The following is a 72,089-nucleotide window of genomic DNA, read 5'->3' on the forward strand; positions in this document are numbered from 1 at the left end:
CATTTCCCAATGCTAAAGTCACCTAACAGTACACACAATTGGGTGATCAGACCAAGAGCATGCAGTAATTAAGCATTGAAAGAAGCATTGAACACATAAAACACAATTAATTAGATATTAAAGTAATTACATCAGTTGTTCCTTAGAAATTCCCAACAAGAGTGTTTAGCCAGCCATTACAGAAAAACCCTAACACAAATGAGATAGAGAGTACAAAATAATTGTTCCTTACACAAGAAGGGGGATCCCTCCTCCTCTTCTCAGCACCTCACAATCACTCTACAGCTCACTAATCTCTCTCTAATTGAAGAACCCTAGGCTTATCTGCAAAGTTGCTCCTCTTGCTGCCTCCAGAGCTTCTATCTCGAAATTAGCACTGTGGTGTACTAGCTATGGAATTCTGTACTGCTTGCTAAAAAAATTGTGTACCCTAATTCTGCACAAGAAGGGCTTTAAATAGGCTCTGAATCTGCGGCATTGCGCTTAGCGCGAGTTAGTGGATTTGAGCTTAGCGCCAGTCATGCGCTGAGCCTGGCTAAAGACAATCATCGTGCTTAGCAAGCAGATCTTGCGCTTAGCACACAGCCTTTCTATTTATGCCCTGCCAGATTCTTCTATCGTGCTAAGCGCGCTGAAGCTGTGCTTAGTGTTGGATGCGCGCTGAGCCCAAATGGTGAGCTAAGCGCAACTGCCACTTTTAGCACTTCAAGACTTAGCCTTTTTTAACCTGAAATTGAACAGATTTCATCATTAAATCAAATGGAAAATATTCTAGAGACAGCTATAACAATAAAACAAGATTTATTTACAAATGCCTACAAAATAACTATAAATTGGGGAAACTATACAAGTTTTGGAAAATGTTTTCCATACAAAAGTTAGTCATATAAGACAACTAACAGGTATGCCGCAAAATGTTTTCCCCTCAGCGGCATATCCGAGGTGAGGCTCAAAGTCGACTAGATTATGGTCTTGGGGTGCCTCATGTGCCTCCCCCATGGGTTGAGAGACATGTGCATGACCAGATTGGGGTTGTTGGCTCTCAATGAGTATGGGAGTGGAGTCATTGATATTCTCGTTAGCACTGTGTTCAACAATTGGTGGTGTATAGTTGGGAGGCAAGCTGTATGGTGGGAAAGAATTCTTTCTCTACACAACATGGGGACTACCTGTACTTCCCAATGCTTCTCCTCCCTGACCTACCATATCCGAGACTGGAGGATTTACTTGATTGAGGCTCGATGAGTGAGTTGGGTCCACTTCTGTGGCGATACTTGCAGCAACAACTGTAGTCGCGTTGACCTCCATCATTTGTTTTCATACTCATCATGCCTTCCATCATTGTGGCCATTTGCCCTTTCATGGCCTCCATATCGACCTTCATATGTTCCTGTACGTCCTCTATTTCACTCATTACTCTAGCTCTGGCACGCGTTCGGTAAGGACGTCGTAAAGCGCGTTCTTTCCTTTTGATAACTATAATTACAATTTTGATTTCAAGGAAAGAATGCAATGAGAAATGCCACCAATGTGAAAAGAAAAATAAGCATGGATGTATGTGAATGATGCATTGTCGAAGTATTGCAAATTTTACACAAGACATTCAGTAGAACATAAGGTTGAATCAATCCAGATTTTCATTAAAACAACACTGTTTGTCACGTATTGTCAAAGTGAAACTGGAAATAAAATATGGACATCGATAGTTCTTAATTTTTTTGTAAATTATTTAGCTCAATCGTGTGTTGGCAGTAGACAAAGAAGCGATGTAACTCGATCTATCTTCTGCCCCAACTTTTGCAAGTTGGTTACTTCCATACTTGACCTTGACTTGATGAGCCTTTCCTCAAAAACATGTGCTTGGTTCAACCCCATAATCCAAGGAATAGAAATTTTGATTGTCAATACTTCAAAAACGTATCATGGAGATGAATGACTAGGGCATACTTATGCTATGCATGGCAAATACGATTATGAGATCGACATGAGATACCCGAAGAACCATCATTTTCTAGTTAACCATGCATTAGGTACCATGTTCACATGATTTTCAATCATTTTTTAAGAGAAATGAGTGTATAATCCCAACATGGTTGGTTTATAGCCATCATCATGGTACCCAACACATGTAACTAAGAATGTGGTGTAAACTTCCATGCTTCATTGTGACTTTCTTTTGTTCTTTTTTTGTTTTTTTTTTTTTTTTGCAGAGGAAAATGCAAGGATCATGCATGAGTGAACATAACATGTGAACGATGAAAATAGAATCTGTGCAGTTGGCAGAACATAAACATGCTAAATGAAGATTTATGACAATGCAATGACTTATGCAAATGCAATGCATGGATATGACAAATGATAAATGCAGGAATGATATGTCCATTATGATGCCATGAAGATATGCATTTGTCATCATAAAAAAGGGGGAGATTGTTAGGTCTGGACGACCACACGTCTCATCCACGTTAGATTTTGATATATAACAATAAGTATAAATTATCGATATTCTAATGAGTTTTGACAAGTAGACAGGATTATTATGTTAAAAGCATTTATAGCATTAAATATTGTCCATAGCTATAGAGAGTATGATCAATTTTAACCTAGTGTCCAACATGATATATTCAGTGAGCGTCTACTCTTGTGCATATTAGTGTAACACACTGTCTTAAGAAAAACTCATGCTTCCAATCTCAAAGACTGAGTATCACAAAAAAAGGAAGTGTACATGTATTGTTTTATTCAAATTCTATTTACCTCTCTTACATTTGAATAACGAACGTTGGAATTTAAGGAAAGGATAAAATAGAAGAGAACAAAAGGCTTCTGTGGAATATTTCCTTGAAGGTCATTTTCAAAGCAGACAAAAAGCACATGGCGTTGTCTGTACTTCATATAAAATCCTCATCATTTAGAGCTTGACACGTCGCCTCATTCTTCTATGTGAGACAATGATCCTTTCAAGATAACGACATGGATCATATGACAGATACTTCACTGAAGTCTTTAAACGGATGTCTCCCTCAATGAAGCAAGTAATGGAAAAACGAGAAAGAAATAGAACAAGAACGCAAGAAAAATACTTAAAGCAAAACTCTGCTAAAAACACTAGACGATATACATTGTTTATCCTATGCAAAGCAAAGTAGTTTTGTATTTGTGCTTAACTGTATATTCACTCTTTGAGTGTTAAGAATACTTGTATTCATTCAAACATTTGTTTGTGAAAGCTAAGAGTAGCTTAGCAATAAAAAATACTTGAGTTCTTAGATTCAAAGGGAGTCTAAGAAGATCCCAGAAGTAGTGTTAATAGTAATTGTAAAGCCAAGAGTGACGGGTTAGACTGCTTGTTTTGTAATCAGTTTTGATTAGCAGAACCTTTTACTAGTGAGTAAAGGAGAATTTGATGTAGCTCAGGTTGAACGAACTAGTATAAACCAAGTGTTTCTACTTTTCTACATAATAGGTTTATTGTGTATTCTTATTATATTTTTCATCGTTATTTTATACCAAGTGTTTATTTGAAAAACTGTTTTAAGAATTTCTTATTTGTCTCTGGATGACCATACTATTTTTTATCCTCAGTGGATGACTAGTGCTTAACACAGTATTATCCATATTATTCCTGTTATCGTGAAATTCTTTTATCTTTGATATACACAGTATTCAATCCCCCCCCCCCCCCCCTCCTTTTTTTAGTGTGTTTCTCACAGTTTCACTTATAAGCAATCTTGTATGTATCGCCTAGTCTAGTCCTTTGTGCTAGAATTTGTCTTCTATCCAATAGAGCATCCAATTGTGTCTAGCAATGTATCGTCCAATCTGTTTAATTAGTTATTAGATGGTTCAGATAACAAGTTTTCTTTGCAGCCATCTTTTGTTATTTCTGTTTCAGCCCGTTACACCCCTATATAAGGAAGTTAGTTAGAAGGGTTAAGTGCAACTAGAGTGCAAAATCCAAACTTTGTAATATCATGGCTATGATCTTCAATAATAACAATACCCTTTTTCTTCGCATGTTACAATATCTATTTTCTTCTTCCTTAATTTGAATTCGTCTTTCTGAGTCTTAAACTCATCATATATAAAACTAATAAAGTAAATCATATCCTTTGTAACAATCATGGATGTTTACATAAAGAGTTACAATATTAAAATTTTAGTACACATGACATGATAAATATAAATGGAAACATTTTAAACTAATAGTAATTAGGCCAAACCAATTGCATCATGTTATGACCTTACCATCCCATTATAACTTAAGAAAGGTATTTTTATCTAACTAATAAACCTTAATACACCTGATTATAAAATAAGGACTTAAAGAACACTGTGATGAAAAACCTCCTTTATTAACTTATAGAAATCATTGTAAGATGATCCTCCAACATCAGTAGCTCTTATTGCTTTCTTCTTCCACTCTAAGGATTTTTGTTTCATTTCCATTCCCTTTTCTCCCATCATCATTTCCTTCACAAGCTTTGCTATCTCTTCTCTCCTAACATCATGGTTAATTTCCATTCCGATTCCCCAAGTTGTGCATGCATACTTGCAATTTGTTTGTTGCTCGGCAAAGAAAGGCCAACAAATCATAGGCACACCTGCAGATATACTTTCAAGTGTAGAATTCCAACCACAATGGGTTAGAAAGGCCCCAACTGATGGATGAGAAAGCACTTTCTCTTGAACACACCAACTTGTTATATATCCCCTGTCCTTGATCGCATCAAAGAACTCTTGTGGCAAAGATATAGATTCACCCATTACTACATCTGGCCTTATTATCCATAAGAAATGTTGCTTGCTATTTGCTAGTCCCCAAGCAAATTCTTTCAAGTGATGCTCTGTCATCACCGTTATACTTCCATAATTAACATATATGACTGAGTTAGGTTCCCATTTGTCTAGCCATGCTAAGCATTTTGAATCATTTTTCCATAAACTTGATCCACTAGCCTTGAAGCCCTTTTCTTTCTCAAGAAAATGCCTATCAATCAAGTGAAGTGGGCCAATGTTATATATGTTAGGGTTCTTGATCCTAAGGACATCAATGGCTTCTCCATCTAAGTCTTGGAATGTGTTAATGATGATTGAAGATGATCTCAAAGTGTTTCGTGCCTCAGAACCCAAGAAATCAAACATAGTATCATCCAAAGTGGTCGTTCTGATAAAACTTGGAAGGTCTTTGAGTCTAATATCCTTCATTTCAGAAATCCAATTTAAACTCTTATCCAAGGTGCCATCAATAGCAAAATTTTCATCTAAAAAATTGACAAATATAAGTTACACAAGATAACTTTAACATTTATGTACCAGAAAGATAAAAATGTAATATAAGCATATAATTTACTTCGAGAGAAACACTCATGAAAAGGAATCACTTAACAACATAATGATGATGAAAAATTAAAACAAAAAAATCAATTAACAACGTGTCTGTCGAAGCAACTAATTAATATACATAATTTCATTTTGATATAACGAGAATTGTTTTTTACCGGTATTTGTTCATCCTACATAATATGTACTTGGCTATATATCTATATTTTCCTCCATTACTAGTGTTAGATAGGTTCTGATCACAAGGAAGACACTTATGTGACACCCTTTTCTATTATTATTGTTCACTTATATACCTTATGGCTTATATTTTGGTAACCTCCCATATAATTTTCCATAAGTTATATATAACGAGAATTGCTCACCAAAATAAAAAAAAATAGTGTATATTTGTTAGATTAATACATTTTTTATTAAAAGCAATTTATAATTAAAATTTCTCTTATAGATATATTTAACTAAAAAATATTCAAAATACATGTTTTTTTTTATTTAAATGGAAACTAAATATATGGCAGTATTGAGTATGTTAGACAACGATGTCAAATAATGCTCTTAATGAATATGTTGTTCCTTCAAAACATTTTTTAAAATTAGTTTATTTATTAATTTTTCATAATCCTTATATTTAACAAGTTGTAGTTTTAGTCTCATTAAGGTGGGCGATGAATAAATAGATATAAAAAAATACATGTTTTAAAATACATGTTTTTTAAAAAAAAAAAATCGAAACTAAGTATATGGTAGTATTTGAGGAGTTTTAAGAACTAAAAGTAAAATTTGTATTTTAGTTTTCATAGACTAAAAATAAAACTAATAAATTAAATCAAAATTTATAAATTTAGAGAAAAATATGGCCAAGCTAATTTTTAATGTATCAAGTTTTAAAGAATGGTAAGAAGTAAATTTAAAGAAAACTTATTTTTATATTTTTTTTATACCTGTTTCTTCATCACCCGATCTGATGAAATAGAAACCTAATCTAAAGGTACTTTTTATGTATATTTATTTTCGTATTTTAATTATTTTTAACAAAAACTATTAACATTATACTTTTTTATATAATTTTTTATTCTAAATTTATTTATTTATTTTTGTTGTTAAAATAAAATATTAACATTACGGAATTTAATACTATCTTCTTTTTTGTATACCGGATTCTTTTAACTACTAACATCCTTTAAGAAAGTTTATTAATTAGATAATCACATTAAATTTTTTAAAAAAATTATATTATATTTTTAAAAATTATCCTTAAAATTACGAGCCTCATCATTTCACTTTTTTCACTTAGTTACATTTTACATAAATAATTAATTAATGTGTGTTAGTCTTCTTTTCTAATCCTAATAAAAGAGAATGAATTTATCTTATTACTAATTTATAACATTTATTGTAATATAATTAAGAGTATTTTTGTCAAAAATTATATAACCTAAAAGACAACATGGAAAAAGAGAGACAAACAAATTTAAAAAATTAAAGAGTCTTAAATTCAGAAATGGAGGTAGTATAAAATTTTAATTATTTTTAATTAAGATTAAAACAAATTCTAAAATTATTTAATATTTTTGCAATCATACTATTGCCGAATAATTTTGTAAATTTTTTTAGGAAATAAAGTGAAAATTTTGTCATTATAGAATCAAAAAATTCTTATACATGCTTTTCCAATGCAAAAAAAAAATTAAATAATAGTAAAATATCAAAATGGAGAACATTTTTATATTTTTTTTGTCACCCAAATTATAAAGAAATTGTTTGTTCCCAATGTTTTCAAATAATCTAAAGATATTTGCTGCAGATTGGTTTTATTCTTATGATTAAATAAAATTTAAAGGTTTTATTTATATGTTTTATGATTTTTTTAAAAAATTTGAAAAATTCAAAGTCAAATTTAAATTAAAAAATACACTTAAAAAATAAAAAAGGAGATGAATAGTACCCACTTCGATCGAGTTACAATAATAAAGTGTTTGAATAATTTATGTCATAGATTCAATAGCTTGTTATTATTCACGAAAAAAAATTCTTTATTTTCTATTACATGATTAAATTAATTTATTTAAAAAAAAATTAATCAAAATTTATTTAATATTATTATTTTTACAATTATAAATTATCATGTTTAATATTTTTATTTAAGATCATATAACTGAAAGCTCATAATTAATAGAATAATATTTTTAAATATCATATTTAATATTTTATTTAATTAATTGTATAAAAAATGTACGTTAATTATATACTAAAACATTACTCTTTTATTGATATATTTTCGGTGAATTATTGATTTATTTTGATACAGGTTAAGTTATTAATTCTTTCCACATAAAGTATGTAACATGAACACGGACTTAGCAAAAGAGAAACTTGAGGGCATGTTAATTGGTGAGCATTGAGCAACCGTGTTACGGAACCTGTGCAAGTAGGGACGGATCAAGAAAGCGATTAAAGGGGGTTAAAAAAATTTCATTCCTTTAGAATATCTAACTTTTAATAGTTAATAAATTAAAAAAAACTATTTATTATTTTTACACTAAAATTAAAATTAATTTTTATTTCAAATGATAATAATTTTATTGATTATCATAAAAACAACAAACACATAATTAATTTTATATAATTTTATTTTAATTATCATCTTAATCATTATAATAATAATAATAATAAAAATAATTAATTTTACATAATTTTATATTAATATATATATATATATATATATATATATATATATATATATATATATATATATATATATATATATATATATATATATATATTAAGGATGGAGGTCAGACCCTCTCCATCTATCCCTGTGTGCAAGCGACTACTTAATTATATGGGAAACCTGAAGGGTACGGTGCATCAATTAGTGGGGCTCACCGCAAATGGACACCTTCCACTATTGGTACGTTCCTAATTTCTATTGCATTATTATTATGATTTCAGTGATCATGTGTTTCATTTTGTTGAACAAGACCACGGTCCACGAGTGCTTCTAATTCGTTGGAGCATATATTAATTTCACTCGTAATTTGAAACTCTATGATTCAAAAGAATTTTGTAAAAAAAATCAAATGCAGGTTGCTCCCATATATTGGTTCTCTTACATATAAACACAATGAACATGTGTATTTTATGGTTTATGTCAAAATATGTGATATTACTTTAATTTATTTTAAATTTGCATTTATTAAAATTTGAGAGAGAAAAAGATGTATCATTACATTCTAAAGTTTTTTTTTTTCCAATGTGATCTAGTGGCAAACTTTCTTACATAATAAATTTAATAATATATTTTTTAAAGTAAAATATCCTGATAATTGAAATTACAGTTTAAGAATAATTAGTTAATTGTTAATTTTTTTAAAACATTAATAGTGCATGACAATTAAATTCTTAATTTTTTTTTTGTTATGCGACTTTAATTATTTATTTGTTTGAGACTTATATTTTTTTTCCGATAACGAAAGTTATATTTTTATATAAACATTTTAAGTTGTTTTTAATTTATTTGAGAATTAAACAAGTAGACACTTTGAATATAATAGTGGTTAGAAACAATTATAGAACTCCGGAAGATTTAGAATTTGTATGCGAAGACTAACTTGGAACTTATATTTTTTTTTCTTATAGTCAATTCAACTAAAAGACTTAAATAGGTTTGTATTCCTAATATATAGTCGAATTTTAAGTTTGATTTCTAATAAAAATTTTCTTTTCGTATGCTTCTAAATATTTAAAAAAAATTATTTTAGATTCCTATTTTCGGTTAAGTAATTATGTGTTTATTAAATCTTTGATAACACGATTGTGACTTAACAATCATTAGTATTTTTGTTTCAAAATTAAATTTCAATTTTCTGATGATAATTAAAGTAAAAACATAAATAAATCAAACATTGAAAATCCTTTTCTGAATCATCTAATAGTCTTTAACCTACCTTCTTCTCCTTCAACTTTTATTTTCCAAAACAGGTCTCAATTTATTTTTTAAAAGAAAATATTTCAAATCAATTAAAAAAATCTCACTAACATTATCATTCTTCCCAAAATCCCAGATTTTATTTCTTCAAACTCACCGAAATTTAACATGCAACGTACGTGCACGAAGAGCAATTTCAGTTTTTGACTGATAAAAAAAAATACATATATATCTAAACATTAAATTATTGCAAAGATGTAGTTATTGAGGTGGTATTCCCCATATATATGTTATTCATGAAATGGTGTATTAAAAAATACTAGTAGTTTTAAAGATGCCATGTTGTATTAATTTTGAAAAAAAATGACATTAAAAAAGATATTCTATTATTTTTTAAAAGAGCAAAATCTCTGTCCTAGAGTGCCGCAAATATTTTAAAAAGAAGTTATCTAATTTATTCTAACTGAAAATGAGATTACATAACCTATCTTATGTGATTGGTGCAATTGGCTTACGTATTATGGTATTATGATTGATTCCACGTATTAATTGCAGAAATAAGATGGGTTAGGGTTGCTTAACGCCATTTTTAATTAGAACAAATTTTACAATCCCGTTAAAAAAGAGGTAAAACAAACATAAATATTATATGTCGAGGAATGGAAATCAAATAACAAAGAGACAGCGTGCACCTTTGAATGGAAGAATGCCTCTTTTCACCAGTTCCTCGAATTGCAAATATCCCACAAAACCACACGCTGAGGCTGTCCAAAGTTGAACCTCTTGTATACCCAAATCCCTTGCGACTCTTCCAGCAAATCCCATAACCCCATCAGCAATGATGCAACTAACCGGAGGCATTTCAGGGGAAGAAGAGTTCAACTTCATCACCAACTCTTTCAATGGACCATAACAAGTTTTCCTAGTAGAATCGCACAGTGCTGGAACATCCTGAGTTGCATCCTTATCCGAAGGCGGCAAGCCATCGGGTATGGTCTCAAATTTGAAATCAGGGAGACCCTTAACAAAGTCTGGTCCATGGGACTTGACAAAACGGTTGTGGTTGAACTCAGTGTTCACAAAGGTTATGTGGAAACCCACACAATGAAGGAGTTTGGCTAGTTGCATAAAGGGGTTTACATGGCCTTGTGCTGGAAATGGTACACATACAACATGAGGCTTTTGGATATGAAGTAGTGAATCCATTTCTTTTCTTTTTTTGTATGTGGAGTATCAATTATGGGATATATGTTGTGTTCAAATAACAATTTTGTTCACAAAAATACAGAATATGTGTGAAGGATAAGGCCGTGTAGTATGGTCATTATATAATGTCAAGAATTTGTCCACCGTACGTAAATATAACTTACTCTTCCTCGATCGGCGTTAGTGACCGTCAGCACATGGCACAGAGTGTAATTTAAAATATTATATTAAATAAAATATTCAAAATGGCGTAATCATAGATGCTATTTGTCATCGACTCATTGTAGATTCACGGGACAACTTGCAAAAATATCCAAGACCTCTGGACCACCCATCAAATTCAGAGGAGATGCTAGGTGCACCCAGCACGTAAAAGACAAAAATGTTCCTTAGTTTTTTTAAAAAACTTTTGCGTACCCAGAAACCTTTTTTCATGCCATGACTGTGCTTTCTCCTTCTTCCGTCTGTTCTTCTTCTTCTTCAGCAGCCCAGCCCTTCTCCTTCGAGTCCCTGTGTCGTTCTTCTCCAGCCCTGTTGATTCAGCGTGCGTGGTGGTGTCTTCTTCTTCTTCGTCCCCTTGGTTTTGTGCGTTTCGTCGGCATTGTCAAGGTAAGTTGTGTTCTCCCTCCCCGTGGTGTCCTTTGCGTTTCTGTTTCCATTGTGGTTGGTGTACATTTTCTATGGCTTCTTTTGATCCGCATAGCCTTTGAGTTGATCCGCACTAGACATAGGTTAGGTGTAGATGATCCGCATAGCCTTTGAGTTGATCCGCAGTAGACAAATGTTAGGACTGAGATGATCCGCAATAGTGTTAGAGATGATCCGCAAAGGTTACGCATGAAAGAAGCTGCATACGGATCAAGTTGATCTGTAAGCTTCTTGCAGATCAAGTTGATCCGCAATAAGCATACGGATCAACTTGATCTGTATACTTATTACGGATCAACTTGATCCGCAATAAGCTTGCGGATCAAGTTTTAATTTTAAAAAGTGGCAATTAGGTTATAATTTATGAAAAATGGTTTTTATTAGGGTTTAGGCTTATTTTTGAGGCATTTAGGCTGAAGTAAAGTATGACTGAGTAATGAAATAAGTTTGATGAAGTTGATATTGGTTTGAAATTTGGTTTTGAAGCTTTTTGGTTTGTATTGTATAATGCTTGTTTAAGATATTTTGGCTGGTGTGAATTTATATTTTGAAGGTTTCAATGATTGACTTATACTATGTATTGCTTTATTACTTTAATTGTATCATGTATGCTAGTGAATAACAAATTGACAATAGGAACACAAACTATTAAGTTGTAGCGCTAGTTTGATGTCCCTGCCTTCTTTCATTAACCAATGTCTAGTTTTGCTGAAAGTTTCTCCTACTTCTGTGTTTGAAGCCCTTAAATTTAGTCTTTCATTAGAATCCCAAAAGCATGGTAAAAAAAACTAGAACCCTCTAAACTCTCATGAGTTATGCAATTAGACAACAATTTCTAATGGTGCTTCTCATATGCCTAAAAGCAATAAACTAATTTGCTTCAAAACTTCCTGAAATTCTTGTATAATAGATCATTAACCATAAAACAGAATCATAAACTATCTTAGTAGTAGACTAGTAGCCAATTAGACAATTTGTTTTTTTTCCTACTCCAAACGTTCGAATTTCAAATTTGTGTATGTGAAGCACTAGCAAATTGACCAAATTCCAAGTTCACGCACACGCCAAATAAGTATTGGTCAAATAAAACATTTTGGTCACTCACTCTTTCCTACTCGCCCCCATTTATTTACACACTCCTCCAAACCCAACGATTCCATTACCAAGTCTTCTTCAAACTGGTCAATCATTCCAAAGTCCAAACCCAAACACAAAACACCAAATTTCTCAAACCTTCCCCTTCAATATAAAACCCCTAGTTTCAAAACCTCTCCCAAACCAAACCAAATCAAATTTCCAAAACCATACACACAATTTCCAAATCCTCCTTCAAAAGGGAGTTCAAAACATCTTCCAAACCAAAACCACACTCAAAGTTTCCACTTTCCAAATCCTCCTCCATAAAGGTGGCTCAAAACATGTTCCAAACCTAACAAAATCCAGAACTTAAAAAAAAAACCACACAAACACACTCATAAAATTTCTAAATTTTTCCTTGAGAAGGGAAAATGCAAAATACCCTTTGAACAAGTTAATATTGTGATGAATTTGTGTGGTTTAGTGATGGAATTTGTGGTAGACATTTGCAGATCATGGTTAGGACTAGAGGCTTAGGTCGTGCCTTAGGTAGGGTTATTGGCAGAGCTCTGGGAAGAGAGGATCGTCATGATTCAGATGATGCTCCCCAGCGGTGAAGGCCTACCGCATCGGCATGTAGGCAACGGGTTGTTGCTCCTGCTACTGAGGATGACCCTGTCATTGCTGTAGACGTACATGACCCTGTTGGTGAGGATGACCCTGTTGGTGATGCAGATGAGCCTATGGTAGCTGCAAGCGCTGGTGCAGACGTATATGCACCTGGTGCAGACACTGGAGCAGAGGCTGGTGCAGATGAGCCTGAGGGATTTCCAGGTGGACCGAGCGACCCATCAGTGCTTACCGAGTATGCTGAGCATGTTGCAGCCAGCGTATGGACCAAAGAGGTATTTATAATTTTCAATTTAAGTTATTTGTTAAGTATGTGTTATTATTGAAATTTGTGTTCCTTTAAAATATTATGTTAATAAATTGTCTGTTCCTTTATACTTCAATTCCAGAACATCCTGAGTTGAAGTTATCCTCCCATGGGAGGAAGGTGCAGAAATTAGGTAGGCCTGTCCCTACAATTGAAGGGCTAGTTGTTGGCACAGGACTAAGTCCTTTGATCGCGTGTTCAGTAGACACTGGTGATCGAAGACTTATATCCTCGTTTGTGGAGAGGTGGCACGGGGAGACTAGCAGTTTCCATCTTCCCGTGGGGGAGGTTACCATCACCCTGGACGACATGGCACCTCTTCTTCATCTGCCCATCATTGGCAACTTCCATACCTTCCAGCCTCTGCACGTCGACGAGGCGGTGTTGATGTTGGTTTACTTACTATTGGTCTCAGCAGATGCAACCAGGGTCGAGACAGGACATTGTCATGGACCATACGTACGCCTATCTTGGCTACGAGATATATATCAGTGCAAATGTCAGGCCAAACATTGGACAGCTGCAACTCGTGCCTATCTTCTTCTTCTTCTTCTAGGTTGCACTCTTTTTGCTAACAAGAGTGAAACCCATGTTCGTGTTGTCTTCTTAGACGCTTTACGTGATTGTTCAAAGTCCGACAAATGCATCGGATCGCGCAAGTAGTATAAAATGGTAAGAACCGAGTATCAAACTCTCAGGGAACTTGTGTTACTTGGTAAAGCTACTTCAGTGAATATGTGTCTAGTATAAAAAGAGATGTGTTTACTATGAACAAGTGTGTAAACTAACTGATGTGTCATTATTTTCTCCTATTTCTTACCCCTTTCTGTCACCATTTCAATTACTGATTAGCCTTAATTGTCAAATTAATTATGCATTTTTATCATTTGGGCCTACTTGACTAATTTTGTGTTTTAATTTAATTTCAGGAGAATTATAAGCAATTGGGCTTGGATTCGGAATTGGGCTGAACCGACTTGGACTTGAAGAGAGCAGACAATTTTATTTGTCGTCCAGTTTTATTTTATTTCATTTTTGGGCTGTATTTTTGTAATTGGGCCACTAGACCTTATTGGACCCAAAAATCAGATTTGTACGCTTTGTGGCCTAGTGACCTTTTGTGAGCCCAACTACTAGGGTTTTAGGAGTGGTCCGGTTCCTGTTCACGGAGGGAGAGATGGTAGGGTTTCATTTTTAGTTTTTCGTGTTACTGTTCACGCGCATAGTACTGTTCACGTAGCAACTCCACTTTCATTTTCTGCTTCAAATTCCAGTTTCATTTTCATTTTTGTCTTCTAATTTCAGTTCATTTTCTGCCTTTGATTTCCTATTCGTTTTTGCATTTTGTTTCCAATTGCAATTTCATTTTCAGTTTCTGTTTGTAGATTCATTTTTGTTTCTGTGTTGCAATTAGTTTCCAGTTGTTGTATTTCGTTTCTATTGTTGGGTTGTATTTCGTTCCAGATTTGTATTTCGTTTCTATTGTTGGGTTGTATTTCGTTCCAGATTTGTATTTCGTTTGTTGTTTCCAGTTTTGTTCTGGTTAGTTGGGTTCCATTTCATATTTGTTGTTGTTTGTTTCTGTTCTGTTTGTATTTTTGTTTTTGTTTTTGTTTCTGCTGTTAATGGAAGGCTGAATCTCTAGTGTTGTTTTCTCTTGAGGATTAAGCATAACTCTCTTTGAGGTTTTGTTATTAATATTAAATTCTGATTAGTTTTTCCCCTTCACCAATTATTCTGTATTTGTTGCTGATATTAATCCATGCATGCTTAATGCTTGATTAATTGTCTTTGTGCTTAATTAATGTTCATACTTAATGGACATGTGAGAGGAATTAATTGGTGTATGTGTTGCTTAATCACATAATGACAACCTTGTGTTAATTTTCGCTTAGTATATTAATTTCGGGTTGGATTAAGTGATTGAACTAATTAGGGATAAATTCTCGTAACCTAGGATAAGAGTCTTTCTTTTGAATCAAGGGGAAACAACATGTTTTAGTCCTATTTTTTTTTCAATTCAAGTTTGCTTGTTGTTTAAATTACAAAAACAAACAAACCCCCTTATTTCATTACTGTTTTATTATTATATGTTATGAATGTTTGTTTGATCATTGCTCACTGGGAGACAACCTAGGATCACTTCCTAGATATTGCATTTTAATGTTTATTTGATTCAGGTACAACTCCAATCAAATTTGGCACCGTTGCCGGGGAGTAGTGGTCCAAAGGTTCATAATTATGTTTTTGTGTTTTTATTAAATCTGTGTTATGTGATTAATTTGTAGTGTTTAGTTGTTTTGTGTGTAGTTCTGTTGTTTAGTGTTGTTTGTGTGTGTTTCAGGTGTGTAGTGTTGTGTAGTGTTATATTTTGTTTTTCAGTCTTGTCCCCTATTCAGAGGTGAAAAATGCTGTAAATAGTGTTATGAATAGTGTCGGATTTTTCTAATTAATTGGCGATTTTTGTTTTGATAGCTAGAGTTGTTATTTTTGGTTGATTTTTTGTGTGGTAGTTTCTTTTGATCCATATTATGTGTGAAAAATACCAGAAGCACTTGGTGTGGCTGAATTTGAGAGATACAAAAAATTTGGGAACTTGTTTTTAGCAAAACTCAAAACGGCCATAACATTTGCTCAGGTTATCAGAATGACTATTATTATATATGAATTTAAAATTTCCCATGCAGCCCCAACCCACTAGCACCGGTTGCGGTACTCAGCGCTTAAAAAATCAGTTGTTTACTAAGTTTTTTATTTTATTTTTTAAGTATTATTGTCCTATTTTTCTAAACTTTTCTTAGGCAGTTTTCATAGTTAGACTTTGAATTTTTGTCTGAAAATTTTTGTGCTATCTTTTCATGATTTTAGGGTGTTGCTCACAAATTTTGAGCTCATTTGGATATCGTTTGAGTATAGTTATAGTTTTACCCCCTTTTTACCCCTAGTGCTTGTTTGAGAAATACATGATTTGTTGCATATAGTGCATGACTAGGGGCAATCCAGGTGATTTACAACCCTTTGATCCTGAAATAGATAGAACATTTCATAGATTATTTTGGCATAGTGTGCATCCTGATCATTCTGTGCATTTTATGCATTCTGAGCATTCCGTGCATTCTGTGCATTCTGAGCATTCTGTTGATGGTGATTCTAAATATTCTAATTTTGAGCATTCGGCTGCTAATTTTCATACTGAGAACATGGCTCAACCTCCACCTCGTGAGAGGACTCTTAGGGAGATGGTTGCACCTGACTTCACTTATGAAAGCTTGTGCATTCAATATCCTGATGAGGATGTTCCATATGTTCTCAAGACTGGACTAATACATTTGCTGCCCAAGTTTCATGGTCTTGCAAGTGAAGATCCTCATAAGCATCTTAAGGAGTTCCATATTGTCTGTTCCACCATGAAGCCCCTTGATGTTCAGGAAGATCATATCTTTTTAAAGGCTTTTCCTCATTCTCTAGAGGTAGTGGCAAAAGATTGGCTGTACTACCTTACTCCCAGGTCCATTGCCAGCTAGGATGACCTTAAGAGGGTGTTCTTAGAGAAATTCTTCCTTGCATCTAGGATCACTGCCATCAGAAAAGACATTTCTGGCATCAGGCAACTTAGTGGAGAGAGTTTGTATGAGTACTGGGAAAGATTCAAGAAATTGTGTGCAAGCTGTCCTCACCACCAGATTTCTGCGGAACTCCTTCTGCAATATTTCTATGAGGGACTTAGCAACATGGAGAGGAGTATGATTGATGCTGCCAGTCATGGAGCTCTTGGTGATATGACTCCTGTTGAGGCTAGGAATCTAATTGAGAAGATGGCGTCCAACTCCCAACAATTCAGTGCAAGAAATGATGTTATTGTCCTTAGAGGAGTCCATGATGTGGCCACAGATTCATCTTCATCTGCTGAAAATAAGAAGCTTGAGGGAAAACTTGATGCCTTGGTTAACCTAGTAACTCAGCTTGCCATAAATCATAACTCAGCTTGCCATAAATCAGAAATTCTGCTGATCACCATACAGATCTCTGTCCTTCTTTGCAGCTATCTGGAGTCAATGAGCAACTTGAAGCCCATGCTGCAAACATTTATAATAGACTCCCTCAGCAACAAAACCAACAACAACAGAATAATTATGATCTTTCAAACAATAGATACAATCCAGGTTGGAGGAATCATCCAAATCTGAGATGGGAAAATCCTCCACAACAACAACAGCAGCAACAACAACAGTCTGTCCCTCCCTTCCAGAATGTTGTTGGTCCAAGCAGGCCATATGTTCCTCCTCCAATGCAGCAGCAATAGCAACAACAAAGACAACAAGGACCTGAGGCCCATTCTCAACCTTCCTTAGAGGAGTTAGTGAGGCAAATAACCATCCAGAATATGCAATTTCAGCAAGAGACAATAGCCTCCATTTAGAGTATGACAATCAGATGGGGAAGATGGCTACTCAGTTGAACCAAGCTCAGTCCCAAAATTCTGACAAACTATCTTCACAAACTGTGCAGAATCAGAAAAATGTGAGTGCCATCACCTTGAGGTCTGGCAAGAAAATTGAAGTGCCTCCACCAGTAGCAGCACCTGCACCTGAACCTGTCAAGCTTCATTCTACACCTGAAAAAGAGGATGAGCTAGCTGCACAAAAGAGAAAGCTTCTTGATTATGAGGGAGCTAACAAAAAATTTCATGCAGGTGGACCTTCTTCTAGTAGTTCTGACTTGCAGCAGCCTCCTATCCCTCTTCCATTTTCACCTAGAGCAATTCCAAACAAAAAGATGGAAGAAGTGGATAAGGAGATCTTGGAGACCTTCAGGAAAGTAGAGGTGAACATACCTCTGCTAGATGCCATCAAGAAAATTCCAAGATATGCCAAGTTTCTAAAGGAGTTGTGCACCCACAAAAGGAGGCTCAAAGGCAATGAAAGGATTAGCATGGGCAGAAATGTGTCAGCATTGATAGGTAAATCTGTTCCTCACATTCCTGAGAAATGTAAGGACCCAGGTACTTTCTGTATACCTTGCATTATTGGGAACAACAAATTTGAGAATGCCATGCTAGATCTAGGAGCATCAATTAATGTCATGTCTCTGTCCATTTTCAATTCTTTATCTCTTGGACCTTTGCAACCTACGGGTGTGGTGGTTCAATTGGCAAATAGAAGTGTTGCTCACCCCACAGGTTTCATAGAGGATGTGTTGGTTCGGGTTGGTGAAATTATTTTTCCTGTTGATTTTTATGTTCTTGATATGGAAGAGGGATTTTCCCATGGTTCAGTTCCAATTATTTTAGGCAGGCCATTTTTTAAAACAGCCCGAACCAAGATAGATGTTTATGCTGGCACATTGTCTATGGAATTTGGTGATATTGTTGTTCATTTTAACATTCTTGTTGCCATGAAACATCCATCTGAGGATCATTCTGTTTTTCGTGCTGAGATACTTGATCAGATTATTGATGATTAAATGTTTGATTTTGATTCTATTCATAGTAGGAAACATCCCTTTTTATCTGATATGCATACTTGTCATTCCTCATGCATTGAATCTGAATCTGAGTTTGAATTTGATCCTATATCTGATTTTTATGCTGAGAGTAAATTTGAATTTGAGTTTGGTTTTGATTTTCTGGGTGTTGTACCTCTTGATGTTGATTTTTTAGAGTCAGAATGCACTAACCATGTTGCAGGAAGTACATATACTTCTAACTTGCTTTTTGAGGTACAGGCTGAGGAACCTTCCTCTTCTTCTCCTACCCTGGTTCCTCCCACTATTCAGCCATCACCCACACCAGAGTTGAAGCCCTTACCAGCAAACCTTAAGTATGTTTACTTGGAGGACAAGGAAAAATTTCCAGTTATCATCTCTGCCTCCCTTGCTACTGAGCAAGAGGAGAAGTTGTTGCTAGTGCTCAAGAACCACAAGAAAGCCATTGGATGGACTTTAGCAGACATTCCTAGTATTAGCCCATCTACCTGCATGCATAGGATACTTTTAGAGGATGGAGCTAAGTCAGTGAGGCAGCCACAGCGGCGACTCAACCCCATCATTGTAGGAGGTGACCAAGCTCTTGCAAGCTGAAATCATCTACCCCATTTCTGACAGCCAGTGGGTGAGTCTGTGACATCCTGGAAATTTCTACCCGGAATTTTTGAAAACGATGTATTTTGAATGAGTATATATATATATATATATATATATATATATATATATATATATATATATATATATAAGTATTATTCAGTGTGTATGCATATATGTTCTTGATAGAAGTAGGAATAGTGGGGGCAAGATATGCGGGTTAGGCTAATTAAGGAAGAGAAATCCATAACTGGGAGGTTATGGATTAATTCTTAATTAATTAGTCTAAAAATCATCATTTTGCGTGCAACTTAGAATTTAACAAAACCAACCTCTGAACCACGCTCGGGGTTTTATTCTGAGCGTTTTGATATATATATTGCCTACTTTTGAAAACTGGCCCCGACGAACACAGAGAAACGCGAGGAACCGGAACCAGAGAAACGACACGCAAATCGAGGCAGGATTTTAGCGTTTCAAAGGTCAGATTTTTCTCACTTTTTGTGGCTGAGTATGGGTCACAATCAAAAGAGAAAGTGGGCCCTTTTGCTCCACTCAAATGGAGACATGTGGCATAGCTTAAATAAAATAATAGAAAAAGAGAAAACCCTTTTTAAAACCAAAAAGCTGTATTCTCTCTCCTCACTCAGCCCCAAAAATTTCAGAAGCCTTTTCCTTCTCTCTCTCACGTTGCCATTCTCTTCTTCTTCCTCCACCATTGAAGCTCCAACAAAGCTCCAACCTTTGGTAGCCATTTCTGCTCAAAATCGCGAAAGGAGGGCATTTTCGGAGTCGTGAAGCGCGTCTCTACGTGTGGGACTTCGAAATTTCAGGTTTGGGTGGACTTCTTTCTCTCTTGATTTTCGTGGGTATGGGGTTTTGGGTGATATGATGGGTAGTTTTGCTAGTTTTCTGCTTCATGATAGCTATTTGTGAAGAAATTTGTTGAGAGCATGTTGAACTTGCCATGTTTGGATGAGTTAAGCTTACCCATTCAGTTTTAGGGTTTTTATGATGATGCTTGTGATGTGTATGTGCTGAAATTGCTTATGGATAACTGTTAGAGATGAAGGGTAGAGTTAACCTAGGGTTGGAAGGTGAGAGTATGGTGTTGTGAGTGGAAAAAGAGTGAGTTTTTGAGAGTTGGAAGGCCAATTCTGGATTTAGTAGTATTTAGAGGTTAAAGTGAGTTGATCCTAGCTTGAAATGCCATTTAGGACTTATGAGAAAGGTTGGGCTGTGCTAGAGAGAAAAACAAATGACCAAAGTGAACAAAGAGCCATTTCTAGGGTAAATTTGGGTGTTCAGGAGTCAAATTTTGATTCGGTGAAATTTTAGGTGTAAATCCAGTTTGAACAAGTTTAAATTGATGTTATAGACTTGTGTGAGGTGAGAGTTTGCTTCAAATTTGTTCCATTCTCAATTTCACTTCTCAAACCTAGAAAATCCATTAAATTGAGGGGTATTGGACACCTAGATTTTGTGTTGCTGTGTTTTGAAGCTTGACTTTGGTTTAGACATGATTGATACATGATTTGGGACTTGTAGGATTTGATTTGGGCAAGATTGAATGAGGGAAAGTGTGATTTTCGAAATCTGCACTTATGCAGAATTTTGGCTTTGTGCAGAAACATGCTATGTATTTGCTGGTTGTGGAAAGAGTAATTCAGAATGAGTTTCTGATGTTTGCTAGTAGATCCCAACGGTCAAAATGTATATTTATGTACTAGAGACTTCCAGTAAAATTTTCGAGTCGATCCAACGGTTAACGAATTGGAACGAAGGAAATGTTACTGGGGTCTTTAAGTGAGAAAAAGCTGTGATTTTGGTTGGTGTTTTGGGCAGAGTTTTATGCCTTTGCACTGTTTTCTTGGCTGTGATAGTTTGTGCTGTTTGAATGTTGTATTACCTGGATGTTGGGGAAGCTTGGGAGGATTGATGGGGACCCGGTGTTGAGAGAAACGAGGATATGGGCTACGTGGGAGTACGTGAGCTCAGTTGGAGGTGGGCAACAGGGGATGGTGGGTTTATGCGTGATTTGTGGATGTGGAAAAACTTGTTGTGCACCATCGCCCGACCGCCACCTAGTACCACATGTGATGGGTAACCCATAATCCTACAAGCTTGAGATGAGGAAGTGTAGAAGGGTGAAACTTCCTACTTTTATTCGTTGACCACAGAGTGGTACCTAGAGATATGTCGCGGGGGTCAAGAGACCTTGGGGATGTCAAGTGGGGTGCTATTGCCCAAAACCAAGCTTGATCAATCCTGACCCAACCCGGGCATAGTCAGTCAGTGAGAACCTGTGATGTACCTAAACAGGCGAGCTCCTGGCAGTCAACAGATAAAAGGAACAAAGACCACAAAGCAAGGAGGCTGGTGTGGTGGCTGGCCAGCTTTGAATCTTGTGTGATATATGGGTTATGGCCTCTGGTAATCGATTACCAAGGGTGGGTAATCGATTACAAGGCTTAAAAATGAAGACAGGAGACTAAGATGGTCTCTGGTAATCGATTACCAAGGGATGTAATCGATTACCAGGCTTGAAAACGAGGTCAGGAAGCTAGGAGAGCTTCTGGTAATCGATTACCAAGGGGTGTAATCGATTACCAGGCTTCAAAGGGGAATTGGAAGACTGTGGAGGTCTCTGGTAATCGATTACCAGTCTGTGTAATTGATTACACAGAGGAATGGGTCACTGGTAATCGATTACCAGGTATGTGTAATCGATTACACAGTGCCTTTTCCAGATTTTCCTGTCCTGAAGCTATGTAATTCGAGTTTGGCCTTGGGTAATCGATTACCAAGACTGTGTAATCGATTACCAGAGATGAAAAGCCTTAAGATACCCCTTTTACTTGCATGTAGTGGTTATGAGACGCATTGTGTGGCGGCATAGTTAGATTCTTGTGAAAGAGTCTACCCCTTTCTTTTCTTTCTTGTACATCGTGATGGCGGCGCAGCTAATCCATGATCGAGTGGAGATGGAGTGCATAGAGGGAGCTTGGGAGACCCTCGAAGGCAACACGAGGTGCCGATTTCGGGGCACGATTCGATTTACGGCTACTTCATTGGTGCATCCAGATGAACCCGTGCGCACGCTTCAGCGTACTGTGGAGTGGATACTACCCACGCCTACACCATATCGTCTAGTGGAGCCAGTCCAAGTGATCGAGGTAACGTCATCCGAGGAAGACCCAGAGGAGGATCTCGAGGAGCTACCTCCCGAGCCTGCTAGGGATGCTCTTGACTTTCTAGAGGGCGATGAGGACCCACTCCCTGAGGTGGATTCTCCCGAGGAAGTCATGTTGGCATCTGAGGCAGACTCTACGGAGGATAGTGGCCCGAGAGAGATGGCAACCAGTGGAGGCTCTTCATCATAGTGGACAGTTCCATGGACTAGTTTTATATACTTTTTGAGGGTGGGTGTATCTAGGACTGACTGTTAGGTTTACTCTTTTGTTTTTGTCTGGGTAGACCTGTTGTATAGGAATTTGATGATTGTATACATGTGGCTGAAGCCACCACTGTGGACACCTTTGCTCTGGATGACACTATGTATTTTGTAAAACTCCCATATTTTGGACAGCTTTAAATGATGAATGTATTTATGATCAATCTTGTTATTTGAGAAGAATGCATTAGCAACTTTATTTGTAAAAGAGTCTATCGACCGTATTTTATTCTTTTATTTTCACGTGACGACCTAAAGTAATGGCTGGTACATTCTTCCTTTTGAAACAGCAAAATAGTTTAGAGATTATGAGCGGTAAGAAAGAAATGACTCCGAATAGAGTTGTGAACCGGCCATTCAGGACTCTATAGTGAGGATTTTCCTTCTAAACCTAGTTATGGTGAAAAGAGAAAGAAATGAAAAAGAAAAAGAAGAAAAAAAATTTTTACCATGGTTTTTGTTATTTAAATCATTACTATTAAACTAGTCATTATTTTGGGGACGCCACAATTGGTGGTATCAGAGCAAAAGTTGGATCCTAGTGAACCTGTTATGGTCTTGCTGTGTGAATGTTGTGTATCTCTGAAACTTGGAAGTAGGTTTTGGGGAGTGACGTTAAGTCACACATTGTGTGTATTTCTGCCTTCTTGTCTTGAGCATGAATGTGTGACTGATTCATAGGATTGTTGTGTGTATAAGTATGTATAAAGAGAGGGATGTTGTTATAACTGTCATAGCCTGTGTGGTACACTCTCTCATTAGGATTTCTTGGGTACTAATAGTTTCCCTACAGGTTAAGTATGGCAAGACGTGGTAGGGATCAGAACCGTGATGTCCTTGACCGCATCATCGTTGTGCTGGAAACTCTAGTGCAGGAACGTGATGTGGAGCCGGCGGAGTATCGGGGACTCATGGCTTTCCGTAAGAACCACCCGCCAAAGTTCAGTGGAGACTATGATCCGGAAGGTGCTAGGTTGTGGTTAGCTGACACGGAAAAGATTTTCGAGGCGATGGGTTGCCTTGAGAAGCATAAGGTCCTCTATGCGACATTTATGCTCCAAGGAGAGGCCGAGAATTGGTGGAAGTTCGTGAAGCCTTCATTTGTCACACCTGGAGGCGTGATTCCTTGGAATGCCTTCAAGGACAAATTCCTGGAGAATTACTTCCCGCGAGATCTCAGGAAGCGGAAGGCGAGGGAGTTTCTGGATTTGAAGCAAGGAAACATGTCCGTTGGGGAGTACACAACTAAGTTTAATGAGCTTCTGCAGTATTGGCCTCAATACCAAGATGCTCGGAATGAGGAAGATCTATGTGCTCAGTTTGAGAATGGACTTCGGTTGGAGATCCAACAAGCAGTTAGTTATATGCAGATCACGGACTTTAACCAGCTGGTGACAAAGTGCAGGATTTTTGAAGATAAGATGAAGGAGAGGCAAGCTAGGGGCGTAGGAGGACCCCAGAGGAACCATCCTTTTAGGGGGAATAGTAACAAAAGGATGAAGCCATATGCTAGCAACAAGGGGAAGCAACCTATGGCTACCTCCAACATGAGCCAGTCAAGGGGGACTGGGGTACAGTGCTTTCAGTGTGGGGGACCGCATCTTAAGAGGAATTGCCCACAGCTCCAACAGACACAGGAGAACCGTTGTTATGTGTGTGGCAAGGTGGGCCATTATGCTCGAGAATGTAGGGTGACCGGGAGACCGACGGTGACGGCCAATTCCAACACCGTCAATCGTGGACCCACTAATTCCACAAGGAGCGGTAATGTTAGCAACAACAACACTAGTGGTGGAAGACCAAAAGTACCCTCCCAGGTATTTGCTATGAGTGGTTCAGAAGCAGCTGCCTCCGACGATTTGATACGGGGTAAGTGTTTGATTGCTGATAAACTACTAGATGTACTTTATGATTCAGGTGCCACGCATTCTTTCATATCTCATGCATGTGTAGAGAGGTTGGGGTTATGTGCGACGGAGTTACCATATGATATGGTGGTGTCTACTCCGACGAGCGAGCCTGTAACCACCTCTCGGGTGTGTTTGAAGTGTCCTATAATTGTTGAGGATCGATCTTTTATGGCGGACTTGATTTGCCTACCTTTAGCTCATCTAGATGTGATCTTGGGGATGGATTGGTTATCTACTAACCATATCTTTCTAGACTGCAAGGAGAAGATGCCAGTGTTTGGTGGAGATGTAGTTTCAAGTAAATCTTTGAAAGGGGATGCGGCCAACGAAGGAACGGGGGATGTTCGAACTTACATGGTGTTGTTCTCTATGTATGTGGAAGAGGACGCTAAAGTTAGTTGTATACCGGTGGTGTCAGAATTTCCAGAAGTTTTTCCTGACGACATTTGTGAATTGCCACCTGAGAGAGAAGTGGAATTCATTATTGACTTGGTGCCTGGGGCGAATCCAGTGTCGATCACGCCTTATAGAATGTCTCCGGTAGAACTAGCAGAGGTGAAGGCACAAGTGCAGGATCTTTTGAGCAAACAATTTGTTCGTCCAAGCGCATCACCGTGGGGAGCGCTGGTCTTGTTGGTTAAAAAGAAGGATGGAAGTATGAGGATGTGTGTAGACTACCGGCAGTTAAACAAGGTCACTATCAAGAACAAATATCCTCTACCAAGGATATATGATTTGATTGACCAATTGAGGGGAGCGACGGTATTTTCGAAGATAGATTTGCGATCGGGGTATCATCAAATCCGAGTTAAGAAGGAAGATATCCCAAAGACTGCATTTCGGACTCGGTATGGGCACTACGAATATTTAGTCATGCCATTTGGGGTGACTAATGCTCCTGCCATCTTCATGGACTATATGAACCGTATATTCCATGATTACTTGGATCAGTTCGTGGTTGTGTTTATTGATGATATCCTAGTGTATTCGAGGAATAAGGAAGAGCATGAGAAGCACTTGAGGATTGTGTTGCATATCCTGAGGGATAGGAAGTTGTTCGCCAAATTGTCGAAATGTGAATTTTGGTTGGAGAAAGTGCAGTTCTTGGGGCACGTGATTTCTAAGGACGGGGTTGCGGTGGATCCGAACAAGGTGGAGTCGGTTATGGAGTGGCAACAACCGACAACTCCAACGGAGGTTCGAAGCTTCTTGGGGTTGGCTGGCTATTATAGGAAATTCATTGAGGGATTTTCCAAATTGGCATTGCCCCTAACTAAGTTGACTCGTAAGAACGAGAAGTTTGTCTGGAATGAGAAGTGTGATCAAAGTTTCCAAGAGTTGAAGAGGCGGTTGACGACAGCTCCGGTGTTAATTTTACCCGACCCTAAGAGACCATTTGAAGTGTATTGCGATGCAAGTGGGCAAGGCCTGGGGTGTGTGTTGATGCAAGAGGGAAGAGTGGTGGCTTATGCTTCATGTCAATTACGTCCTCATGAAGTTAACTACCCGACCCATGACTTGGAACTAGCAGCGGTGGTCTTTGCCTTAAAGATTTGGAGGCATTATTTGTACGGTACTCGTTTTGAAGTTTTCAGTGATCACAAGAGTCTCAAATACTTGTTTGATCAGAAGGAACTCAATATGAGACAACAAAGGTGGATGGAGTTCCTCAAGGACTATGATTTTGGTCTTTCCTACCATCCCGGAAAGGCTAATGTAGTAGCCGATGCGCTAAGTCGGAAGTCCTTACATGTTGCGACTATGATGAGTTTGGAGCAGAGATTGATAGAAGAGTTCCGAGATCTGAATCTAGCAATCGAGGTACGACCCAAGAGCTTATTTGTGGGAGCGTTGCAGATCACCAATGAATTCGTAGATCACATACGTGAGGCTCAAGAGGATGACCCGTTTTTGCAAGGCAAGGTAATAGATGTAATGGGGGATAAGGATGTAGAGTTTGAGAAGGACACAACCGGGTTAATTAGATTCAAGGGGAGGATATGTGTGCCATCTTTAGATGATTTGAGAGTTAAGATCTTGGAAGAAGCGCATAAAAGTCGTCTTAGTTTCCATCCAGGAATGACTAAAATGTACCAAGATTTGAAGAGAAGTTTTTGGTGGCATGGTATGAAGAGAGATGTAGCTGAATATGTAGCGAGGTGTTTAACATGTCAAAAGGCTAAGGCTGAGCACCAGCGACCATCAGGAGAATTGAAGCCATTGGAAATTCCGGAATGGAAATGGGAGAGCATATCTATGGATTTTGTATCTAGTTTACCCAAGACTAGTCGTGGGCATGATGCTGTGTGGGTTATAGTAGATCGACTCACCAAATCTGCTCATTTTATTCTGGTGAATATGAAGTATAGAATGGAGAAGCTAGTGGAGTTGTACATCAAGGAAGTAGTAAGGTTGCATGGAATTCCTTCTAGTATTGTATCCGATAGGGATCCGAGGTTCACTTCGCGATTTTGGACAAGTCTACATGAAGCCTTGGGGACAAAGCTAAAGCTTAGTTCAGCTTATCATCCTCAAACAGATGGTCAGACTGAACAAACCATTCAGACTCTAGAGGATCTACTTCGGGCATGTATTATAGAGCAACAAGGTAGTTGGATGGATTGTTTGCCATTGACTGAGTTTACTTACAACAATAGCTACCAAGCCAGTATTGGTATGGCTCCTTTTTAAGCTTTATATGGACGAAAGTGCAAAACTCCTATTTGTTGGTACGATGATGGAGAAGCAGTACTTCTTGGACCTGAAATGCTACAACAGATTAACGAACAAGTGAGGTTGATTCGAGAGAAAATAAAAGCATCTCAGGATAGGCAGAAGAGCTATTATGATAGAAGGAGGAAGCCACTAGATTTTCAGGAAGGAGAACATGTGTTTTTGAAGGTTTCTCCCGTAACTGGGGTCGGAAGAGCTCTCAAATCTAGGAAGTTGACGCCCAAGTACCTAGGTCCGTATCAGATTTTGAAGAAGGTTGGGCCTGTAGCTTATCATATCGCCTTACCTCCGAGTTTATCGAATTTGCATCCTGTGTTTCATGTCTCTCAACTGAGACGGTACAACCCAGATCCATCACATATACTTGCAGTGGACGAGGTACAGGTGAAGGATAACCTCACCTATAAAGCACAACCTCAGAAGATCACTGACCGAAGAATGAAGTCGTTGAGAGGAAAGGAGATCGCGTTGGTGAAGGTGCAGTGGGGAACCGATGAGGGTGATTCTACATGGGAGTTGGAGGATAGGATGAGAGAATTGTACCCAAGTTTGTTCATAGAGTAGTTAATTTCAGGGACGAAATTCCTAAAAGGGTGGGAGTATTGTGACATCCTGGAAATTTCTACCCGGAATTTTTGAAAATGATGTATTTTGAATGAGTATATATATATATATATATATATATAAGTATTATTTAGTGTGTATGCATATATGTTCTTGATAGAAGTAGGAATAGTGGGCGGGGGGGGGGGGGGGGGGCAAGATATGCGGGTTAGGCTAATTAAGGAAGAGAAATCCATAACTGGGAGGTTATGGATTAATTCTTAATTAATTAGTCTAAAAATCATCATTTTGCATGCGACTTAGAATTTAACAAAACCAACCTCTGAACCACGCTCGGGGTTTTATTCTGAGCGTTTTGATATATATATATTGCCTACTTTTGAAAACTGGCCCCGACGAACATAGAGAAACGCGAGGAACCGGAACCAGAGAAACGACACGCAAACCGAGGCAGGATTTTAGCGTTTCACAGGTTAGATTTTTCTCACTTTTTGTGGCTGAGTATGGGTCATAATCAAAAGAGAAAGTGGGCCCTTTTGCTCCACTCAAATGGAGACATGTGGCATAGCTTAAATAAAACAATAGAAAAAGAGAAAACCCTTTTTAAAACCAAAAAGCTGTATTCTCTCTCCTCACTCAGCCCCAAAAATTTTAGAAGCCTTTTCCCTCTCTCTCTCACGTTGCCATTCTCTTCTTCTTCCTCCACCATTGAAGCTCCAACCTTTGGTAGCCATTTCTGCTCCAAATCGCGAAAGGAGGGCATTTTCGGAGTCGTGAAGCGCGTCTCTACGTGTGGGACTTCGAAATTTCAGGTTTGGGTGGACTTCTTTCTCTCTTGATTTTCGTGGGTATGGGGTTTTGGGAGATATGATGGGTAGGTTTGCTAGTTTTCTGCTTCATGATAACTATTTGTGAAGAAATTTGTTGAGAGCATGTTGAACTTGCCATGTTTGGATGAGTTAAGCTTACCCATTCAGTTTTAGGGTTTTTATGATGATGCTTGTGATGTGTATGTGCTGAAATTGCTTATGGATAACTGTTAGAGATGAAGGGTAGAGTTAACCTAGGGTTAGAAGGTGAGAGTATGGTGTTGTGAGTGGAAAAAGAGTGAGTTTTTGAGAGTTGGGAGGCCAATTCAGGATTTAGTAGTATTTAGAGGTTAAAGTGAGTTGATCATAGCTTGAAATGCCATTTAGGACTTATGAGAAAGGTTGGGCTGTGCCAGAGAGAAAAACAAATGACCAAAGTGAACAAAAAGTCATTTCTAGGGTAAATTTGGGTGTTGAGGAGTCAAATTTTGATTCGGTGAAATTTTAGGTGTAAATCCAGTTTGAACAAGTTTAAATTGATGTTATAGACTTGTGTGAGGTGAGAGTTTGCTTCAAATTTGTTCCATTCTCAATTTCACTTCTCAAACCTAGAAAATCCATTAAATTGAGGGGTATTGGACACCTAGATTTTGTGTTGCTGTGTTTTGAAGCTTGACTTTGGTTTAGACATGATTGATACATGATTTGGAACTTGTAGGATTTGATTTGGGCAAGATTGAATGAGGGAAAGTGTGATTTTCGAAATCTGCACTTATGCAGAATTTTGTTGTCAAATAGGTACAGCAGAATTTTGGCTTTGTGCAGAAAAATGCTATGTATTTGCTGGTTGTGGAAAGAGTAATTCAGAATGAGTTTTGGATGTTTGCTAGTAGATCCCAACGGTCAAAATGTAGATTTATGTACTAGAGACTGCCAGTAAAAATTTTGAGTCGATCCAACGGTTAACGAATTGGAACAAAGGAAATGTTACTGGGGTCTTTAAGTGAGAAAAAGTTGTGATTTTGGTTGCTTTTTTGGGCAGAGTTTTCTGCCTTTGCCCTATTATCTTGGCTGTGATAGTTTGTGCTGTTTTAATGTTGTATTACTTGGATGTTGGGGAAGCTTGGGAGGATTGATGGGGACCCGGTGTTGAGAGAAACGAGGATATGGGCTACGTGGGAGTACGTGAGCTCAGTTGGAGGTGGGCAACAGGGGATGGTGGGTTTATGCGTGATTTGTGGATGTGGAAAAACTTGTTGTGCACCATCGCCCGACCGCCACCTAGTACCACATGTGATGGGTACCCCATAATCCTACAAGCTTGAGATGAGGAAGTGTAGAAGGGTGAAACTTCCTGCTTTTATTCGTTGACCACAGAGTGGTACCAGGAGATATGTCGCGGGGGTCAAGAGACCTTGGGGATGTCAAGTGGGGTGCTATTGCCCAAAACCAAGCTTGACCAATCCCGACCCAACCCGGGCATAGTCAGTCAGTGAGAACCTGTGATGTACCTAAACAGGCGAGCTCCTGGCAGTCAACAGATAAAAGGAACAAAGACCACAAAGCAAGGAGGCTGGTGTGGTGGCTGGCCAGCTTTGAATCTTGTGTGATATATGGGTTATGGCCTCTGGTAATCGATTACCAAGGGTGGGTAATCGATTACAAGGCTTAAAAATGAAGACAGGAGACTAAGATGGTCTCTGGTAATCGATTACCAAGGGATGTAATCGATTACCAGGCTTGAAAACGAGGTCAGGAAGCTAGGAGAGCTTCTGGTAATCGATTACCAAGGGGTGTAATCGATTACCAGGCTTCAAAGGGGAATTGGAAGACTGTGGAGGTCTCTGGTAATCGATTACCAGTCTGTGTAATCGATTACACAGAGGAATGGGTTACTGGTAATCGATTACCAGGTATGTGTAATCGATTACACAGTGCCTTTTCCAGATTTTCCTGTCCTGAAGCTATGTAATTCGAGTTTGGCCTTAGGTAATCGATTACCAAGACTGTGTAATCGATTACCAGAGATGAAAAGCCTTAAGATACCCCTTTTACTTGCATGTAGTGGTTATGAGACGCATTGTGTGGCGGCATAGTTAGATTCTTGTGAAAGAGTCTACCCCTTTCTTTTCTTTCTTGTACATCGTGATGGCGGCGCAGCTAATCCATGATCGAGTGGAGATGGAGTGCCTAGAGGGAGCTTGGGAGACCCTCGAAGGCAACACGAGGTGCCGATTTCGGGGCACGATTCGATTTACGGCTACTTCATTGGTGCATCCAGATGAACCCGTGCGCACGCTTCAGCGTACTGTGGAGTGGATACTACCCACGCCTACACCATATCGTCTAGTGGAGCCAGTCCAAGTGATCGAGGTAACGTCATCCGAGGAAGACCCAGAGGAGGATCTCGAGGAGCTACCTCCCGAGCCTGCTAGGGATGCTCTTGACTTTCTAGAGGGCGATGAGGACCCACTCCCTGAGGTGGATTCTCCCGAGGAAGTCATGTTGGCATTTGAGGCAGACTCTACGGAGGATAGTGGCCCGAGAGAGATGGCAACCAGTGGAGGCTCTTCATCATAGTGGACAGTTCCATGGACTAGTTTTATATACTTTTTGAGGGTGGGTGTATCTAGGACTGACTGTTAGGTTTACTCTTTTGTTTTTGTCTGGGTAGACCTGTTGTATAGGAATTTGATGATTGTATACATGTGGCTGAAGCCACCACTGTGAACACCTTTGCTCTGGATGACACTATGTATTTTGTAAAACTCCCATATTTTGGACAGCTTTAAATGATGAATGTATTTATGATCAATCTTGTTATTTGAGAAGAAAGCATTAGCAACTTTATTTGTAAAAGAGTCTATCGACCGTATTTTATTCTTTTATTTTCACGTGACGACCTAAAGTAATGGCTGGTACATTCTTCCTTTTGAAACAGCAAAATAGTTTAGAGATTATGAGCGATAAGAAAGAAATGACTCCGAATAGAGTTGTGAACCGGCCATTCAGGACTCTATAGTGAGGATTTTCCTTCTAAACCTAGTTATGGTGAAAAGAGAAAGAAATGAAAAAGAAAAAGAAGAAAAAAAAAATTTACCATGGTTTTTGTTATTTAAATCATTACTATTAAACCAGTCATTATTTTGGGGACGCCAGAGAGTCCAGTCCAAGTGGTTCCTAAGAAGATAGGCCTCACAGTGATCAAGAATGATAGGGATGAGCTTATCCCCATGAGAGTCCAGAACAACTGGCGAGTCTGCATTCATTATAGGAGGCTGAACCAGGCAACCAGAAAAGATCATTTTCCCCTGCCATTCATTGATCAAATGCTTGAGCACTTGGCACGTAAGTCTCATTACTGTTTTCTTGATGGTTTTTCTAGTTATTTACAAATTCATATTGCTCCTGAGGATCAAGAAAAGACCACATTCACCTGTCCCTTTGGCACTTTTGCCTATAGGAGGATGCCCTTTGGCCTATGCAACGCCCCTAGTACCTTCCAGCGGTGTATGCTTAGCATTTTCAGTGACTTTTTAGAGAGTTGCATAGAGGTGTTTAGGGATGATTTTACTGTTTATGGATCCTCTTTTGATGCATGTTTGGATAGTCTGGATAGAGTTCTTAATGGATGCATTGAAACTAACCTTGTGCTGAATTTTGAAAAATGTCACTTCATGGTAGAACAAGGTATAGTTTTAGGGCATATCATTTCCAGTAGGGGCATAGAGGTAGACCCTGCAAAGATAGTTGTTATTTCACAATTGCCTTACCCTTCTTGCGTGTGAGAGGTTCGTTCTTTTCTTGGCCATGCAGGGTTTTATAGGCGCTTTATCAAGGACTTTAGCAAAGTGGCCCTTCTGTTAGTGCTTAGCTCTACTGAGTGTTTAAAAGATTGGCTAAGATTTTGTTAAAACATAAGCACTTAGACAATGAAGGAAAGCTGGAGTTGCTGCACATGATGTCCAACGTTATGTCAAGGAATCAGATCGGGCTGCACAATGCACAAGGCAAGATAAAATGTCAAATGAAGAATTGAAGCTGCAGGATCCACGATGTCGGATACAATGTCCTGACATCCTGCCCGAAAATACTGGACACATAAATCTGTTATATCTTTAACAGAGTGTGCAGGATCCACGATGTCGGACACGATGTCCTGACATCCGGCCCGAAAATACTGGACACATAAATCTGTTATCTCTTTAACAGATTATTGTGCAGTTAGCAACAGATTTGGCGATCTATCTTTAGGAACGAATTAAAAGATAATTAAAGTTCGAATTACAAACTTGAATAGTTCGTTCAGGGATTAAAGATTAAAGATAAAAACTAAAAGATCAAACTTGATCTCTTAGATCTTTAAGTGCAGATTTTCAGGAAAATGATAGATCTCATCCAGCACAAGTAGCTGCAGCCCAGAAACGCACACTGCTATATAAACATGAAGGCTGCACGAGTTTTCTACCAAGTCCGGGATTGAAGAGTTATTTTGTGAGTTTTGGGACTTGAGTGTTTTGTGAGCCACCTTGATGTTACTCTAACATCAAGTGTTGGACCTGAGTGTGTAGAGTTGATCTCTATAGTGTGTGGAGTTGATCTCTATTGTTCAGAGAGTAATCTCTGGTGTGTATTTGATTTAATTGTAAACACGGGAGAGTGTTGAGAGGGAGTGAGAGGGGTTCTCATATCTAAGAGTGGCTCTTAGGTAGAGATTGCACGGGTAGTGGTTAGGTGAGAAGGTTGTAAACAGTGGCTGTTAGATCTTCGAACTAACACTATTTTAGTGGATTTCCTCCCTGGCTTGGTAGCCCCCAGATGTAGGTGAGGTTGCACCGAACTGGGTTAACAATTCTCTTGTGTTATTTACTTGTTTAAACTGTTCATACTGTCAAATATAATCTGCATGTTCTGAAGCGTGATGTCGTGACATCCTGTACGACATCTGTCCCCAGTATCAGAATTTCAATTGGTATCAGAGCAGGCACTCGAAATCACTGAGTGAGATCTAGGGAGATAAATTCTGATGAACATGGAGAAAGAAGGAGGACCAGTGAACAGACCACCAATCCTGGATGGAACCAACTATGAATACTGGAAAGCAAGGATGGTGGCCTTCCTCAAATCACTGGATAGCAGAACCTGGAAAGCTGTCATCAAAGGCTGGGAACATCCCAAGATGCTGGACACAGAAGGAAAGCCCACTGATGAATTGAAGCCAGAAGAAGACTGGACAAAAGAAGAAGACGAATTGGCACTTGGAAACTCCAAAGCTTTGAATGCTCTATTCAATGGAGTTGACAAGAATATCTTCAGACTGATCAACACATGCACAGTGGCCAAGGATGCATGGGAGATCCTGAAAACCACTCATGAAGGAACCTCCAAAGTGAAGATGTCCAGATTGCAACTATTGGCTACAAAATTCGAAAATCTGAAGATGAAGGAGGAAGAGTGTATTCATGACTTCCACATGAACATTCTTGAAATTGCCAATGCCTGCACTGCCTTGGGAGAAAGAATGACAGATGAAAAGCTGGTGAGAAAGATCCTCAGATCTTTGCCTAAGAGATTTGACATGAAAGTCACTGCAATAGAGGAGGCCCAAGACATTTGCAACATGAGAGTAGATGAACTCATTGGTTCCCTTCAAACCTTTGAGCTAGGACTCTCGGATAGGGCTGAAAAGAAGAGCAAGAACTTGGCGTTCGTGTCCAATGATGAAGGAGAAGAAGATGAGTATGACCTGGATACTGATGAAGGTCTGGCTAATGCAGTTGTGCTCCTTGGAAAACAGTTCAACAAAGTGCTGAACAGAATGGACAGGAGGCAGAAACCACATGTCCAGAACATCCCTTTCGACATCAGGAAAGGTGGTGAATACCAGAAAAGGTCAGATGAAAAACCCAGTCACAGCAAAGGAGTTCAATGCCATGGGTGTGAAGGCTATGGACACATCAAAGCTGAATGTCCCACTCATCTCAAGAAGCAGAGGAAAGGACTTTCTGTATGTCGGTCTGATGATACAGAGAGTGAACAAGGAAGTGATTCTGACAGAGATGTGAATGCACTCACTGGGAGATTTGAATCTGCTGAAGATTCAAGTGATACAGATAGTGAAATCACTTTTGATGAGCTTGCTATATCCTATAGAGAACTATGCATCAAAAGTGAGAAGATTCTTCAGCAAGAAGCACAACTGAAGAAGGACATTGCAAATCTGGAGGCTGAGAAAGAGGCACATGAAGAGGAGATCTCTGAGCTTAAAGGAGAAGTTGGTTTTCTGAACTCTAAACTGGAAAACATGACAAAATCAATAAAGATGCTGAATAAAGGCTCAGATATGCTTGATGAAGTGCTACAGCTTGGGAAGAATGTTGGAAACCAGAGAGGACTTGGGTTTAATCATAAATCTGCTGGCAGAATAACCATGACAGAATTTGTTCCTGCCAAAAACAGCACTGGAGCCACGATGTCACAACATCGGTCTCGACATCATGGAACGCAGCAGAAAAAGAGTAAAAGAAGTAAAAGAAAGAAGTGGAGGTGTCACTACTGTGGCAAGTATGGTCACATAAAGCCCTTTTGCTATCATCTTCATGGCCATCCACATCATGGAACTCAAAGTAGCAGCAGCAGAAAGAAGATGATGTGGGTTCCAAAACACAAGATTGTCAGTCTTGTTGCTCATACTTCACTTAGAGCATCAGCTAAGGAAGATTGGTACCTAGACAGCGGCTGTTCCAGACACATGACAGGAGTTAAAGAATTCCTGGTGAACATTGAGCCCTGCTCCACTAGCTATGTGACATTTGGAGATGGCTCTAAAGGAAAGATCACTGGAATGGGAAAGCTAGCCCATGATGGACTTCCTAGTCTGGACAAAGTACTGCTGGTGAAGGGACTGACTGCAAACTTGATCAGCATCAGTCAGTTGTGTGATGAAGGATTCAATGTAAACTTCACAAAGTCAGAATGCTTGGTGACAAATGAGAAGAGTGAAGTTCTAATGAAGGGCAGCAGATCAAAGGACAACTGTTACCTATGGACACCTCAAGAAACCAGTTACTCCTCCACATGTCTATCCTCCAAAGAAGATGAAGTCAGAATATGGCATCAAAGATTTGGACATCTGCACTTAAGAGGCATGAAGAAAATCATTGACAAAGGTGCTGTTAGAGGCATTCCCAATCTGAAAATAGAAGAAGGGAGAATCTGTGGTGAATGTCAGATTGGAAAGCAAGTCAAGATGTCCCACCAGAAGCTTCAACATCAGACCACTTCCAGTGTGCTGGAACTACTTCACATGGACTTGATGGGGCCTATGCAAGTTGAAAGCCTTGGAGGAAAGAGGTATGCCTATGTTGTTGTGGATGATTTCTCCAGATTTACCTGGGTCAACTTTATCAGAGAAAAATCAGACACCTTTGAAGTATTCAAGGAGTTGAGTCTAAGACTTCAAAGAGAAAAAGACTGTGTCATCAAGAGAATCAGGAGTGACCATGGCAGAGAGTTTGAAAACAGCAAGTTTACTGAATTCTGCACATCTGAAGGCATCACTCATGAGTTCTCTGCAGCCATTACACCACAACAGAAGGGCATAGTTGAAAGGAAAAACAGGACTTTGCAAGAGGCTGCTAGGGTCATGCTTCATGCCAAAGAACTTCCCTATAATCTCTGGGCTGAAGCCATGAACACAGCATGCTACATCCACAACAGAGTCACACTGAGAAGAGGGACTCCAACCACACTGTATGAAATCTGGAAAGGGAGGAAGCCAACTGTCAAGCACTTCCACATCTTTGGAAGTCCATGTTACATTTTGGCAGATAGAGAGCAAAGGAGAAAGATGGATCCCAAGAGTGATGCAGGAATATTCCTGGGATACTCTACAAACAGCAGAGCATATAGAGTATTCAATTCCAGAACCAGAACTGTGATGGAATCCATCAATGTGGTTGTTGATGATCTAACTCCAGCAAGAAAGAAGGATGTCGAAGAAGATGTCAGAACATCGGGAGACAATGTAGCAGATACAGCTAAAAGTGCAGAAAATGCAGAAAACTCTGATTCTGCTACAGATGAACCAAACATCAACCAACCTGACAAGAAACCCTCCATTAGAATCCAGAAGATGCACCCCAAGGAGCTGATTATAGGAGATCCAAACAGAGGGGTCACTACAAGATCAAGGGAGATTGAGATTGTCTCCAATTCATGCTTTGTCTCCAAAATTGAGCCCAAGAATGTGAAAGAGGCACTGACTGATGAGTTCTGGATCAATGCTATGCAAGAAGAATTGGGGCAATTCAAAAGGAATGAAGTTTGGGAGCTAGTTCCTAGACCCGAGGGAACTAATGTAATTGGCACCAAGTGGATCTTCAAGAACAAAACCCATGAAGAAGGTGTTATAACCAGAAACAAGGCCAGACTTGTTGCTCAAGGCTACACTCAGATTGAAGGTGTAGACTTTGATGAAACTTTTGCCCCTGTTGCTAGACTTGAGTCCATCAGATTGTTACTTGGTGTAGCTTGCATCCTCAAATTCAAGCTGTACCAGATGGATGTGAAGAGTGCGTTTCTGAATGGATACCTGAATGAAGAAGTCTATGTGGAGCAGCCAAAGGGATTTGTAGATCCAACTCATCCAGATCATGTATACAGGCTCAAGAAGGCTCTCTATGGATTGAAGCAAGCTCCAAGAGCTTGGTATGAAAGGCTAACAGAGTTCCTTACTCAGCAAGGGTATAGGAAGGGAGGAATTGACAAGACTCTCTTTGTCAAACAAGATGCTGAAAACTTGATGATAGCACAGATATATGTTGATGACATTGTGTTTGGAGGGATGTCGAATGAGATGCTTCGACATTTTGTCCAACAGATGCAATCTGAATTTGAGATGAGTCTTGTTGGAGAGCTGACTTATTTTCTGGGACTCCAAGTAAAGCAGATGGAAGACTCCATATTCCTCTCACAAAGCAAGTATGCAAAGAACATTGTCAAGAAGTTTGGGATGGAAAATGCCAGCCATAAAAGAACACCTGCACCTACTCACTTGAAGCTGACAAAAGATGAAGCTGGTACCAGTGTTGATCAAAGTCTGTACAGAAGCATGATTGGGAGCTTACTATATTTAACAGCTAGCAGACCTGACATCACCTATGCAGTAGGTGTTTGTGCAAGATATCAAGCCAATCCTAAGATAAGTAACTTGAATCAAGTAAAGAGAATTCTGAAATATGTAAATAGCACCAGTGACAATGGGATTATGTACTGTCATTGTTCAGATTCAATGCTGGTTGGGTATTGTGATGCTGATTGGGCTGGAAGTGCAGATGACAGAAAAAGCACTTCTGGTGGATGCTTCTATCTGGGCAACAATCTTATTTCATGGTTCAGCAAGAAGCAGAACTGTGTGTCCCTATCTACTGCAGAAGCAGAGTATATTGCAGCAGGAAGCAGCTGTTCACAACTAGTTTGGATGAAGCAGATGCTCAAGGAGTACAATGTCGAACAAGATGTCATGACATTGTACTGTGACAACTTGAGTGCTATTAATATTTCTAAAAATCCTGTTCAACACAGCAGAACCAAGCACATTGACATTCGACATCACTATATTAGAGATCTTGTTGATGATAAAGTTATCACACTAGAGCATGTTGCCACTGAGGAACAAATAGCAGATATTTTCACAAAGGCATTGGATGCAAATCAGTTTGAAAAACTGAGGGGCAAGCTGGGCATTTGTCTGCTAGAGGATTTATAGCAATTACTGTTATCTGAATGTGCTCAAACGTTAATAGCACATTCACTACTGGGCCAAGACAAATTCGACCGTTGCTTCACACGTCCCTTTACATTCCTCATTCAAACTTATATTGTCGTGGTAATCCCGTCTTCAGTATTTCCCAACAGCTCTCAGAAATTCACGAAACCATTCCAAAAGCTCTGCTTCTCCATGGCTACCTCACCAAAAGAAACTTCATCTCCTGGTTCATCCTCTGTACCATCATCTCCATCATCCACCAAAGCACCATCACACCAGGAACGACCTGAATTCAATATCCAACCCATCCAAATGATTCCTGGTTCAGCCCCTGTTCCTGAGAAACTGGTTCCCAAAAGACAACAGGGAGTGAAGAATTCTGAAAACCCTAGCCCTGCAACAAGTCCTAGGGAAGTAGACCCGGAGATGGACAAGAAGATCCGCAGTATTGTGAGTAACATTCTGAAAAATGCTTCTGTGCCTGATGCTGATGAAGATGTTCCAACATCCTCCACCCCGAATGTTTCTGTGCCTGATGTTGATAAAGATGTCCCAACATCTTCCACCCCAAATGTTTCTGTCCCTGATGCTGATAAAGATGTTCCAGCATCTTCCACACCAAATGCTGGAGTCCTCTCTTCACCCAGTGAAGAGGAATCAACAGAAGAAGAAGATCAAGCCACAGAAGAGACCCCTGCACCAAGGGCACCAGAACCTGCTCCAGGTGACCTCATTGACCTAGAAGAAGTCGAATCTGATGAGGAACCCATTGCCAACAAGTTAGCACCTGGCATTGCAGAAAGACTTCAAAGCAGAAAGGGAAAAACCCCCATTACTAGGTCTGGACGAATCAAAACTATGGCCCAGAAGAAGAGCACTCCAATCACTCCTACCACATCCAGATGGAGCAAAGTTGCAGTCCCTTCCAAGAAGAGGAAAGAAATTTCCTCATCTGATTCTGATTATGATGTCGAACTAGATGTTCCCGACATCAAGCGGGCCAAGAAATCAGGGAAAAAGGTGCCTGAAAATGTCCCTGATGCACCATTGGACAACATCTCATTCCACTCCATTGGCAATGCTGAAAGGTGGAAGTATGTATATCAACGAAGGCTTGCTTTAGAAAGAGAACTGGGAAGAAATGCCTTGGATTGCAAGGAGATCATGGACCTCATCAAGGCTGCTGGACTGCTGAAAACTGTCACCAAGTTGGGAGATTGCTATGAAAGTCTAGTCAGGGAATTCATTGTCAACATTCCCTCTGACATAACAAACAGAAAGAGTGATGAGTATCAGAAAGTGTTTGTCAGAGGAAAATGTGTTAGATTCTCCCCTGCTGTAGTCAACAAATACCTGGGCAGACCAACTGAAGGAGTGGTGGATATTGCTGTTTCTGAGCATCAAATTGCCAAGGAAATCACTGCCAAACGAGTCCAGCATTGGCCAAAGAAAGGGAAGCTTTCTGCAGGGAAGCTAAGTGTGAAGTACGCAATCCTGCACAGGATTGGGGCTGCAAACTGGGTACCCACCAATCACACTTCCACTGTTGCCACAGGTTTGGGTAAATTTCTGTATGCTGTTGGAACCAAGTCCAAATTTAATTTTGGAAACTATATTTTTGATCAAACTGTTAAGCATTCAGAATCTTTTGCTGTCAAATTACCCATTGCCTTCCCAACTGTATTGTGTGGCATTATGTTGAGTCAACATCCAAATATTTTAAACAACATTGACTCTGTGATGAAGAGAGAATCGGCTCTGTCCCTGCATTATAAACTGTTTGAGGGGACACATGTCCCAGACATTGTCTCGACATCAGGGAAAGCTGCTGCTTCAGGTGCTGTATCCAAGGATGCCTTGATTGCTGAACTCAAGGACACATGCAAGGTGCTGGAGGCAACCATCAAAGCCACCACAGAGAAGAAAATGGAGCTGGAACGGCTGATCGAAAGACTCACAGACAGTGGCATTGATGATGGTGAAGCAGCTGAGGAAGAAGAAGCAGCTGAGCAAGAAGAAGAGGCAGCTGAGGAAGAGGAAGATGCAGCAGAGGATACAGAATCGGATGATGATGATTCTGAGGCCACCCCATGACCATCAGACCTTTATTTTTGCCTTTTACTCTTACTAGCTATAGGGGCATGTCCCTTTGAACAATTGATTGCTATTGGTCTGTAATATTTGCATGCATTCTACTTTTGTCAAATTCTGTCTAAAAAGGGGGAGTAATAGTATTTAGTATTATGCATGATTCATGATTTTGAGGGGGAGTTGTATGTATATGATCTTGAGGGGGAGACTGCTGCTGATGATGACTGATGTAAGCTACTGTAACTACTAATAGCTGATAGAAGATGCTGCAGTAAGAGCATGGAGACAGGGGGAACAGAAAGCGGATGTCACATGAGATGTCTTGACATCCTGGAAAAGACTAGTAGCTGATAGAAGATGCCGCAGTGAACTGCTTCACAGCAGTAGGAGCATGGAGACAGGGGGAGCAGAAAGTTGATGTCACGAGAGATGTCTTGACATCCTGGAAACGACTTGCAACTTGCAGAATTTTGCTGTCGCCATTACCAATTCCGCTGTGCTTGATTACTCTGATAATGAAAGTTGCTGATCCCACTTGCATAACTGTTCGTACCTGCTCAGGAAGTGTCTAAGTATGTTTTAGACAAAATTTGCCAAAGGGGGAGATTGTTAGTGCTTAGCTCTACTGAGTGTTTAAAAGATTGGCTAAGATTTTGTTAAAACATAAGCACTTAGACAATGAAGGAAAGCTGGAGTTGCTGCACATGATGTCCAACGTTATGTCAAGGAATCAGATCGGGCTGCACAATGCACAAGGCAAGATAAAATGTCAAATGAAGAATTGAAGCTGCAGGATCCACGATGTCGGATACAATGTCCTGACATCCTGCCCGAAAATACTGGACACATAAATCTGTTATATCTTTAACAGAGTGTGCAGGATCCACGATGTCGGACACGATGTCCTGACATCCGGCCCGAAAATACTGGACACATAAATCTGTTATCTCTTTAACAGATTATTGTGCAGTTAGCAACAGATTTGGCGATCTATCTTTAGGAACGAATTAAAAGATAATTAAAGTTCGAATTACAAACTTGAATAGTTCGTTCAGGGATTAAAGATTAAAGATAAAAACTAAAAGATCAAACTTGATCTCTTAGATCTTTAAGTGCAGATTTTCAGGAAAATGATAGATCTCATCCAGCACAAGTAGCTGCAGCCCAGAAACGCACACTGCTATATAAACATGAAGGCTGCACGAGTTTTCTACCAAGTCCGGGATTGAAGAGTTATTTTGTGAGTTTTGGGACTTGAGTGTTTTGTGAGCCACCTTGATGTTACTCTAACATCAAGTGTTGGACCTGAGTGTGTAGAGTTGATCTCTATAGTGTGTGGAGTTGATCTCTATTGTTCAGAGAGTAATCTCTGGTGTGTATTTGATTTAATTGTAAACACGGGAGAGTGTTGAGAGGGAGTGAGAGGGGTTCTCATATCTAAGAGTGGCTCTTAGGTAGAGATTGCACGGGTAGTGGTTAGGTGAGAAGGTTGTAAACAGTGGCTGTTAGATCTTCGAACTAACACTATTTTAGTGGATTTCCTCCCTGGCTTGGTAGCCCCCAGATGTAGGTGAGGTTGCACCGAACTGGGTTAACAATTCTCTTGTGTTATTTACTTGTTTAAACTGTTCATACTGTCAAATATAATCTGCATGTTCTGAAGCGTGATGTCGTGACATCCTGTACGACATCTGTCCCCAGTATCAGAATTTCACCTTCCACTATCCAATCTGCTACAAAAGGAGGTGGAGTTTGATTTTGATGACCAGTGCAAAGAGGCTTTTGATTGCCTCAAGCGTGCGTTGACTACCACCCCTATCATTCAGGCACCTGATTGGACAACCCCATTTGAACTGACATGCGATGCATCCAATTATGCATTGGGCGTTGTCCTTGCTCAAAAGATTGACAAGCTACTTTGGGTGATCTACTACGCTTCCAGAACTTTGGATGTTGCCCAAGAAAATTACACTACCACAGAGAAGGAGTTATTAGCGATAGTTTTTGCTTTTGAGAAATTTCGTTCATATTTGCTTGGTACTCATGTTATTGTTTATACTGACCATGCAACTTTGAAGTACCTGTTGAAGAAGGCTGAATCAAAGCCTAGATTGATCAGGTGGATGCTTTGGCTCCAAGAGGTTGATTTGGAGATCCGTGATCGGAGCGGTGCACAGAACCTTGTGGTTGACCACTTGTGTAGGATTGAGCGTGCATCTGAGGACTCACCCATTTGGGATAATTTTTCGGATGACCATTTTTACATTCTGTATAATATTTTTGATTCCTTCCCCACTCCTTGGTTTGCTAATATTGTGAATTATTTGGTTGCTTCTGTTTTTCCTCCCTTAGCATCTAAAGCTCAAACTGATAAAATTAAGAGCGATGCTAAGCATTATATTTGGGATGACCCCTATTTGTGGAAGTTGTGCAGTGACCAGGTTATTAGGAGATGCATTCCAGACCATGAGATTGACTCGGTCCTACAATTCTGTCATTCTTCCGCACCAGGTGGTCATCTTGGCATACAGAGGACAGCTCGCAAGGTGCTTGACTGCCGTTTCTATTGGCCCACCATCTTCAAGGATGCGTGGAGAATCTTTAGCACTTGTGAGCCTTTTCAGAGAGCAGGCATCTCACTTTCATGGAGATAGCAAATGCCTCAACAACCCATGTTGTTCTGTGAGGTGTTTGATGCCTGGGGTATAGACTTTATGGGGCCTTTCCCTGTCTCTTTTGGTTTTGTTTATATTCTCCTTGTTGTTGACTATGTTTCAAAATGGGTGGAAGCCAAAGCCACCAGAACAAACAATGCTAAGGTTGTTGTGGATTTTGTTAGATCTAATCTATTTTGTAGGTTTGGAGTCCCTAGAGCCATCGTTAGTGATCAAGGCACCCATTTTTGTAACAGATCCATGTATGCCTTGCTAAAAAAGTATGGGGTCGTGCATAGAATTTCCACACCTTACCACCCCCAAACTAATGGGCAGGCTGAGATTTCAAACAGAGAGATAAAAAGGATCTTGGAGAAGATTGTGCAGACGAATAGAAAGGATTGGAGCACCAGGCTGGATGATGCTCTTAGGGCACATAGGACTGCCTACAAAGCACCCATAGGAATGTCTCCTTATCAGGTTGTCTTTGGCAAGACATGTCATCTTCCTATAGAGATAGAGCACAGAGCCTACTGGGCTGTAAAGACCTGCAACTTCTCTATTGATCAGGCTGGAGAGGAAAGGAAGTTGCAACTAAGTGAGCTAGATGAGATCTGTTTAGAAGCCTATGAGAATTCCAAATTCTACAAGGAAAAGACCAAGAAGTTCCATGACAGCTTGATAACTAAGAAGGACTTCGTGGTTGGACAAAAAGTTTTATTGTATAACTCTAGGCTCAGACTCATGAGTGGTAAGTTGAGGTCAAAGTGGATTGGTCCTTTTGTGGTGACTAATGTTTTTCCATATGGTACAGTTGAGATCAAAAGTGAATCCACAGATAAGAGCTTCAAGGTCAATGGACACCAGCAGAAACCATTCCTCACAAATCCCTCCTTGGTGGATGTAGTGGTGGAAGAGACCTCCTTACTTCATCCTACTTCTCTTCCGTCATGACTTAGGGAGTTTTCTTTTTCTGTCTCCTTCTTTACTTTTATTTCACTTGTCCAAATTTATTGATTGTTCTTATTGCTCTTGATCTTATGATTGTGCTACATTGAGGACAATGTTTTGTTTAAGTGTGGGGGGAGATTGTTCTTTGTTTAGGGTTTTCTAGGTTAATTTTGTTATTTTGGTTTTATGTTTTGTGTACAACATTGCATGTTTCTCTTTGAATTCTAGGTTATGTACAGGTAATGGGTAATTGTTTTTGAAATAGGAGTTTTTTGGCATTTTGTGAATTGAAATCCTTGTTTTTCTCTACATGTCAAGTTAGTTTTGAAAGGTTGAATTGAAAGTGATAGATTTACCCTTGGTGAGATTTTGAGCCATCATTATCTATTTTATTTGGTGTGTTTTGCCCCATTGATTGTTTGCACAATAGCCTTGGCTTGACTCTTGTTGATACTTCTTGGTTCACATGCATGTTGGGAGATGATTTAGGCATTTTGTTCTTATAAGCCTTTAGCCAAATGAGCCTACCTTGAATTAATTCCTTTGATAGCCCCTTTGAGCCTATGTTCCCCTTTCTTTGTTTTGAAGCTCATTACAAGCCTTAAGTGAAAAACCATGATCTCACCCTACCCTTAAGGAATTTTGGAGCTTTGGAATTGTTTTGGCAATAAGTGTGGGGGGGTGTCGCAACCTACCCTTCGGCGGGAGGGCGACGCGGGGCTCACGGGTGCGTCTTCCATGGGAGGAAAATGCGTGGAGTCGCCACCAATGTTTATTTGAGGAAAAGGTCAGAAAAACCAGAAAGGTGTGGTCTACGAACTTTAATCGTGAAAGGTTCGAGAGTTTTTTTACGCACGGGGAAGGTATTAGCACCCCCACGCGTCCGTCACAAGAGACAACAGCCTTCAATCAAGTGTGCAAATATGACTTCAAAACTACGTATTTTTTCCCTTTTTTATGTTTTTATGTCTTTTTATGCCTTTTTGTATTTTTTTTATCTTTTTTGTGGTCGACAAGGGTGTTTCCCTCGCTCCTACGAATCCTCAATTACGATGAGGAAATCAGACCTACGTAGTTCTTTGAGAACTAAACATTGGTTAAGTTGTTTTTATCTTTTATCGCAAGATATATTTTAACCGAACAAAAGTCGTTTAAGGCGTTGGACCATTTAAACGATCTTTTGATTCTTTTGAAAGGAGAGAAACGTTAAGTTGTTGGACCATTAACGATCTCTTGAGGTGGTCGACAAAAGTGGGGCTTTTGCTCCTACGTATCCTCAATTGCGATGAGGAAATCAGACCTACATAGTTCTTGCAAAAGTGGTAAAGTTACGTCTTGATTTTATGCTTTTGAACGGTCCATGTTAACCGATAAAAGCAAAGAAGACCGTTTAAGGCATTGGACCTTAAAACGGTTTTTAGTGATTTTTGCGGACAAAGCTTGATTTATGAGTTGATTTTAGCCTTAGCTTCACTTTGGTTATTAGTCAATTCATTCAAGGAAACTTTCAAAGAAAAATGTTCGATTGATTTTTCTTGATTATTTTATTATTTTTTTTTTCAAGATATTTTGATTATTTTATTATTATTTTGCTTTTTTTAGTTTAATCGAGGTTATAGCGTGAACGATCGGTTAGATTTTGTTTTAATAGTGATTAAACGAGATTACAACACAAATGATCGGTTGAAATTCATTTTATCATTTAGTAGGTGAGAAAACGGCTTAAATAAATGGTTAAAAGCCCGTTAAAGTGGAAGAAAAAAAAACTGAAAGTAAGCGAAATTAAAGTGAAAGTACACAAAACAAGTAGGGACCACTAAGGGTGCATAGAATGAATTGAAAGATTCGATTTCGGGAACTTACCTGTTGAAGAATGAAGAACGACGAAGAACGAATGAAGAACGGTGAAGAACGATGAAGAATGATGAAGAATTTCCACAGAATCGCTTACGGAAGCGTTACGGAAGCACCTCGGCTTGGATTTTCTTCACGAAAACACATTTTTTCACCCAAAACAGCCGAAATGCATAGCCAAGGGTCTAGAATATTTTGAAACAGCCCCCCTCCCCAATTTATAGGGAAAAAGGGAGGTGCTTGCCACCCAGAGGCTTCTTGAGGAAGATTTCTAAGCGCACCCTAATTACTAAGTTCACCCCCTTTTTCGTACTTTATGGAAGCCTTACGGAAGTGTTTTGGATTTGATTTTCATCTTTTCTTTCTCTTTCCTTTCACCAATGTTAAGTGAAATATGCTTACCCAAGGTTTTCGTAAATTTTACGGAAGCATTACGGAAGCCACGAAAGCCCCGAAAACCTTTTTTCAACAACGTGGAGGAGCTTGCCGCCCAGTTGCTTCCTCCGTAAGCAACCCAACTTCCAAAATGTTCCGGAAGGGCCTAGATTCGAATTGTTATTTACACCCCTATCTTGATAAGTTCACCCCCATTTTTGTTTTTTTGGCCGTTTTCTTTCCAAAATCTCACGAAACTTTACGGATTCCACCGTGATGAGTGTTAAGCCTTCCGAAGCGATCAACAATGGTCCTCGGATAAAATTAGAGTGTAACAACTTATTTACACACACCCCACTTTGCTAAATACACTCTCATTTTCATGTTTTTGACCAGTTTCTTCTCGAAACATCTTGGAACTTTACGGATTCCACAACGATGGGTGTTAAACATTTTGAGGTGGTCAAACGAAGGTTGCATGCCGACAAACAATGGTCCCAGGACGAAATTAGGGTATGAAAATTGCCCCTCTTTTCTTATCTTTTATTGGAGATAAAAGGGAAGTAAAGATAAGACACTAATTTCGTTCGAGCTGAATCATTACCCGACTGGCCACTAGTGCAAATCCAAGCAGTAAAACCCGTGAAGGCATGAAGATATTGAAATTCCTTTTTTTTAAAGAAAAACGTACAAACAAAGGAAGTCAAGTCCTACGAAGCACAGGGGAAAAATATATTGAAGTTTTTGAGGTGAAGACATTGTCGCCTTCGAAATGTGTGCAAATTACCGTATAGGGCATCTTCGCATGCTACCTGACTTCTCACAGGTCGGGGTAGTAGAATTGTGTGTGTACAGATAACGACTTGGGGTATTTCTGCCTGCCACTTGACTTCACGGGTCAGGATTAACAGAAGTGTGTTTGTACGGATAACCACTTGGGGTATTTCCACCTGCCTCCAGACTTCACGGGTCGAGATTAACAGAAGTTTGTTTGTACGGATAACCAATTGGGTATCTCCAGATGTCATCGGACTTACCGTCTCTGGATGACAAAGGTGCAGAAGACGAAGTTAGTCTCTGCGTGTCAACAGGCTCGCTTGCCCCTGGATGACAAAAGGTGCAGATGACCATAAGGTATCTCCGTCTGCCACCTGACTTCTCGGGTCAGGATTAATAGAAATCATTTTGTATAGATAACCACTTGGGTTTCTCCGCCTGTCACCTGACTTCTAGGATCAGGATTAACAGAAATTGTTTGTACGGATAACCACTTGGATATCTCCGCATGTCATCAGACTCGTCGTCTCTAGATGACAAAGGTGCAGAAGACGATGTTAGTCTCTGCGTGTCAACGGGCTCGCTTGCTCCTGATTGACAAAGGGTGCAGATGACGACGTTAGTCTCTGCATGCTACCGGACTCTGAGTCTAACGGATAGCAAAAGAGTGTTTATACGGATAACCACTTGGGTATCTCCGCCTGCCACCTGACTTTCTGGGTCAGGATTAACAAAAATCATTTGTACGGATAACCACTTGGGTATCTCCGCCTACCACCTGACTTCTCGGGTTAGGATTAACAGAAATCATTTGTACGGATAACCACTTGGGTATCTCCACATGTCATCGGACTCACCGTCTCTGGATGACAAAGGTGTAGAAGACGAGGCTAGTCTCTGCGTGTCAACGGGCTCGCCTGCCCCTGGTTGACAAAGGGTGCAGATGATGACATTAGTCTCTGCATGCTACTGGACTCTGAGTCTGACGGATAGAAAAAGAGTGTTTATACGGATAACCACTTGGGTATCTCCGACTGCCACCTGACTTCTCGGGTCAGGATTAACAGAAATTGTTTTGTACGGATAACCACTTGGGTATCTCCGCCTGCCACCTAACTTCTCGGGTCAGGATTAACATAAATCGTTTGTACGGATAACCACTTGGGTATCTCCGCATGTCATCGGACTCGCTGTCTCTGGATGACAAAGGTGTAGAGGACGATGCTAGTCTCTGCGTGTCAAGGGGCTCGCTTGCCCCTGGTTGACAAATGGTGCAGATGACGACATTAGTCTATGCATGCTACTGGACTCTGAGTCTGACGGATAGAAAAAGAGTGCTTATACAGATAACCACTTGGGTATCTCCACCTGCCACCTGACTTCTCGGGTCAGGATTAACAGATATCATTTTGTACGGATAACCACTTGGGTATCTCTGCCTTCCACCTGACTTCTCGGGTCAGGATTAACAAAAATCGTTTTGTACGAATAACCACTTGGGTATCTCCGCATGTCATTGGACTCGCCGTCTCTAGATGACAAAGGTGCAGAAGACGACGTTAGTCTCTATGTGTCAACGGGCCCGTGCCCTTGGTTGACAAAGGGTGCAAATGACGATGTTAGTCTCTGCATGCTACTGGACTCTGAGTCTCACGGATAGCAAAAGAGTGTTTATACAGATAACCACTTGGGTATCTCCGCCTGCCACCTGACTTCTCAGGTCAGGATTAACAGAAATCGTTTTGTATGGATAACCACTTGGGTATCTTCCCCTTCCACCTGACTTCTCGGGTCAGGATAGCGAAAGGTGGGGCGGTCGACAAAAGCAAGGTTTTTGCTCCTACGTATCCTCAATTTGTGATGAGGAACCCAGACCTACGTAGTTCTTGAGCAAGCGGTGTGAGACTAAAATACTCTCTACCGGAAGATGCTGACATCTCCAGAAATGATGCAGATGACCACATTGGTCTCTGCTTGTCAATCGGACTTGGGGTCTCTGAATGACGAGGTGCGGATAACTGTAAGATGTCTTCGCATGCTACTGGACTCTCGGGTCGCTAGATAGCAAAGGGTGTGTGCAGGTTACCATCGGGTGTCTCCGCATGCCACCGGACTCTTGGGTCACGGTAACAAAAGGTGGGGTGGTCGACAAAAGCAGGGTTTTTGCTCTTACGTATCCTCAATTTGTGATGAGGAACTCAGACCTTCGTAGTTCTTGATTTTGTGATGTGTGAGACTAAAATAGTCTCGGTGTTCTTTCACTAAAATGAAAACATGCTTTAGTAAAGAAACAAAACCTCCAACTGATCAAAGCAACATATGATTTTTGGTGAAAAACAATGCGTCTATTCGGGAAGGAGAGTATGCTGATGAAATTTTCTCATAACCATAAATGAGATTTTCGATGTTAGCATTTCGTTTCTAAACGACCATTTAGAGGAAACACTAGGTCCAACAAAATAGAAGAAAATCACTCGAAGTGTATCAATCTCACACGGGTAAGTGTTTTATCCTAATTCTGAACCATAGATATGTCATGACTTGATTTTGCAAATCATTTCCTATCAAATCAAAGATTACACGCGTGATCATGGATCAATAGGACTTTTTTGGGAATGGTGTTTTGGTGAGGAATTTGGCTCTGAGTGTTTGGGCCTTTTCCTTCTCTGTTTTTGTTTAGTGCGGGGTGAGAAAGTCGCTAGCGCACAGGATTTTGGTTGGCGATCAAAGGGAGATGACCACTTCAAGTCGTGGTTTCCTTTCTTTTCTTGTTTACTTGTGACAATTTTGTATTGTTCAGATATTGTCTGGTCCAAAGACCTTTCTGTATATTTCTTTTGTTTTCTTTCGATCTTTGATCGGGAATTTTCTTTCTTTTTTGCTTTCTCCCAATCTTTGATTGGAAATTTTCTTCTTTTGCTTTCTTCAAATCTTTGATCGGGAACTTTTTCTTTTTTTTTTTTTTGTTTTCATCTGAGGGCAAGGATGGGCATTCTCACCCTGGGTCAAGGTTTATGGTGAGTTGGGATTTTGGCTCAAGGCTTGTAGAACGACTAGACATGATATATGTCAGGGTGTTGGTTTGGCCAGCAGTTCAAGGATAAAGGGGATGTCCCACATTATTTCCATGACACACATGCAACAATGATGATTAGGAAATTTAATGCAAAACTGGTCATGCATGCACCCATGTGGACACTCAAGCATCAAGTTTTTATGGTCATGTGACACTAGGGCTCCAGATTCATTTTTCCTATTTAAGTCAACCCAATGTTTCCAAAATATGTTCTTTCATCAACTCATGCATTCATCCGAGTCCATTTTGGGCTTTTAGGAAAATTTTCGCAGCATTCACCCTTCAGGTGCATACACATTTTTTTTGAAAAACTGGTGTTATGATTAGTGAATCTTTTTCAAAGAAAAGCTGGAAGTTATTTCTTTTCAAAAGCGTGTTGGCTTTTCAGCCGAAAGATATATTTTTTGTTCTTGTTTGTTTTGCTTTTTTTTTTTGAGGTATTTTGCTACCTAAACATACACACACACACACACACACACACACACACACATATTTATCTAAGGTATTTTCGCTACCTAAACACACATACATATATTTTGTGAGGTATGACTACCTTCCGAGCTTGTGCTTGTTTTATTTAAATTCCTAGGATCATGAGCAACTAGGTGTGTCCTACTATGACTTGAGAAACAAAAGGTGATCAAATAACAAGCAGAAATTTAAAGGGTACTAGGTTGCCTCCTAGTAGCGCTTCTTTAACGTCTTGAGCTGGACGCGTGATGACTTGTCGGTCACGGACCTAGTACTTTTGCTTACCTTTGGCTTTGGACTTGCTCGCCTTCTGGTCGACCACGGGTTGTAGGCAACACTCCAGCTTTTGTAGATGAGCTGAGGGGCTTTGGAGGTGGCGGCGGTGCATCTGTTGCCCGCTGCCGGCCATCCTCAGGCTGTTGTGGTGTCTCGCCCTGCGCCTGCCTGGGGGCGCAGTGCTTCTTGATGAAAGCTCGGTTAGTAGAGGGCCCGATGACCTTGCTGGGGGCGACAGGCACTCCGTAGAACTGACAGAGGCCCGTAATCAGAGCTGGAAATCCCAAGACCCTGTTGGACTTCTCCAGGTCCACTGGGTGTCTTGCGGGCGCGATCCCTACAAATAGTGAATGGCATCAGAAATCAGTTCATCCACGTGCATACTTACCTATGTCATGACGGCACAGACCAACTGATACTTCCGCAGGGGGAGATCGGCATTATGGTCACTGGGCAGAATGTCGCTAAGTAGCAACGTCATCTATATCTGTGTAAGAGTGGTCATGTTGGTAAGCATGATCCGCACTCGTCTCTTTGTAGCGGCACGGGTGAAATCCTACCCCAGTATAAATAGTGGCTGCACGATAGCCACCTTCTAGTTGTGCTCGCACAGTTGGCATCCTCCGAGATCAGGGGGTGACCAAGGGACTGATAAAGGGAAACTACTCGCCCCTAGCCCGGGAGTTCAAGTCTCGGTTAAGAATTAAGGGCAGAGGACCTTAAGTCCTCTGAAAGTGCAGATGTGGAGTCCTCTGAAAGCGAGGACGTGAAGCCCTCTTCAGGCTAGGACATGTAGTCCTCTGAAGACGAAGACGTGTATCCAATTGAAGGTGAGGATGTGCAATCCATTCAAGGTGAGAACGTGCAGTCCTCAGAAGGCGAGGATGTGTAGCCCATTGAAGGCGACGGCGTGTAGCTCTTTGAAGGCGAGGACGTGTAGCCCTTTGAAGGCGAGCACATGTAGTCCTCTAAACGCGAGGGCATGTAGCCCTCTGAAGGCGAGGGCATGTAGCCCTCTGAAGGTGAGGGCGTGCAGCCCTTTGAAGGCAAGGACGTGTAGCCCTCTGAAGTTGAGGGCGTGTAGCCCTCTGAAAGCGAGGACATCTAGTCCTCTAAAATCGAGGGCGTGTAGCCCTCTGAAGACGAGGACATCTAGCCCTCTGAAGGCAAGGGCGTGTAGCCCTCTGAAGGCAAGGACGTGTAGTCCTTTGAAGGCGAGGGCATTGATCGAGGCCGTACCCGAATCAAATAAACATGAAAATGCAGTAACTAGGAAGTGATCCTAGGTCGTTTCCCAACGAGCAATGACAAACCAAATGTTCATAATATACTTGCAGTAACAGTAACGATTGGGGGGGGGTTGTTTGTTTTGTGATTAAAGAGCAGAACAAGTAAACTGGAATACGAAACTACTAATGTTAAAAACGGGTTGTTTCCTCTGAGTCAGAAGCCATTCTCTTATCCTGGGTTATAGAGAATTCGTCCCTAACAGTCAACCACTTAATCCAACCCTATTTCAATTTACTAAGCGAAAATCAACTTAGGGTTTTCAATACGTGATTAGGCACCACATACACCAGTTAGCCCTTCGTCCATTAAGCATGAACGCAAGTTAGGCTCAGAGGCAATTAATCGAACACGAAGCGTGCACTGATTAATATTCACGAATTTGGGATAACTGGTGAAGGGAAAACTGCCAGGAAACCACATTACAAGCGAAACCTCAAAGAGAGTTGGGCTTCGTCCTCAAAAGGAAACAACACCAGAAAATCTAGCTTTCCATGGATTCAAATAGAAAACGCAAATGAAACATGAACAGAAACGTAAATGAACAGAAACGTAAATGAAAGTAGAAGAAGAAGCAAGAACGAAATTGTAATTAGAAGCAGAAAACGTAAAATTGCATTACGTGAACAGTAGCATCAAAGCAGAAAACGTAAAACCCTAAAACAAAAGCTCTGAATAATGAATAGCATAACAGAATGCCTTGCACGAATCCCAAGGCTTCTATTTAAAAAAAAAGTCACTCAAAGTCACTGGGCCCTATTACAATACTTTGGCCCAAAACGAAATAAACACTGAACAACATAAAATAAAATTGAGAAATTTCCTAATTAGAAATTAACTAAGGTAAGCGCTGCTTTATTTGCCCTCTTCAAGTCCACAACCAAAATCCGGATTAAGCCCAATGTTTCATTAATTCCTGAAATTAGATTAAAAACATCAAATTAGCTAAATGGGCTCAAATAATAAAACTGCCTAATTAATTGACAATTAAGACCAATCAGTAATTAAAATGGTGCAAAAAGGGTTTAGAAAATAGAAGAAAATGATGGCACATCAGGCGTGTAGCCCTCTGAAGGCAAGGACGTCTAGTCCTCTGAAGTCGAGGGTGTGTAGCCCTCTGAAGGTGAGGACGTCTAGTCCTCTAAAGTTGAGGGCGTGTAGACCTCTGAAGGAGAGGACGTCTAATCCTCTGAAGGCGAGGGCGTGTAGCCCTCTGAAGGCGAGGACGTGTAGTCCTCTGAAGGCGAGGACGTGTAGCCCTTTGAATGCCAGGACGTGTAGTCCTTTGAAGGCGATGGCGTGTAGCCCTCTAAAGGCAAGGACGTGTAGTCCTCTAAAGGCGAGGACGTGTAATCCTATGAAGGTGAGGACGTGTAGTCCTCCAAAGGCGAGGGCGTGCAGCACTCTGAAGGCGAGGACTAGTAGTCCTCTGAAGGCGAGGGTGTGCAACCCGCTGAAGGCGAGGATGAGTTGTCCTCTTAAGGCGAGGGCGTGTAGCCCTCTAAAGGAGAGGACGTCCAGTCCTCTAAAGGCGAGGGCGTGTAGCCCTCTAAAGGTGAGGACGTGTAGTCCTTTGAAGGTGAGGACGTGTAGCCCTCTGAATGCTAGGACGTGTAGTCCTTTGAAGGCGAGGGCGTGTAGCCCTTTGAAGGCAAGGGCGTGTAGTCCTCTGAAGGTGAGAACGTGTAATCCTCTGAAGGTGAGGACGTGTAGTCCTCCAACGGCGAGGGCGTGCATCCCTCTGAAGGCGAGGACGTGTAGTCCGGTGAAGGCGAGGGCGTGCAACCCTCTGAAGGCGAGAATGTGTAGTCCTCTTAAGGCGAGAGCGTGTTGCCCTTTGAAGGCGAGGACGCCTAGTCCTCTGATGGCGAGGGCGTGTAGCCCACTGAAGGCGAGGACGAGTAGTCCTCTGATGGCGAGGGCACGTAGCCCTCTAAAGGTGAGGGCGTGTAGTCCTCCAAAAGTGAGGACGTGTAGTCCTTTGAAGGTGAGAGCGTGTAGCCCTATGATGGTGACGAGGTGTAGTCCTCTGAAGAAGAGGACGTGTAGTCCTCAGAAGGTGAGGATGTGCAGTCCTCTGAAGGCGAGGACCTGTAGTGCTCTGAAGGCGAGGGCGTGCAGCCCTTTGAAGGTGAGGACATGTAGTTTTTTCATGGTGAGGGCATGTAGCTCTCTTAAGGTGAGGGCATATAGCACTCTAAAGGTGAAGACATGTATCCCTCTAATGGTGAGGGCGTGCAACCTTCTAAAGGAGAGAACGTGTAGTCCTCAAAAGGTGAGGGTGTGTAGCCCTCTGAAGGTGAGGACGTGTAGACCTCTGAAGGTGAGGGCGTGCAACCCTCTAAAGGTGAGGACGTGTAGTCCTCAGAAGATGAGGATGTGTAGTCCTCTGAAGGCGAGGACGTGTAGTCCTCTGAAGGTGAGGACGTGTAGTCCTCTGAAGCCGAGGGCGTGTAGCCCTCTGAAGGCGAGGACCTGTAGTCCTCTGAAGGCGAGGGCGTGCACCCCTCTGAAGGTGAGGACGTGTAGTCTTTTAAAGGTGAGGGCATGTGGCTCTCTGAAGGTAAGGGCATATAGCCCTCTAAAGGTGATGGCATGTATCCCTCTGATGGTGAGGGCGTGCAACCCTCTGAAGGCTAGAACGTGTAGTCCTCTAAAGGTGAGCGCGTGTAGCCCTCTGAAGGTGAGGACGTGTAGTCCTCGGAAGGTGAGGACATGTAGTCCTCTGAAGGTGAGGACGGGCGAGGGCGTGTAGCCCTCTGAAGGCGAGGAAGTGTAATCCTCTGAAGGTGAGGGCGCGTAGCCCTCTGAAGGTGAGGAGGTGCAATCCTCTGAAGGTGAGTGCGTGCAACCCTCTAAAGGTGAGGACGTGTAGTCCTCTGAAGGTGAGAGTGTGTAGCCCTCTGAAGGTGAGGACGGGTAGTCCTCTGAAGGTGAGGACGTGTAGTCCTCAGAAGGTGAGCACGTGCAGTCCTCTGAAGGGGAGGATGTGTAGTCCTCGGAAGGCGAGGCATGAGTCCTTTGAAGACGAGGGCGTGCAGCCCTCTAAAGGCAAGGACCTGTAGTCCTCCAAAGGCGAGGGCGTGCAGCCCTCTGAATTTGAGGATATGTAATCTTCTGAAGGTGAGGGCATGTAGCCCTTTGAGGGTGAGGGCATCTAGCCCTTTGAAGGTGAGGGCGTGCAGCCCTCTAAAGGTGAAGGCGGGTAGCCCTCTGAAGTTGAGGACTTATAGTCCTCTGAAGGTGAGGACATGTAGTCCTCTGAAGTTGAGGACGTGTAGTCCTCTAAAGGTGAGGACATGCAGTCCTCTGATGGTGAGGACGTGTAGTCCTCTAAATACGAGGATGTGTAGTCCTCTGAAGGTGAGGACGTGTAGTCCTCTGAAGGCGAGGGTGTGCTGCCCTCTGAAGGCGAGAACATGTAGTACTCTTAAGGCAAGGGCGTGTAGCCCTCCGAAGGTGAGGACGTGTAGTCCTCTGATGGCGAGGACATGTAGCCCTCTAAAGGCGAGGACGTGCAGTCCTCTGATGATGAGGGTGTGCAGCCCTCTGAAGGTGAGGATGTGTAGTCCTCTAATGGCGAGGACGTGTAGTCCTCTAAAGGCGAGGGCATGTAGCTCTCTAAATGGGAGGATGTGTAGTCCTCGGAAGGCGAGGACGCGTAGTCTTCAAAAGGTGAGGGCGTGTAGCCCTCTAAAGTTGAGGACACGTAGTCCTCTAAAGGTGAGGACGTGTAGTCCTGTGAAGGTGAGAATGTGTAGTCCTGTAAAGGTGAAAGTGTGTAGCCTTTTGAAGGCGAGGAAATGTAGTCCTATGAAGGTGAGGACGTGTAGCCCGCTTAAGGTGAGGACATGTAGCCTTCTGATGGCGAGAACGTGTAGTCCTCTGAAGGGGAGGACGTGTTGTCCTCTGAAGGCGAGGACGTGTCGTACTCTAAAGGCGAGGACATGTAGTCCTCTTAAGGCGAGCACGTGTAGTCCTCTGAAGGTGAGGATACGCAACCCTCTGAAGGCGAGGATGTGTATTCCTCTGAAGGTGAGGACATGTAGTCCTATGAAGGTGAGGGTGTCCAGCCTTCTGAAGGTGAAGGCGTGTATCCCTCTGAAGGCGAGGACGTGTAGTCTTCTGAAGGTGAGGGTACGCAACCCTCAGAAGGCAAGGACGTTTACTCCTCTGAAGGTGAGGACGAGTAGTCCTCTGAAGGCGGGGGCATGTTGCCCACTTAAGGCGAGGGCGTGCTTCCCTCTGAAGGTGAGGACGTTTAGTCCCCTGAGAGTGAGGATGTGTAGTCCTATTAATGCGAGGGCGTGTAGCCCTCTGAAGGCGAGAACATGTAGTCCTCTGATGGCGAGGGCGTGTAGCCCTGTGAAGGCGAGGACGTGTAGTCCTCTGATGGCGAGGGCGTGCAGCCCTCTTTAGGTGAGGATGTGTAGTCCTCTAAAGGCGAGGACGTGTAGTTCTCTAAAGGTGGGGGCGTGTAGCCCTATGAAGGCGAGGACATGTAGTCCTCAGAAGGCGAGGACGGGTAGTCCTCTAAAGTCGAGGGTGTGTGGCCCTCTGAAGGTGACACGTGTAGTCCTATGAGGGCAAGGACATGTAGTCCTCTGACGGTGGGGATACGCAACCCTCTAAAGGCGAGGATGTGTAGTCCTCTAAAGGTAAGAACGTGTAGTCCTCTAACGCTGAGGGCGTGTAGTCCTCTGAAGACGAGGGCGTGCAGCCCTTTGAAGGTGTGGGCGTGTATCCCTCTGAAGGCGAGGGCGTTCAGCCCTCTTAAGGCGAGGACATAGAGCCCTCTAAAGGCAAGGACATGTAGTCTTCTGAAGGTGAGGGTACGCAACCCTCTAAAGGCAATGACGTGTAGTCCTCTGCAGGGGAGGACGTGTAGTCCTCTAAAGGCGGGGGCATGTAGCCTTATTAAGGCGAGGGCGTGCAGTCCTCTAAAGGTGAGGACATATAGTCCTCTGAAGGTGAGGACATATAGTCCTCTAAAGGCAGGGGCGTGCAGCCCTCTGAAGGCGAGGATGTGTAGTCATTTTAATGCGAGGGCATGTAGCCCTCTGAAGGCGAAGACGCGTAGCCGTCTGATGGCGAGGGCGTGAAGTCTTCTGAAGGAGAGGACGTGTAGTCCTCTGATGGCAAGGGCGTGTAGCCCTTTGAAGGCGAGGACATGTAGTCCTCTGAAGGCGAGGACATGTAGTTCTCTGATGGTGGGGGTGTGTTGCCCTCTGAAGGCGAGGACGGGTAGTCCTCTAAAGACAAGGGCGTGTGGCCCTCTGAAGGCGACACGTGTAGTCCTCTGAAGGAGAGGACATGCAGTCCTCTGAAGGTGAGGATACGCAACCCTCTATAGGCGAGGATGCATAGTCTTCTAAAGGTAAGAACGTGTAGTCCTCTGAAGGTGAGGGCGTGTAGCCCTCTGAAGGCGAGGGCGTGCAACCCTTTGAAGGTGTGAGCGTGTATCCCTCTAAAGGCGAAGGCGTGCAGTCCTCTAAAGGTGAGGGCGTGTAGCCCTTTGAAGTGGAGGACGTGTAGTCCTCTGAAAGGTGAGAACATGTAGTCCTCTGAAGTTGAGGACGTGTAGTCCTCTAAAGGTGAGGACATGTAGTCCTCTGAAGGTGAGGACGTTTAGTCCTCTCAAGGCGAGGGCGTGCAGCCTTCTGAAGGCGAGGACGTGTAGTCCTCTGAAGGTGAAGGCGTGTAGCCCTCTTTAGGTGAGGATGTGTAGTCCTCTGAAGGCGAGGACGTGTAGTTCACTGATGGTGGGGGCGTGTAGTCCTCTGAAGGCGAGGGCATGCAGCCCTCTGAAAGCGAGGACGTGTGGTTCTCCTAAGGCGAGGGCGTGTAGCCCTCTGAAGGCGAGGACGTGTAGTCCTCTGATGGTGAGCATGTGTAGTCCTCTAAAGGCGAGGCCATGTAGTCTTCTAAAGGTGAGGGCATGTATCCCTCTGAAGGCGAGGACGTGTAGTCCTCTAAAGACGAGGGCGTGTGGCCCTCTGAAGGCGAGGAAGTGTTGTTCTCTGAAGGTGAGGACCTTTAGTTCTCTGAAGGTGAGGGCGTGTAGCCCTCTGAAGGCGAGGGTGTGCAGCCCTCTTAAGGTGAGGACGTGGAGCCCTCTAAAGGCGAGGACGTGTAGCCCTATGAAGGTGAGGGCATGCAACCTTCTTAAGGCGATAGGTACTAGTACTCAAGGGTCCACCCTTATGAGAAAGCAAGAGATCGACTCATCGAGAGGGTCGGTCATCCCAAATTCACAAGATTGGACATTAGAGGTAGGAAATCTATGTCGTTAACATGATTTTTAGGGATGCAGATGCATGCAACCTTTGTTTTGAAATGTGGTAAATGCGGACTTCGTATGCAACAATGCAATGTAATGGAAAGTTGTATAATGTTCATGACATTCTTTCCCTATTTTATGATTTTGATTTTGATTTGATTGTTTCGGAAAACACAAATTGACTGTCCTTTTGAAAGAGGTGATAATTCATGCAATCTTATCCTATCTTTTGCAAATCTCTCCTGGAACTCCCTCAGAGTGTATGTTCTGTTTGATTTAGTCACTTGACCATTTTGGAGTGACAACAATGGAGTCGTTTGACGTTTAATCAATCCATTGAAATCCTAGGGTTTGTCCCCCTTTTTTTTTGTTTAAAAACATTGACGGGTGAGTACTTTTGATCTGCCCCTAGGTTCGCTTGAGGATCATGCACGGTGCTCCTCATTGCCCCAGTGTAGGGCTTTGAGGTACCAATTGTTATCTTTCGTCATGACCTTGTAGCTGGGAACCTATTGGGTGAGAACTTCTAATCTATCCCTAGGTTCGCTTGAGGTTTATGCATGGTGCCTTTCATTGCCCCAGTGTAGGGCTCTGAGGTATTCATTGTTGTTTTGTTTTCACAACCTTGTAGCAAGGAAGAATGAAAGAGACGATTGATTCTCGCAAAAAGAATTCACTACAAAAAAAACATGATTTAGCGACCGACATATTCGGTCACTAAATCCCTAAATTCGGTTGCTAAAACTCTTAGCCACCGAAATAGCGACCGAATCATGTACATTGCAAAAGCCCAAGTCGCTAAACCCTCAGTGACCGAATTTCTATTTGGTTACTATTTTGCCACCGAACTACTGAATCGCAAGCAAACAAAATTCAGTCGCTAGATATTTGGTTGCTATTTTACTTGAGACCAAACCAGCAACCAAAGTCTGGGGTAGCTAATTTGGTCGCTAACAAGTAATTAAATTTTAAATATAAAATAAATTAAAATAAGATGCGGTTACTAATTCGGTCGCTAATAAAAAATTAAATTTTAATTATAAAATAAATTAAAATAAGATGCGGTTACTAATTCGATCACTAATAAAAATTAAATTTTAAATATAAAATAAATTAAAATTTAGGTCGGACGCTAATTCGGTGGCTACTAAATAATAAAGTTTTAAAAATAATAATATTTTTGGTTACTAATTCGGTCGCTAATTTTACATTTTAAAATGTATTTTAAATATTTTTTGTCTAGTTTCATAATTAATTTTTAAATTTAAAATGAATTAAAAAAACAACTAGATTATTCAAATTAGTGTACTGAGAACAATTTATTTGTAGGTCCTCAAATTTTATAATTAGTGTACTAAGAAGTGTAAATATCAATCAATCTCTTACTACATAATTATATCTTTCATTCATTTTATCTCATTCATCTTATTTCACATTTCCTTTTCTTTTTCTTTTCTTATTCAAAATTGTTGCATAATTATATATGTGATATTTTTAAAATTATTAAATATTAATTTGTTAACAAGAAATTGACAAGAAATTGTTTGAGGAAAAGCCAAAATTCCAACTTGGAATCTGTGGAGAAGAACATCCAGGTCAAATCCAGAAATATTGTGTCCAACAAGAACATCACTATCCAACTTGTGCAATTCTAACATGAAGCGGTTCAACAGAGCTCTTTCACTGAAAACAAACTCAAAAGATCTATGTCAAGCCTAGAAGCAATCACAATTTCCGAGAAAAGTTTCACAATTTTTAGATAACATATTCAAACTCAAAGAATAACATATGGTCATGCAAATAAGCACAAGCCATCTTTTAGTGTCTCTACCTGCTTTCAGCACACAGAATATTTGAACCCGCTTGTAAGTTTCTGTCTGTAACCTCCTTGCTGAACCCCATCGGAAATATAATCCCATCAAGTTTACGAACAATAGTAAAACGGGTCAGCCTTTCAGTTCTCCTCCACACTCTAAAGCCATCATAGGAGTGTCAATCTAAAAATTCAAACAGTAAAAGGTTACTGCTTATCATAATTTCACCGCAACCCCATCTAACATGGTGAATTATCTAGCAAACATCTTCAACTTTGATAGTAAATATTTATTACAGTCAATGGGGGCATGCTGATGGGAACTGATAATAATTGCTTTAGAAATCAATTATGTATTAGAAACTTCAATATGACAATTATGTGTAGAAAACAACTGCTAGTAGTTAATTTTGTATTAGAAACTGTAGGATGACAGTTTTTATGTGTAGAAAATAACTGTCGGTGGTTAGGCCATAGGATTTATTTATTTTTATCAAGCAGCAAGATTATATATCTGAAAGTAGGTTGTGCAATCATGAGTGTAAAGTTGTTTTGAGTTTGTGGACAGAGAATACTCGGTAGGAGATTTCTGTCTCTGGGTCTGAGACAGCAAGTGTCAACTATTTGTATATTATAGGAGACTTTTGTCTCTGGAACAGCAAGTATATGTTGTATTGTGGGTGATTCAGTGTTCTCTGTATATTTTATTTTATCACTTCATCAAATTAGTGTTCTATCACATACATGCATATATATTCACACACAATCTAAACAAGTGTTAACAGTTCAAGCATCAATTCATTTTAAGATTTAAAGAAAACAAAAAATTCAGTTTAATGCCCACTGTATCAGCTTTAGATGATTTGCCCAAAAGCATATCCAAGACCAATTGTCTGATTATTCAGTTTACAAGTTCCAAAAAGTTGTCAAAGGTTCAAATCTTAAAATGCATGATACTAAGCATGCTATCTTGAAACTTCAAGATTTGTATCATTATAGGTTCATGTTAGTAACAAGAGAACACAAGAATTTAAGACCCACATGAATCAATATTCAATAAGCACAGAAATTGAGGAAATAATATTATGTTCTTTCAGAAAGTGAATTCATTGGTGAAATCTGTTAATAAGCACTAATTTGGTAAGTCATTCACCAAGAATCCATCATTACCATTCAAAATATATTAAATCAAACACAATCTTGAATTTATGCATGTAGGTCTCACTAGTCATATCATGTGTATACAAATATCTAACACAGAAATGGCAAATCATTGAAGACTGTGTCAGCTATATTCAAACTTCTCCAGCATATTGACAGTAAACCAAATAACATAGATATTCTTATTTTCACTGATACACACACACAGACATACATTATTTGTTTAGGAGAGTCAACAGTCACTTCAAATTTGCACCAGCTAACCTGTAAGCACAAACAAGGTGCTAGGATTAAAACAAGGTGGACGGAAAAAGGACAAGTCATATACATTATTTCTACTTGGCATGCAAATTAAAAATCTCACCCTTCAAGAAGCTGAGCTTGGAGAAAAGTTTGAAACCTGTAGCCATGAAGGACCCTTTATCTTTCTTTTAATCAAAAAAAGCTCAAGCGCACTGCAAATTATAAGTTAGTTAAACCGTTTTTCTAACAAAAAATAAATGTTCAATTTATGGACACTCTTGACGCAAGTGGGGGATATAAACAAAATCCTTAGCATGATACTAGAAAAATAATAGGAAAATCAACTATTTAAAATACGCACTTTATATATAAAAGTTCATGTTTCTGTTGGCAAAAAAAAAATTTAGTCTCTACAATTAAGTCAGCTCCTCAGTCCTTGTGCCAAAAAGAATTAAATCAGTGTAATTTTCTGTTTCAGAGATCCAGCAGATATTTGAAAATTGAAATGCATAGCTATTGGGAAATTAATTTATCTTCACAAAAAGAAATCTCCAAGGTTCTGCCCTACCCCAAGTATTATTCACCGATGTTCCCGAGTTTAAGGCCCATTCAATTTCCTCTGCAAGAATGAGCAAGAAATCAGAATAAAAAGAACATCAATAAATCTACATGGCACCAAAGCATCAATAACTCATTTATGCACTCCAAGACATCAGAAATTATCTAATCAGCAAACCTTGACCGGAGCCATGCTAAAGTTAGAAACTTCCAAATTAACCAGATGTTGTGCTATCTCATTCTTAACATCTGATACTGCATCCTACAATTTTAACAAAAATGGAACAAGACAATGAATAAACTCCCGGCTAAGAGAAAAATAGGGTCTAAATAAAAAACAAAAGCAAAAATGATATACATTTATGCCAGAGGCAGAGATCGAAGTACAAACTTACTTGCAGCTTTTTAAAGAAATCTGCAAATATCATACAGGATTTCCTATATGATTAAACTTTTTTAGTTAGGGATAATAAGAGGAATAGTTATTCCATCAACAATGAGCAAATATCATACAGTAAAAATACTATAGAGGAATTAATATTTAGACACTTAGAACCAAAATCCCTAAAAAAAATAGAAAAAATAGAAGAATAAAAAGTCAAATAAAAAGCTGGTCAAAATCTGGCAAAAATAAATTAGTTAGCAGGAAATTGATTCACAATATGTAAATAAATAATGTTTAATACGGTAGTAAGGGTGGGAATAAAGAAAAATGTAAGGTTGATTCTTGTTTTTTTTTTTTTGTCACAAATTGGATAATAAGGAATCATTTTTTATTTTATTATTGGGATAAAGAAAAATGGTCACACATCATTTCAAGTCATGACTACTTGTTTTCGTAAATTTAATCGCAACACAAACTTTGATGAAATAGATTTAATATGTTCTAACTATTAGCTTTTATATCTGTTGCCAGCTAACTAATTATTAGGTCCTTAATTTTATAGAGTAATTTTACAAAATATATTCTGTATATATTCAAAAGAAAGTGACATAAAAATATATATCAGTAGAATTTAGTTAGCATCATAAAAGTGAAGTAAATAAATATTGATGCATGATATAGTTTACTTTGGCTACCAAATCTAAATAACTTCAACACAAGACTAAAAATAATTTTAAAATAAATATTTTTTTAAGAAATTGATGGAATTTATTTCTTAAAATAAGTAAATTTTTTAAAACAAAAATAATTTATAAAAATACATTATAAAAATAAAAAATATACTTATTATATTAAAATAAATATATATTTCGATAAATAAATTTTAAAAAAACTTCCGCTAAAGACTCCAAAGAAAATTTATGAAGATTTTGCATTTGAAATCCCCTTTATTTGTTGAGTTGCTGGGCTATAAACTCCCACAATAATTCCCCCAACTGCTGTGGTCCAACTATGTGGCTGGTGGGATTACCATAAGAATACAATAATGAAAAAGCTGGTGAGACTTTTAGAGGCTCTCTCTGTGGAAAACGAGAGAGGGAAGCACTGAAAATAACTAGGAGAAGACCAAAAGAAAAAGCATGGGAAGAAAGGGGACATGGGCCTCCACAAGGGATTATCAAATTAAAGTTGGAGTCACATATGATATGCAAATAGGAAAAGGTGTGCAACTACCGCTAACAACAATGGAGATATTAACCATCAAACGCGTGGGATTATTTAGCTTAATTAATATTTGAGTTTTTCGAGTTCAACTCTTAGATATATAACTATTAAAAATTAATAAGAAAATTTTTATTGTTTATAATAATTTTATTTAAATCAAAACAGATTTTCTTCCTTAATAAAAAAGTTTTACTTTAATTGGGTTCTTGTAATATCTCTGTTTAGATTAAAAAAAATCTACGCAGTAAGAGTATTAATTTTACTAAATAAAGCACATCATGCTCATTAGAAAAAACAAGGGGGCTATATTTCTTTGACATTACTAAATACCCATTTGAAAAAAGAAAAAAAAAAGTTAGCAAAGTGCATGTGAATAAAAAGATTGGGAGAAAATAAGGAGTGAGCTTACCAAATGATTTGCGCCTGTTAGCAGAAACGTTCTTGCAAAAGAAAGAATGGGAAAAATTAGGAATTGAAAAAGAAAGTGATAATATGTATAAAATATAAAAGAAAATACATTACCTCTGGTTGGGTGGAGCATAGCGCTTCAGCACTGGGGCCGATTCCGTTGTCGACGGAGGAACCTGAAGATTCTCTAGCATCTTTCTCTAACTACTTGTTCTTCGAACCCGTGCAGAACAAATCTCAATCAAAACCCTAACAAACACAACACCACAAATTCAAAAACAAAACTAAAAACCAATCTCAACTTCCTCAAAACAATAACAACAACAACCGTAATATCAACCGTGAAACCACAAACACATTTACAAAAAATCAAATTTAGAATAAAAAATCACAGAACATGCGAAAAAATGGCAAAGTACCTGGCGAGCGACGACAGCAAAAGCGTTGATAGGAATTAGGGGTTGGAGCGATGGAGTGAAAGGTTATGATTTGAGAAATTAGGGCTCAAAGGATTTGGACTGTGTGTTTGGTCCGGTTATTGGGGAATATAAACTGTCGTCAAAATGGATTTGAAAGACGATTTTATTGCTTTAACTGTGTGTGTACGGAGATATGAACTAGGTAAAAAAGTTATAATTTTAAAAAAATGATATATATATATATATATATATATATATATATATATATATATATATATATATATATATATAATTTATTTGTTCTTATCGAATTTTATTATATTAGCTTCTTTGAATAGATATATACAAATTTAATTAAATAATATTTGATTAATTATCTTATGATCGTGTCTTATTAATTAAATATGTGGTTAATTAATTATGAATTAAATTAAACTACATTTAATTTATATTTGTTTCGATTGATTAATAATTAAATATTTGTTCAGATTAAATCAGAAATATTATTTTAAAAGATAAATATAATATATAAAATAAAAAACTTATATAAATATACATATTCTAATTTATGAGAATAATATTTTTTATATATATTAAGAGTAAGATATTTTTATTATTTATTAGAATAGTATTTTTTATTTATATTTAACTTTATCTAATCAAGTGGTTAATTTTTTAAAGAATTAAATTATATAGTAAATAAATGTACTTAAATAAAATGAGAATATTTTCTATTTTTAAAATATTTATTTATGTAATTTTTTTACGGTATTTTTATCTATATTACAATAAATAACATGAATTTCTTAATATAGATAAAAAAATGTTGTCATTAAATCAGAAACATTATTTTAAAAGATAAATATAATATATAAAATAAAAAACTTATATAAATATAAATATTCTAATTTATGTGAAAATAGAATTTAATCTTATATGTTATATTTTAAAATATAATATATAAGATTACAAAAATATAATAAATAAAAAAATGAATTTGAACTATTTTTGCATAAAATTTATATTAGTATTATATTTTGCACCAAATATTCAAATGAGCACTTAGATGTCGTCATATAAAGGAGTGTATTTCTCATTCTAAACATCATGGTTCTTGTCCTTCCTCAAGCATTTTAAAATTTTTTATTTTTTGAAGAAAATGTTAGTCAACTTTTTATTATAATCAATGTTTGAAATTTAACCATCAACGGTTAAAATTAGGAGTGGGTAAGCGGGCCGACTCGTCCCGTGTAAGCCCATATTGGTAGCAGACAGACCAGTCTATCCCGCACTCTTACAAGAACTTAATACATTAGTCCGCACCCGTCTCGCGACACTAGTTTTTTAAGAAACACTTAAATTTGAAAATAAATATAGTTTTTTCTCTGAAAAAAAGTCAATTACACTCAATTATATATTTTTTTAAAAAAATCTTAATAATTCTCTAACAAATACTCAATTACAAAAATTTTAACACCACCAGATAAATTTTCAACATAAATGAAAAGAAATTTTGGATTAGGCATTTAGGATTAATTTGGTTTGGGTTTGCCTTGGTCTTGGTTAGTAGTTGTGGGTTTGCGGGTCAACCCATGAACCCCGTCGTCCAAACCCACACAACTTGTGGATTATGCTGGACGGACCCAAAATCTTGTATAGCCATGAATTTTATAAAAAAAATGGTTTGTCGCCTGCGCAAACCACAGGCCCTGTTATCCGATCCATGGACCCAAACTTGTTTACCTACCCCTACTTAAAATCACCGACTAAAATAATGAATTAAAAAAATAGGAGGACTAATTTGGTGAAATTATAGGTAAAATAGGGGGACATATTTTGCAATTAAGCCTTAAATTAAAGTAAATTTGGGATTTTAGTGAATGCATATGTTACGCATTGTAGCTTATTGGACCTTGTTCAATGCACATGTTGTACTAAAGTCAAATTGGGTCTTCTTCAATGCATAAATTTTACTTATGTCATATTTAAACTTATTTAATAATTGGTGTTACACTTATACCTTATATTTAATTTTGAATTACTTAATTTTATAAATTTTGATAATCATATATTTTCATAATATAAAGGGTTTTTATTATCATTTTTAAATATTTACTTTGTAAAAAACACAAATTAAAAGACTAATGATAAGCATGGCTTATTTATCTTAATCAAATAATGTAAATATTATATTCATAATTGAAAAATATTACTAATATACTAATTTCAATATTTTATAGTACAAAATATATTTAAGTGCATTATATATTTATTACAATTTATGATAAATAAAAATTTTGTTACTTCACTTATATAGAAAAAAGTTATTTCAGTCACTAATTCGGTTGCTAATCTGAAAACGTTAATATCAGTGACCAAATAATTTTCGGTCGCTATAATCTTCATATAGCCACCGAAATTGCTTCGGTTCCTATCTTCAACTACATATCGGTCGTTATTTCGGTGGCTAAAGTACTCTTGTTTTTTTTACATATAATGCAACCGAAATGGCCACCGAAGTATTCAGCGACCACTCATTTTGGTCGCTAATTCAATTGCTGACACAGGTTACACATCATGATCAACTTCAGTCGCAAATTCAGTCGCGAGTTGCAACGCTAACTTTGTGGTCGCCAATTCGGTCGCTAATTTTGGTTGCTAAATTGCATTTTTCAAGTAGTGATTTTTCAAGGACGAGAAATAGTTGAAGAATTTTTTCAGTTGACGGGTTAAGTCAAATGACTCATATTCTTGATAACTCACTTCTATCTAAAAAAGACAAACTTTCAGGAATGATAAAATGAGCTCACATGAATGTCTATATTTTTACTTGAAAACACAGTCAATCAAATGTTTTTTTTTTCTTTTTCTTTTTTGAACTTTTATGCTTTACTCGTTGTTTACGGCATCCTCACCAAATGTGTAACACGAGTAATTTCTGATTGAACGGTCTTGGAAGTCCAAACTTAGGAGCGTAGGTCGCTTGAGCAAACAAACCAATGGCTTGCACCCACATTCCAGTGGAAGCAAAGATGTAATTACGAGAGGATGAGGGACAAAGATGTCAAATTTATCCATTTTATTTAGCATTGTAACTGTGGTTTACAATAATGGCATAAACTTGAAAATCCCGATGTGTCATTAGAGACATCTAACAACAGCTTTCAAAATTGCACCATGTGTGGTGTTGCTTGTCAATGTTAGGATTCACAAGCGATTCTCCTCAAATTTCAGCCAGCCTGCATTAATTAGACTTTGCACCTTACGCTTCAAGGTCATACAGTGCTCAATGGAATGTCCTGGAACTCCTCCATGATATGCACATGTTGCGTTTGAGTCGTATCCTCAGAAAAATGGAGGTTGAGGAACCTTGGCTGGGGTTATAGCAACCATTGAATTATCGAGTAGATATGGGAGCAAGTTAGCATATGACACAGTAATTTGGGGTGAATCCTACAGGCTTTTTGCTGCAAAATTCCTTTTTGATTGGTGTTTTGGTTTGTGCTAAAGGTGGTGTTCATCATTGGAAGTGCGTTAGACAGAATTTGTGGTTGATTTAGGGATGACCTTTGTGGATGATTGGGTGAGAGGGACTGTTATTGGCTGAGTAATGACATTGTTGGGCTGATGGGAAATTTGACCGTGTAGGAATGACAGTCATAGCAAGGGTTTCTCCCTCATTCTCATCCTCTTTATTTGCCCCAGTTTTCGCATTCATCAAAGCAGGATGATCATATTTGCCTCTTTTCATGCCCACTTAGATCCTTTCACCGACGAAGACCAAATCCGTAAAGCTTGAAGGTGCGTACCCCACCATTTTTTCATAGTAAAACACTGGTAATGTGTCTACTATTATTGTGATCATCTCTTTCTCCATCATTGGAGGTGCCACTTGAGCTGCCAGGTCTCTCCACCTTTGGGCGTATTCTTTGAAAGATTCGTGCCCCTTTTTGCACACATTCTGTAGTTGCATCCTATCCGGAGCCATATCAGAATTGTACTGATACTGCCTAACGAAGGCAACCATTAGGTCTTTCCAAGAATGGACTCGGGAAGGTTCCAAGTTAGTGTACCAGGTAGCAGCTACACCAATAAGACTTTCTCGGAAGAAATGTATCAACAGTTCCTCATCTTTTGCGTATGCCCCCATCTTCCGACAATACATCTTTAGATGGTTCTTGGGGCAAGTTGTCCCCTTGTACTTGTCAAAGTCCGGAACATTGATCTTGGGAGGGGTGATGATATTGGGTACTAGGAACAACTCCTCTAGGTTAGCAAAGACATAATCTTCACCTCCTTCAATGGCCCTAAGCCTTTCCTCTAGATGATCCAACTTTCCCACTTCTACCATAGCATGAGGGTTTTTACCCACTATGGAATGCAAGAGGTGTGGTTATGGGTGATACTGAGGGCCCTCCAAAGTGTTTTGCAGGAGTATACCACCAACTACTTGCCCTTCAGTGGCATATCCGAGGCAAGGCTCGAAGTCGGCTAGGTTGTGATGGGGAATTTCATGTGTCTCCCCCACGGTTTGATAGACATGTGCATGATCAGTTTGGGGGTGTCGGCTCTCAATGAGTATGGGAGTGGAGTTATTGACATTCTCACTGGGAGTGTACGCCACATTGGGTGGTGTATAGTTGGTAAGCAAGCCATATGGTGGGAAGGCGTGCTTGTTTTGAATTTGCGCATAATGGGGGCTGCCCGTACATCCCAAATCTTTGCCTACCATATCTGAGGTTGGATGATTCATTTGGTTGAGGCTAGATGGGGGCATCGGGTTCACCTTAGCAACAGCGCTGGTAGCGGCAATTGCAACCGCATTGGCTTCCATTATCTTCTTCATGCTCATCATGGCCTCCATCATTGTGGCCATTTTATCTTTCATGGCCTCCATTTCGGCCTTCATCTACTCTTGCACCTCCTCTACTTCACCCATTACTCTAGCTCTAGCACAGGTTCGGTAAGGGCGTCGTAAAGTGTGTTCTTTCCTTTTGATAACAATGATTAAGTTCGTTTTTTTTTTCAAGGAAAGAATGCAATGAGCAATGCAACCAATGAAAAGCATGGATGTATACGAATGATGCACAGTTGAAGTATTGCAAATTTTTAGCAAGACATGGGGTTGAATCAATTTAGATTTTCCACATCGTCCATGACATCTTTGTCTAGGTGAAACTGGAAGTAACAAGGACATCAACAGTCCTAAATGTGTTTGGCAGTAGACGAAGCAGTGATGTAACTCGATCCATCTTTTGCCCCAATTTTTGCATGGTGGTTACTTCCATACTTCAACTTGACTTGATGAACCTTTTCATAAAAGCATGAGCTTGGTTAAACCCTATAACCCAAGGAATGGCAATTTTGATCGCCAATACTTCGACAACATTTCATAGAGTGTAACAGTTTATTTACACACACCCCACTTTGCTAAATACACTCCCATTTTCGTGTTTTTGACTGTTTCTTCTCGAAACATCTCGAAACTTTACGGATTCCACAACAATGGGTGTTAAACATTTTGAGATGGTCAAACGAAGGTCGCATGCCGACAAACAATGGTCTCCGGACAAAATTAGAGTATGACAGAGGGTATGTTTCATTGGATGATATGTTTTTTTGGCCATGCTTGATGTATATACATATTTTGCCTAATTGTTGCTTTATTTTACAAATATTCAAAATGCTTTCAAATGTTAATGTTCAATAAAAAAAGGAAAAAAAGAAGAGAAAAACAGAAAAAGAATGAAGTTGAATAAACGAGGTCTTGTTTTAAGGACTTGGACTGGTTTGAGGACTTGGTTGATTTTGTTGATATTGGAGGTTTTGGGTTTACTTTTTATGCTTAATTTTTAATTTTGGTTTTGGGTTTACTACTTTTGCTTAATTTCCACTTATTCCCCATTACTCCTCTATTCCTTTGGGTTTTAGCTACTTATCCCATACTTTCCTCTACCTTGTCCCTGGCCCCATTACAACCTTAAAAGACCTTTTGATCCTCATGGGCATGTGTTTGTGGTGTTTGGTTGTCAATTTTAGAGTCTTGTCAAGTCTATGTGGTGTTTGTTTTTCATGGGTGCTCTAAGAGTAAACAGTAGCCTAGACACTTGAGAGATAGAGTGCATATCTTGTGAGGCTTTATCACTTTTCATTCAATTCTTGAGCTGATTGACTACCTTGTCATGTTTGAGGTGCTTGGATGATTTTCATGACTGTCTTGATTCTTTAACTCAGGTGTGGTCCGGTTACTAGGATTTTCATGACTGCCTAGACACTTGAGAGATAGAGTGCGTACCTTGCCTAATGACCTTTAGTGAGCCCAGCTACTAGGGTTTTAGGAGTGGTCCGGTTACTGTTCACGGAGGGAGAGATGGTATGGTTTCATTTTCAATTTATCGTGTTACTGTTCATGCGCATGGTATTGTTCGCGTAGCAACTCCATTTTCATTTTCTACTTCAAATTCCAGTTTCATTTTCTGCTTTTAATTCCAGTTTCGTTTTCATTTATGTCTTCTAATTTCAGTTCGTTTTCTACCTTTGATTTCATATTTGTTTTTGCATTTTGTTTCCAATTGCAATTTCATTTTTGATTTCTGTTTGTAGATTCATTTTTGTTTATGTGTTGCAATTAGTTTCTAGTTGCTGTATTTTGTTTTTGTTGTTGGGTTGTATTTCGTTCCAGTTCTGTATTTCGTTTGCTGTTTCCAGTTTCGTTCTGGTTAGTTGGGTTCCATTTCGTATTTGTTGTTGTTTGTTTCTGTTCTATTTGTATTTCTGTTTTTGTTTTCGTTTCTGCTGTTAATGGAAGGCTGAATCTCTAGTGTTGTTTTCTCTTGAGGATTAAGCATAACTCTCTTTGAGGTTTTGTTATTAATATTAAATTATGATAAGTTTTTCCCCTTCACCAATTGTCATACCCTAATTTCGTCCGAGGACCATTGTTTGATGACATGCAACCTTTGCTTGACTGCTTCGAGGTACTTGGCACCCATCGTTAGGCAATCCGTGAAGTTCTGTGACATGCCAGAAGTCAAAAGAAAGCATTATTGCACAATCCGTGAAGTTCCGTGACATGCCGAAAGTTAAAAGGAAGCATTGTTGCACAATCCGTGAAGTTCCGTAATATTCCGGAAGCCAAAAAAGGGATGATTACGTAATCCGTAAGGTTTCATGACATTACGAAAAGGAAACAAGTATCATTACATAATTCGTAAAGTTTCGTAACGTTATGGAAAAAGAATCAGCAAAAAAAGGCAGGGGGTGTATTTAGTAAACAGGGGGTGCAAATAGCAACCAGGCCCACTTGGGCCTTCCAGGAAGTTCCTCCGAG

General features: G+C 39.5%; 2 protein-coding genes, 1 long non-coding RNA gene and 1 other non-coding gene across 6 annotated transcripts; 1 reads left to right on the forward strand and 3 right to left on the reverse strand.

Annotated features, from left to right (window-relative positions):
- Positions 1 to 4,083: 4,083 nt before the first annotated feature.
- On the reverse strand, positions 4,084 to 10,600 carry LOC114382435 (linamarin synthase 2-like). The gene is made up of 2 exons (XM_028341854.1): positions 9,964 to 10,600; positions 4,084 to 5,264 (listed from the first exon to the last, which is right to left on the reverse strand). Exons 1-2 carry the CDS (start codon positions 10,475 to 10,477, stop codon positions 4,324 to 4,326), a joined length of 1,455 nt encoding a protein of 484 aa, XP_028197655.1. The 5' UTR covers positions 10,478 to 10,600; the 3' UTR covers positions 4,084 to 4,323.
- Positions 10,601 to 10,797: 197 nt separating this feature from the next.
- Positions 10,798 to 14,424, forward strand: LOC114382436 (protein MAIN-LIKE 2-like). Its single transcript, XM_028341855.1, has 4 exons — positions 10,798 to 11,086; positions 12,715 to 13,107; positions 13,222 to 13,811; positions 14,069 to 14,424. The coding sequence occupies exons 2-3, from the start codon at positions 13,095 to 13,097 to the stop codon at positions 13,800 to 13,802; spliced, it is 594 nt and encodes a 197-aa protein (XP_028197656.1). The 5' UTR covers positions 10,798 to 11,086; positions 12,715 to 13,094; the 3' UTR covers positions 13,803 to 13,811; positions 14,069 to 14,424.
- A 2,293-nt stretch (positions 14,425 to 16,717) lies between these two features.
- LOC114382894 lies at positions 16,718 to 16,824 on the reverse strand. Its single transcript, XR_003660350.1, has one exon. It is a non-coding gene; the product is annotated as a small nucleolar RNA R71 (small nucleolar RNA).
- Positions 16,825 to 60,030: 43,206 nt separating this feature from the next.
- On the reverse strand, positions 60,031 to 64,900 carry LOC114381790. Of its 3 annotated transcripts, XR_003660070.1 has the most exons (10): positions 64,760 to 64,900; positions 64,455 to 64,589; positions 64,342 to 64,372; positions 62,719 to 62,761; positions 62,502 to 62,585; positions 62,334 to 62,384; positions 61,887 to 61,977; positions 61,737 to 61,786; positions 60,380 to 60,545; positions 60,031 to 60,231 (listed from the first exon to the last, which is right to left on the reverse strand). It is a non-coding gene; the product is annotated as an uncharacterized LOC114381790 (long non-coding RNA). The 3 variants fall into 3 exon arrangements; XR_003660068.1 differs by having other exon boundaries at positions 60,031 to 60,545; XR_003660069.1 differs by having other exon boundaries at positions 60,031 to 60,545; positions 62,682 to 62,761.
- Positions 64,901 to 72,089: the final 7,189 nt, after the last annotated feature.

The sequence above is a fragment of the Glycine soja genome, chromosome 13 (assembly GCF_004193775.1).
Source record: "Glycine soja cultivar W05 chromosome 13, ASM419377v2, whole genome shotgun sequence".
NCBI lineage: Eukaryota > Viridiplantae > Streptophyta > Magnoliopsida > Fabales > Fabaceae > Glycine > Glycine soja.

Excerpts from the sequence above, each read along its gene's own strand:
- LOC114382435 (XM_028341854.1), bottom strand. The coding sequence starts at position 10,477 with ATGGATTCACTACTTCATATCCAAAAGCCTCATGTTGTATGTGTACCA. Across the intron at positions 5,265-9,963 it reads AGGCATTCTTCCATTCAAAG|ATGAAAATTTTGCTATTGAT; the intron begins GTGCACGCTGTC and ends TCAATTTTTTAG.